Genomic DNA, 59993 nt, shown 5'->3' with positions numbered 1-59993 from the left:
TATCCTCCTACCACTAACAATCTATTAGCTACAAGGGAATACTCATATTTATGTCTGACATGCTGTACCCTGGCTGACGACAATAGGGATAACAGCAATACATCCAAGGTGACACTCTCTTAATGTCTCCTAAAAGACCTTCTCCAAAATGATACCCTTTTATCAACAAGCTGACAGGGCCCTAGAAATAATATAACCACCGTGGTTTTAAACTCATCTTAAAAAGCATGAAAATGTTTCACTGGTGGGACTGCTTCCCATAACATATTTGGAAAACATGTCAGGAGGATTCAAGATTGCTGCTAATGGTAAGAATAGCCCCTTAAGTTGAATAATTCATGAGGAGTAAGGAAACGCCAGCCAGTTGAAGAACAAAAACAGCACACAATGCAACATAATGATGAAGTGGCAGCAACACAGATGGAGCTTTCAAATACACTGATTATGATGACATCATACACCAGCCATAATGCCAGATGAATACACACAGAGAGAGACACACGTCTGTTTTCATCTATAATAACAGTGTTTTGTCCTTCAGATGAAATCTTAAATCCACTCGCAGCCCTTAATTACACTCAGTCACACCATGAAATAGCCAACCCACACCTGATTTTAAAACATAATTTAAAAGTTTTCCCCACATTTAGAAGTCTCTCCTTTATAGTGACTTCTGCAACTAGTATAACGTGAACACCAACCACACTGGCACAAGAACATAAATGTCTAAGTATCAAATAACTGCCCCTTGGTGGTGAAGTGAACACTAACCCAGAATACCTATTTTGCCTAAATCATCATGCACTATAATAACCTTTTTTCTCCTTTATAGATGAATGAGGAGTAATTTGGTTTAGCATCCATTGTTATAAACAGAAAATAATAGAAGTTCTATGTATCGTGGCGATGCTGAATTGATTGGGGTCAAAATAGAAAATGAAAGACAGCTTTGAATGCAGCTTCACCAAGCATCAGACAACAAGAATTAACAAAAAGCAATAGTGCCTACTATCAAAAGAAAAAAGATTGTCTCAGTTAGTAAAGATACCTTTGAATTATACCCTTTCCCTTAAGAAGTTCCTTCAAACAAACTAACAAACCCAAGAGGTTCTTAAGTGCAATTACACAGCTGGAAACAGGAAGAAAGCAGAATATTCTGGGCAGAAATAAAGGTAGATTAACATCTGCCAATATATTAGGTAAGGCAAAAGCAGCATTCTCCTTTTAATGGCAATCTAAGACAGAATGAGATCCCATTGTACTTTAAAAGCTACTTCTTTCAACAAACACCTCAGATCCCCTTGCATTATAAAGGGAGAAAAATAGATTTTGAAAATACTTTGCTGTCACATTCTCTTCAAAACTGCCAAGGTGATCAAGAATTATAAGCAGAACTCAATCAATTTTGCTGCTAAATTACCATCTCTGCATTAAAACTAGGGTGAAATAAGGGCAAAAGAGCATGCATTAAGGATCAGGGGGAGATCATGCTTATGAACACTATATGGGCAACCTCTCTGTTGGGAAATCATACTAAAAGAGAAAGGAAGGAAATCAGAATTGTCCTGGGTAGTTAAGAAAACAACAGATCTTATTAACTTTAGCTTTGACCTAAATCCAATAGGCTGGATATAATGGCAAATCTGATTGGCGATCATTAAGCAACTAGGCCTGGAAAGAACAGTAAAATAGACTAAGAGAGGGAAAATTATACTTCCCTGCACCATTTCTCCTATATTTCCAAGTGTGTCCACTTCTATTCCACCATATCTTCTATGTCAGGGGTCCCCAATCTGTGGGCTGCGGCCCACTACCAGGCTGCAGCCGCTTGGCCACCGGGCTGCGTGAAGGGATGGCCAGTGCACAGGCACACGGGTGTGCACTCACCCCCCCACACACGCACTAGCGCTGCCCCGAGCATCCTGCCACCGCTAGCACCGCCCTGCCCTGATCATCCCACCGGCGCTAGCACTGCCCCGGGCGTCCTACCGGTCCTAGCACCACCCCGAGCATCCTGCTGGCATGAGCACTAGCACTACTCCACACCTGAGTGTCCCATCCCGCAGGCGCTAGTGCCGCCCCACCCCAAGTGTCCCACAAGCACTAGTGCTGCCCCGAGCATCCCACCAGCGATAGTGCCATCCTGAGCATCCCACCAGTACTAGCACCGCCCCATTTGCAGCAATCACCCCTGCGCAGCCCCGCTTGCATGTGCGCATGTGTTCACATGCAACTGTTTGCGTGTGTGCATGCGCTCACACAGCCATTTGCATGCACGCATGTACTCAGGCATGACCCATTTGTGCACGTGGCAACTGCCTCCCTTTCTGGGCTGCCAAATCAAAAAGGTTGGAGACCTCTGTTCTAGGTAATCCACTGTAGTGGATAACACTATCTACAACAATAAATGTCAGCTAAGTAAACCCACCCTTGAATAGGCCACATCCATCTCCTATAAATCTACAATATTGCCCTTCCTTCTCTCCTGCCCAAATAAAACACAAGCAAGCAACTTAAATGTACAACCTGATAAAATTAACAACAAAAAAATCCCCTAAGGAAATCTTAGGTGGGACACATAAAAACACAGATAAAATGCTAAAATACTTGTGTTAATGGATTTGATAATGGCATTGATTGCCTCTCATTTAAAAGGAAATTGCATTCTTAATGAATCCTGCAAATGTCTCTTGTTATTTATTCTGCAATCAGGAGATTAGGTGCTAAGGGTATTTAGGTAAAAGAAAAACAGTAGTAAAGAACCAATGCACATCAATGTTCAGTCTCTTAAATTTGTTTGAAACAGAAGAAATCTTTAAACATACCCAATTTAATTTTTTGTATTAATTCTACTATAATACATGAGAAATAAAATATGTCTGCCATCTCTGTTAATTCCATCAACTTTTATAGCCATTTATCCATTGTAGGAATCCAAATGTTCTTCCATTTTTGTGCATAAAGTATTCTTGCTGTCGTCAACATTTATAATATCAAAGTTCCAATTTTTTTTTACAAGATTGATCCACTAATCAATCTGCAAATATATAAATTTATTTTTGTAGCATTAAGAAATGCTTGGTTGAAATGAATGCAGTGTCACCTTTCTTTATAGTGAACTGTTACCTTCCTTGATAAATTATGTAGTATCTACCAGCTATTCAAGCACTACAACTAGTTGTATTATGGTTAAGTTGAAGGGCCTATGCATTAAGTACAGACGAAACAAAGACAATTAGAAGTAATAGCCCTGGCTTTGGCATATCCAATGGCTATATAAATGCCAATCTAGTAATACCGTATTTTCTGGCGTATTAGACGACTCGGCGTAGAAGACGATCCCCGACTTCGGAGCCGATTTGCATGCTTAGAAAGTCGTCTTATACACCGGAAAATACGGTATATTTTCTAAATTGAAATATATATATACTGCAACTTTATACAGGCAAATATTTCCCATCTGCATGCTTTCAGAAGGAGAATGTTTGTAGCTGAGGGTTGAAATGAGGGGTCTGTGGTGCTCTCTGAACTTGCTTGTTTTCTTGCAGACGTTTCATTACCCAAACTAGATAACATCTTCAGTGTGGATGTTACAACCAAACTCAAAGAGCACCAAGCACCCTTATTTCAACCCTGATCTGCAAATATTCTCCTTTATTGGAAGCTTATACAGATGTGCCCACAGCCCATGTTAGAATGGAGAATAAAAGAAAGCGATCCTCAATACTAGTTTGATGTTTAAGAGTGACAGGGGAGAAGAAGATTCAGATTCGATTCTGAACCTTTTAACAGACTGAGGAGGTTTTCCATTGCTATTGCAATTGATACGGTAGCTAAGGAAAGAGAAACAAGTAATTTCTACCGACATCAACTTCCCCTCTGCTCTAAGAAGAGAATTTTTTTACTTGTGAAAAGGAAAACCCTTAGCAATTTGGAATGTTTCTAATGGGGTCCAGTCAGAGCACTAGGCTGAATTTGGCCACGGATGTCCCATAAGAACAGAAAGAAGGCATTTTCAGCAGCTTTGATGAAATGTCAGCTTTAAATTTTCATGCTAAAGAAGGCAGGGTGATAAATAATTTGGTTCAAATGATATTATCACAGCTTTAAATATTGGATTATTACAAAATGCTTCCATGTAGCAAATTTGTGCGCTCATAAAAAGACGAATATTTGGAAAATGCATCAAAGGAGCATGGAAATGCTGAAGTTACTTGAACTATAGATCTGTCAAGGTTGTGAATCAATAGTGCTAGCTAAATGTTTTTCCAAGCATATTAGTGGATCAAGAGACAAGTCCCAGATGTTTGCTCTCAGAAAGCATCATTCAATAGCAAGGGAGGAAAGTAACAATGGTCCTAATGCTGTAGCGAACATAGGATTGGCTGGTTAAATGCACAGATTATTCAGTAAATGGTTGACAAAATAGAGCAGGATATGCATGCTTTTTACTTACTTGGCTGCATTTGGCTAGGACTGGAATACAAGCTTCAGAGCTATGCAGATCTTTTAGCTGAGCAATACAAAATGAAAATCTTTTCTATCCAAAACATTTAATAACTCCCTTGGTGTCACTTGTATTAGCACATTAGTTTCATCCTCTACCTTTCCAGCTAATGATTATAGGCAGCAGACTAAGAGGTTTTTTTTTTTTTCTATTTCTCTCCCCATCCACGATAAGACTGCATGCAGAGGCTTTTTGTTTTTGGATTATATGGAAGTTGCTTTGGATGGATTTTTTACCAGGATACAAACCACTGTTTGCAAGGCACAATTTAGAAGGAGTCTTGAGCTACACTAGTTAGAATCAAATTATTGCAGATAATGTGGCTTTGGAGATGTAGAAAACAAAAGGAGATACAGTTAAGAGTTTTTGCAAACAATTAAGCCACTTAAGGGGAATCTAGGACTCTCCAGATGATTGTCTGTCTGTCTGCCTGCCTGCCTGCCTGTTTGCCGTCTGCCTGCCTGCCTGCCCGCCTACCTACCTACAGCTGCCCTGACACACTGGATGGCATGTAATTAAAAACCAACGTAGAACCTTAAAAAGCAGAAAGCTGATAAATTGACCAAAAAAAATCTCACCTAACAGGAGAAAACACACATCACTGCCAAAACAAACATATGGGCACACACCTCACATTTCTTTTTTCCATATTGTGATGCATAGAAGAGATTTTTCTACTCTTCAGCTAGAAAAAAATTGAAATAACTGTAAAGGAGGTCTGAAGTCAAATGATTTGTTCATCTAAATGCTGTGGATTGATGGGAAACTGTATTATAGGAATATTTTTGTACTTTTATGCTGTTAATCTCTAATTGAGCAACTAATACTGACCCCATTATCTGTGTGTTTGTTGATAGAGAGAGGAAGAGACAGAATGAAGAGGATTTTTTAAAAATAAAAATAGTGCATTTATTCCTGGGTACTATTCCAAAGGTTACACCAGTCCCCCCCACCCCAATGGGATTAATTCTTAAGTTCATTCATTCCCTTTTCTACTAGTGCTTTAAAAATGAGTAAACTTCCAAATATCTTATTTTTTCATGATCTGCATATTTATTTTTCCATCCAATTCCCTTTTTTTTTTGCTCTTCAGTCATTTTTAACTATCATTTTTGTTTTATCCCTATTTATTTTCAGGCCTGCTACTTCCCCGTAGTTCTCCAGCACTTCCATCAGCCTGAGACCAGATTGTACAGGCTCTTCAATAATAAGTACAAGGTCGTCCGCAAATGCCTGTACCTTACAACTTTCTTTTCTTACTTTTAAACCTTTGATTTGTTTGTCTTCTCAAATTATTCTAATTAAAGCCTCTAATGATAAAATAAAGAGCAGTGGAGATAACGGTCAGCCTTGCCTTGTGCCTTTCTGGATTAAAAAGTTCTTTGTTGTTTCCCCATTTATCACTACTCTAGCCTCTTGTCTAGAGTAGATTGTTTGGAACATCTTTATAAATTTCCCCCCAAAATCCATCTATTTTAATTGTTCTGGTATGAAATCCCATTTGACGTTGTCAAATGCTTTTTGCGCATCAATGAATATCAACGCCATCTATTTCTCATTGTGGACTTCATAATATTCTATCGTATCCAAAATAATCCTAATGTTATTCCTTATATGCCGTCCGGGAAGAAAACCATTTTGATCAGTATGAATAAAATTTTCTAGAATTTTCTTTAATCTATCTGCCATAATTGTCATAAAGATTTTATAATCCAAGTTTAGTAGGGATATCGACCTGTAATTGACAGCGAGATGCATCACACTTAAAGAAGACAATTATGATAAATTAATGGTGCAGATCAGGTCTGATTTGGAAAAATGGGGTTATCTTTAATGGGTAGGATAGCCACTATTAAAATGAATGTTCTTCCGAAAATGTTGTTTCTATTTCAATGTATACCAATTTGGCTCAAAAAGAATTTTTTTACAAATTTGGACAGACTTATTTCAAAATTCATATGGCAAGGGAAACAACCGAGAATTAGATTAAAACTATTATAAGACGCTAGAGAAAGAGGAGGATTTGACCTACCAGACTGGACAAAATACTATCAAGCAGCGGCGTTGGTTTGGCTAAGTGAGTGGATGCATCTCAAAAATACAAGATTACTGGCACTAGAGGGTCATGATTTACAGACAGGGTGGCACGCTATTTTATGAGAAGAAAGACATTTAGCCCAGCAGTACTTCCGGAAGCATTATATTAGGAGAGCATTATTGGATATTTGGAAAAAAATAAAAAGTAATAATTATATGAAAATTCCCAGTTGGGTGTCTACATTAGAAATGTTCATACATCCAAATTTGATGAAACGAGGGGTGCTGCCACCTATAAAGACATTTTGAATGAGAAAGGAGAATTAAAAACGAGAAATACTTTAAAGTATTTAAAGGTGGCGAGGTGGTGCAGCAGTTAGAGTGCAGTACTGCAGCCCACTTTAGCTGACTGTGTTTAGCAGGTCAGCGGTTCAAATCTCACCGGCTCAAGGTTGACTCAGCCTTCCATTATTTCGGGGTAGGTAAAATGAGGACCCAGATTGTTGGGGGCAATGTAAATATATATATACATTGCTTACTGGTGTACACCGCTTAGAGAGTGCTTGCACTTAAAGCGGTATATAAGTCTCATAAATAAATAAATAAATAAATAAATAAATGAAGAAGGAATCGAACTGGAATGGTGAGTGTATCTTCAAATTCAATCCAAATTTAATAAAGACAAAAGGGAACAGGGCATAAAGCAAGAATCTTGAGAATTAGATAAAATTTTATTTAGTAGGGAAGGCAAGACCATAAGTAAATTATATCGATATCTATTACAACAAGATATGATTGAGGAACAGGTGAAAGAAATGATAATTTGGAGTAAATATTTTGGGCACAATATTGATTTGGATAACTGGCAAAGTCTATGGAAAAAAACCTACTTTGGCAACCTCCTATAAGGAAAACCTATATAAGATGTTTTATAGGTGGCACCTCCCTCCCATAAGATTAGCATGAATGAATAAGGGGAAATCCCAATATGTTGGAAGTGTGGAGAGACCATTGGGAATTACTACCATATGTGGTGGAAATGCATGCAGGCACAAAAATTTTGGAATTTATTAAAGAAATGGCTGTAAGAAATCCTGCTAATAGATATAGAGGCCAAACCAGAATTTTTCCTACTGGGAATTATAGAAAGAAAATACAAGAAAGATACAAGTTATTTATTACTGCATATAGTAATGGTGGCACGAATAGCCTTCGCTCAAAAATGGAAAGAGAAAGATATTCCAACCGAAGAGGAAATATTATTGAAAATCCTCAATAGCACAGAAATGGATAGACTCACATTGGAACTCAAGGATAAAAGTGAAACTGAGTACTATTAAATCTGGGAACAATTTTATGATTGGATAGATAATAAGAGGGCAGCCAAGACAAATGTATAGTGTTAGAATAAAATATAGATTATAGACAAATGTATATTTAAAAGAAGAACTATATGTCTATATGAGTACTAATGTTACTGTAAAGTGACGGAAGATGTGTGGAACCAGTGATGTCATATCTATGTCCAATGTGTTTTTAATTTTGTATTATTAATAAAACTTCAATAAAAAATGAGTAAACTTCATAATTAAATTTCATAATGATAAATTCTAATTGTACCAACCTTTGAGCATATATTAATTTAAGTATGATTGCCTCTTCTGTTTCTTACACCAAAAGGAATGTATTACATCTAATGGTTGTTCCTGATTTACCTGTCTTCCAGAATCTCAGGGAATGATCTCCAGGAAGTAAAAACCGGTGTAGCTTCTATTTTCACTTTTCTAGGTTTCACTGGATCATACCAGTAGTGTTATAACTCCAGCGTAACTTATGGCTCAAACATGTAATCTCAGCGTTAAATGCAGTATGGCATCTACAAGAGGAAAAAAAATTTCCAAAGATACAACCATAATTAATTAGCCCAGGGGTGGAATGGAGCAACCCAGTCTTATCTCAAAGACTCCCCCCCATTAACTGTATGACAAATGTTTTGTGGGATTTTGCTTATAATTTATTGACTAAACCTTTTCTTTAACACCCACCCCACCCTGAATTGCAAATGGTAAGGCATCTTCCCCAAAGAAGCATATCCTCTTCTCTCATAATTCAGAGAATTCACATAAAATGACACATAAAGATTGTATGTACTATGTACACAATGCTAATATGCAGTAGTATGTGATTGTTCCAATATTTTTATGAAGGTTGCATTGCCCACAAACCTTTATTTGTTCATCTTCTCAACAGGCATTATTAGACAAAAAAAAACCTGTACTAGGATGAATTAAGAGTTTTTCTTAAACTAGGCAGTGTCTTGAAAATAGTTTGCACTTTTTCTCTTCTTTAAATAGAATGAAGTTTGTCACCATTTTATATGATATTAAGGGAACCAATATTCTTACTAGCATAAACTGTCAGACAAAAAAATGTGAGCTATTTCTTTCTTAATCTGGTTATACACAAATTCTTACAAGCTTTTGTTTTTCAAAGAATAAACTATTGCTGATTGAACTGGATTTAAATTAGGGAATTAAATGGTTTCTGTATTCTTATGAGCACCCTCTGGTGGTGGTTGTTAATTTATTAAGACAGATTCAAAAAGATCTATCCCCCCCATCATACAATTTGACTTGGTGCTGCCTGAAAAGCATGAACAGTATAAAGAGATGGGCCAAGCTCAAGAAGAGGGGAACTACAAATGTCTCCGTCATATTACTTGAAAAGTATTGTTTGCATGTGTATTTGTGAAAGCTGGCATGTTTTCCTTTGCTTAAGCTGTTTAAAGTAGCTGAAAGCATTGCCGTTCAAGAAAACCGGGAACAAAAAGCAACACATTAAAATGTGGGAGGATGGCAGTGCAAGCAGAAGTATCCAGTGTTTCTGTCTGGAAGTCAGAAAATGAGTGTAATGGTATGTGGGTTTGTCCTTGGGAGACAGGGCAAAGACACACAGCCGAGAGAACGGTCAGATAAACAGGAACTGAACACCCAGCAGGAATGTGGGTGAGGCAAGAGGCTCAGAAGAGATTCTCCCTAGTTTCCTGAGCTGTAAAAAAAGGACATTGAAGGAGAGATGTTCTTTCAGACTTAATGTTAATGTAATATTACAATCAAGTAGAAATAGCTCATTTAGTGGTGTCTCCTGTCTGGTTTACTTCATAAGGCTGACATCCAATTTTGCATGTCTCATGCTCTCTTCCAGTGAGAGGAATTTTAGGAATGCCTCCGATCCTCATGGGATTATGCTATCCACTGAGCATTTAGTAGCAAAGTTATTGCAACACCAGCAGCAGGTAGACATAGGGCCAGCCAGCTTGCGGAATGCCATGATAAATTCAGCTGGGACAGAATTTGCTTTAAGTTGCAGCTGCTCAACAACCTGCAAGCTCAGCTGCCTTTTATCTGACTGTATTTTCTTTTCAACCACAGCATTTTTACTCAGAATCCTTACATGTCCACAAGACCAAAGAGAAATATGGTGACTTTTAAGATGGTCATTTGCAATGCCAGTCACATATTTGTACAGTCATTGGTCCTGATTATGCTGCGAGAATGAGAGGGCCTGCTTCTTAATTCTCTACTTGGCTAAGTAACTAGACAGTAGTGATTTATTTTACATACAGCTACTTCAGTTGAACTTGGCTGATTCCATTTCCTTTGATGTGGCAAATGTTTGTTTTATTTTGTAAAATCCAAAATGACTTGGTTGCCTCAATGATGTAGTTAAAATTTTATGATTTTTTAAAAAGATATTTGAATACAAACTGTTTAATTGTTCTATTACCTGGTAAAATTCTGATTAGTGACTATAATAAAGTTTACAGTGAAATAAAATTCTGATTAGTGACTATAATAATAAAATTTTCAGAAGTTACCTATGTTGACAGAAATCAGAATGACGTAAGCGTTATCTTGTCCAAATCTTGTCCAGATTTAGGTTTGTATTTTGTAGCATTATAAACAGAAATGATTGGTTTATTCTTATAACAGCACGTTTTTCAATGTTTCTAAAGAACACTTAGTAAAGAAATGAAAATATCATAGTGCAATTAATGTTTAACCATTTTTATTCAAGTAAGTATGCTCTAATGTTGAGACAAGGCCTAGAATAGCATTACACTGTAATACAATGGTAGTCTTAGCCATTGAACCAAGCCTGCTTGGCATCCTTGGTTTACCTTTCCCCCCTAATACATTCAGGGGAAAAAAGAGAAAAGGAAATCAGCTTATTCAATTTACATTTTGTTCGCTGGCATAAAATAAATTAAAACACAATAAAGATATATACATAATACATTGACAAAACCCAAAATACAATAAATTACACAAATGTAACTTGTTGATTTATCCACAATAGTAAAACAAACCAGTCACTGCTGTCAATATTTTTAAACTCCAAAGGTGACGGGCTGTAACATTTTTTAAAAAATAAAATTACTCACCAACTCTTTTCCTAACTTGTTGCTTGAGTACAAACAAAAAGGCAAACTTCCACATCACTTAACCACTATCACAAAATGAAGAACACAGAGTGTTTAGCATACCAAAACTTGTAACATGAACTTGGGACAAAAACAGACCTTCCTGTACTACTGCCTTTATAGCAAGATTTTAACAAACATCATATTGGGACAGAAACCCCAATGGATTTTATCATGCCAGACTGAATGAGAAGAAACCAAGAATCCAACCTCCTCTATACATTGCCACGCAAAATACTTGATATGTGTACCTAAACTAACATCAACCTAAAATGGCAGCATTCCAAACCAGGGCATGCAAGACCACAGGACCTAACCTGTGAAATACATCACGCGTGTACAATTATTCCACATGAGCAATCTTTCAATAAGACCTAATCACATCCAATCAATTAAGAGAGAAAAAAAGATTCATAGAAGGCCAATAATGACTACAGCAGGTAGATTTTGGCCCATCTACACTTCTAAATTTCAGCAGATACAGATTGAAAGGAGTCAATTTGATAAGCATCCTTGTTCCCCCCCATACACACATTACATATAATTAGATGTGGCAAGATATAAAAGAAGAAACAGATCACTTATTTATAATTATTCTTGAAGGTATCAAATCACAATCAATATATAGAGTCTGCAACTGTGCACAACAATCTTCAAAACTTTGCCTACCAAATTTGTGCATGTGGGCATGTGTGCGTGCGCGTGTTGACGGCACCAATAAACAATCAAAGTATATCCATTAAAGACATTTAATCTCAGATTTGGAGAGCATACAAACATTTAAATAATGCTTATACTTACGTTACAGTGTGCTAAATTTCTGCTCTTTTATAAGATGACCACGCTCTATCCTCACAGAAAAAAAAAATAGTTTGCTCATAGATACGGAATAATATGAAAGATTCTTTTGGAAAACATGGATAGCTTATGTGCCCAATCATGATGCAAAATACCAGCTTTAAGATATTGTGACAAGCCAGAGTTTCGTTAGCTTACGATGCCACAAATTCCAGGTTTTGTAAAGAAGGATGTATATGTGAAAAGTTCTCTCTAGCCAACATACAGCATTTTCCTCAGAGAGCTTGATAACAAGTCCATTTTTTTCCTGACATGAAAAAATAGGCATTAATAATTTGCATATTCACAAACAGAAGCTACACAAATAATTTTGGAATTTTCCCCTAGCAAAGTGCAATACATAGTGGAGTTGGGGATATGCATTATATATAGATGTGTGTATGTATGTCTATGTCTATGTATGTATTTGTGTGTGTGTGTGTGTTAATATTGTGTTGAAGTGCTGAAAAGCTTATGGTACAGGATTTCCTGTGAGATATCGGTTGGAGATAAGTATGGGAATTAGAAATAAGGTTTTAAAAAGTACTTCACCTTTAACAATGCAATCTCCTTATAGATAGGTTGCCTGTCAGGTTACATTGAAATCCAGTGGTTTTATATATACTGTAGGTAAGGATAAAGCATATGAGAAACTGACTTCTTCTTTCCTAGAATCTTTCTCTGCTCATTAATATTTTGATAATAATAAAGTTGGAAAGGACCTTGGAAGTCATTTAATCCAACCCCCTGCTCAGGCAGGAAACCTCATGGCATAGTATTTGAAAGATGAACTTGAACTGGGGTTACCCAAATTTTAAATCTAATTTAGATATATTAATCTCACTGAGAGATCTTTAATAAATCACATTATTGCAAAGATATGGGAGATGGAATGGGAGAGGACAACGTACATTGCCCTGAGGTTTTTGGGGGAAAAGTGAAATTCAAATAAATCAGTACATAAAATAACAAACATAAAATTTGGAAATAACTACTATTTGGTAAGTCTGCTGTTCCTAGAGACAATTTTTGCAATGTGCATTATAATGTTAATCATGCAGTTAGAGTTTGGAGATTCTAAGGGTTTATTAACTATTCGGTTTGCTTCAGGAACAGGCCCTCATGCATGTTCAGATAACTGAGGGAGTTTTTCAAAATGGCTGCACTGAGACTTCAACAAGTTGCAACACCTACCTAGACATTTTGAATAGTGAATCTGGAGGGTGCTTCAGTCACTTCATGAAATGTCCCACAAAATGATTTTTCACAGTCCTGATTACCCAAAGTTCCAATTGTTCCATTGCACCTTCTTCATTAAAGCCATACCAAATGACTTCCATTTGTTTAAAAAATGGAATTGTGATAAGACCAAACATGATTACGATGAGAGCAAAGTTCAAACCACCATTAGCAGCTTAGGAATTGTCTATCCTTGGCTGGCCAATGCTTATAACTGTAACAATATAGAGATGAAATGTTAAGCATACAAAACAGTAACATTTGACCCCAGAAAGATACAAGCCATTGCACCAGACTACATCAGTGTGCAAGTGTTTCTCCATGCTGATTGTTAAGATTGTATTCTCTAGGCCCAGCTAGATGAATAACTGATATGGAACTAGTTCAAGATTTACCTAGCCTATACTTTATAACAAAGAGAGATTTTTTCATCATATGTAACTTTTCTTAACATAAATTGTCTACTATCAAGGGCATAAGTTCCCACTTGCACAGTAAGTCTACACTTCTGTTGCATGAGGTAGCTATTAGTACAGATGGAGAAACTGAGGCACATATGGCAAAATGATTTGCCCAATGTCATACAAGAAGCTGGTAACACAAGCAAAGTTAAGCCTGAATTGTCAGAATTCATGTTTAGTTTTTAGGCAACAATGGTGCCAAAAATTTGTATAACATTCTTCACAAGTGGCCAGCTTAGGGTTCAAAGTAAGGAACTGTAGCCGCTCATTGTCAAAAAAAAAACAAAACAAAAAAAAAAAAAACCAAAATAGTTACAATAGGGAGAAAACATCCCACAAGCTGAAGTTAAATATATAGCCTAGGCCTGGGGTAGGCAACCTTGGCTCTTTTATGACTCGTGCACTTCAACTCCCAGAATTCCTGGCTCAGAAATTCTGGGAGTTGAAATCCACGAATCATAAAAGAGCCAAAGTTGCCTACCCCAGCCCTAGGGGTATAGGATAAGTTACAGTTTTTTCAGATCTTTTTAAAAACCAAATACCACAGCAGCTGAAATAAAAGAAAGTGAGAAATAGTCCCAATCATAGAACAATATGGGAATAAGAGATCGATGCATGTTGCTTACCTTACATCGCTAACCAATTTGTATCAAAACTTTAGACTCCTAATCAGAAGATTAGGTTAAAAAAGGATGTGCAGTTAACAACCTTTTTCATGCAAAATATTGCCATATTCTCTGCAGAGAATGCATAATTCTATGTCTGCTTTTTTTTCATTGAATTATACCACTTTCTAATTGCAACCCCAACCTTCTGTAATTTTGAAGATGTGTTTTTCCATGATTGGGTTAGATCAAAGTATCACAGTGCCCCAATTCTTCCACTATCAGAGCCTCCCCACTACCGTACACCCCACTGGTGAATCTGCCCTGATATAACCCTGCATTCATTTACCCATCCAAAATAGCTGACTTCTGTAAAATAGCTGTAAAATAGGCAACTTTGAAACTCAAGGCTCTTTATATCTCAACAGAAATCATAGTAGAATGCATGCTTTATAGGACATTGGCAAGTTCATTATTTGTGAGGAATCAATCACCCAGAGTGAAGGGGGGAGTCGAGGGGGCAAATGATAAAAGGTGTAGTACAACTTTGCCCCTTTTATATATGAGCTGTACTACAAATACAGTGGGACAAAAATGTATTTAGTCAGCCACCAATTGTGCAAGTTCTCCCACTTAAAAAGATGAGAGAGGCCTGTAATTGTCATCCTAGGTCAGTGGTTCTCAACCTTTTTAATGCCGCGACCCCCAACCGGTCGTAAGTCGAGGACTACTCAACCGGTCGTAAGTCGAGGACTACTCAACTGGTGCAGCACCATTTGCAGAATGGGACTTTTGGCGGGCTCAACAGGGCAGAGACAGCCTGGACAATTCCTATTGGCTTTTGAAAGCCAATAGAATTAGACTCTATTCAAGAGAGTCTATTCTATTGGCTTTCAAAAGCCAATAGAATAAAAGGGAGTAGCACAGCTAAAGAGGAAAAAAATGGTGGACTGCGTTGTTTGGCAACCCCCGTGAAATGGTCGTTCGACCCCAAATGGGGTCCTGACCCACAAGTTGAGAACCACTGTCCTAGGTATACCTCAACTATGAGAGACAAAATGAGAAAACAAATCCAGACAATCACATTGTCTGATTTGGAAAGAATTTATTTGCAAATTATGGTGGAAAATTAGTATTTGGTCAATATCAAAAGTTCATTTCAATATTTTGTTATATATCCTTTGTTGGCAATGACAGAGGTCAAACGTTTTCTGTAAGTCTTCACAAGCTTGGCACACACTGTTGCTGGTATGTTGGCCCATTCCTCCATGCAGATCTCCTCTAGAGCAGTGATGTTTTGGGGCTGTCACTGGGCAACACGGACTTTCAACTCCCCCCAAAGGTTTTCTATGGGGTTGAGATCTGGAGATTGGCTAGGCCACTCCAGGACCTTGAAATGCTTCTTACGAAGCCACTCTTTCGTTGCCCGGGCAGTGTGTTTGGGATCATTGTCATGCTGAAAGACCCAGCCACGTTTCATCTTCAATGCCCTTGCTGATGGAAGGTGGTTTGCACTCAAAATCTCACGATACATGGCCCCATTCATTCTTTCCTGTACACGGATCAGTCGTCCTGGTCCCTTTGCAGAGAAACAGCCCCAAAGCATGATGTTGCCACCCCCATGCTTCACAGTAGGTATGGTATTCTTTGGATGCAACTCAGCATTCTCTCTCCTCCAAACACGACGAGTTGTGTTTCTACCAAACAGTTCTACTTTGGTTTCATCTGACCATAGGGCATTCTCCCAATCCTCTTCTGGATTATCCAAATGCTCTCTAGCAAACTTCAGACGGGCCCGGACATGTACTGGCTTAAGCAGGGGGACACGTCTGGCACTACAGGATCTGAGTCCCTGGCGGCGAAGTGTGTTACTGGTGGTTGCCTTTGTTACGTTGGTCCCAGCTCTCTGCAGGTCATTCACTAGGTCCCCCTGTGTGGTTCTGGGATTTTTGCTCACCATCCTTATGATCATGTTGACCCCACGGGGTGAGATCTTGTGTGGAGCCCCAGATCGAGGGAGATTATCAGTGGTCTTGTAGGTCTTCCATTTTCTAATTATTGCTCCCACAGTTGATTTCTTCACACCAAGCTGCTTGCCTGTTGCAGATTCAATCTTCCCAGCCTGGTGCAGGTCTACAATTTTGTTTCTGGTGTCCTTCGACAGCTTTTTGGTCTTCACCATAGTGGAGTTTGGAGTGTGACTGTTTGAGGTTGTGGACAGGTATTTTTTATACTGATAACAAGTTCAAACAGGTGCCATTAATACAGGTAATGAGTGGAGGACAGAGAAGCCTCTTAAAGAAGAAGTTACAGATCTGTGAGAGCCAGAAATCTTGCTTGTTTGTAGGTGACCAAATACTTATTTTCCACCATAATTTGCAAATAAATTCTTTCCAAATCAGACAATGTGATTGTCTGGATTTGTTTTCTCATTTTGTCTCTCATAATTGAGGTCTACCTAAGATGACAATTACAGGCCTCTCTCATCTTTTTAAGTGGGAGAACTTGCACAATTGGTGGCTGACTAAATACTTTTTTGCCCCACTGTAGGTAAGGGGCAGAGCTTGCATTATGAGGTCAAAACCCACAATATTGTCAACTTTTAAAAAATGAAGGCTTCCTGCAGATAGCCTAGAATCCCCCATGCCTACAATATTCAGACTCAAAAGAAGTTTCATATGCATACAGAAAAGGAGGAGGAAAAAAAGGGGAACAGGAGAAGGAGGATAAGGGGGAGAAGAAGAAAGAAGAAAGAGGACGAGGAGGAGGAGGAGGAGGAGGGAAAGGAGAAGGAGGAGGAGGAAGAGAAGGAGAAGAAGGAAGTTCAGCACAGGAATGTCCAACTGTGGCAACTTTAAGACTTGTGGCTTCAACTGCCAGAATTCAAACTGGAGAATTCTGAGTGTTGAAGTTCACAAGTCTTAAAGTGGCCAAGGTTGGACACCCCTGGTTTAGAGCACTGAGAGAAAAAAACAATATATAGTGTGGCAAGAGTGCTAGTGCAGGATCATTTTTACATAATTTCCTGCTCTGTAACAGTGTATAAACACTGATGTCTACTTTTGCAAATTATCATAGTATTCTTGAAAATCAAGAACAGAGGCTTAGATGTATCGCATTGCTTGTTGCAGTTTGACAAGGACTACAAGAAACCCCAGAAAAAGAGTCAGCAACTCTGTGTAGCTCAGCCACATGCAGCTATAAAAAAGGGGCCTCCCCAATACCAGTTCTGTAGTGGGCCAAGAAATGTGATATGGCCTCAGCACCAACTTCCTACTTTACCTGTCTTGAAAGTGCATTCTTAGTGCAAGAAGTAGAACTGAAGCAAAAAGGAGCTTACCAGCCCCTTGTGGATTTCATGCTAGGACCAAAATTCTTGCTTGAGTTCATATGCTGTAGATTTATGTGTTCTGAGTTCTGTTCTGCAAAGCGGCACTGTGCTGTCCTGATTCTGACCTTCAACATCCATGTCCAGCAGTGTCCGTTCCTCTTCAGGCAGTCTTACATGAAAAGAAAGCAGCGCGGACTGCTCTTCAACTGTGCTGCTACTGCTGGCAAAGCAGGAGTCCATGTTACTAGGAGTTTCAGTACTGGAGCTATTAGCAGAGGATTCACCCCTAACCTTACTTGGGGATGCAAACCACCAGGGATCAACTCGCTGCCTGTTAGCTGAAGGGCGTGGCCTAGGTAGGAATTCCAAGGTCTTGGGTCTCTCCAACAAGGAATCCTGTTGAGCACTATAACGCCTGGGGGTTGGAGGGAAGATGAGGTTGGGATCTGGAAGTCGAGGGACTTCATTTGGACCCTGACTTGGACTGGGTGCTTTTATTATACCTATTCTCTCACCAGGAAAAAAAAATCACAAACAGAAGAAAGGAAGGGGGAGAGAGAAGAAAGAGAAACCAAACAGTTAGACAGCACTGATGAAATGAGGCATTGGGATCATTTAGTATTTAAATGCTGTATTAGACAGAGGAAGGATTCAGTTCACATAGGAGCTACGGTGACTGTTATGCTGATCCCAGCAAATCTGTATGGCAAATGCAAGTACAACAATAGATGACCAGTTATACAGTCACCATATATCCAACATGCAGCTTTATGTCTCTTTTGCTGGAATTATCTTTCCAATATGGACAACTTCGCATTAAACTCTAAAACCAAATTTTATAGGTAGTAAAGACAGAGAACAGCACATCTATACTGAAAAAGAAAGATTTCCATTACTGTTTTAAATAGAATGGAAGACTACTTTTATCCTTCCTTGCTTTAGAACTGCTGGGAACATTAGCCACTGCGTTAATAAAAGCAACCTAAAACAAAAAAACAATAATATAGTAACATTTTCTCATTAATTCTTATTGTGTCTAGATACTGCATCTAGATTTCAGGGTAGCACAGAGGTTTTTTTTTTATTATTAGAAGGTGGAACCTTTGCTCAAAAGCTCATTTTTTACCAGTAATTTCACAGTTCAAATGGGGCTTCCTTCCAAACAAAGATGCAGTGTCTATCTGTAATTAGCCTATGAGTCTCTTGAAGTTTAAATTGTTCTTTAACTGTATTTGAAAACTAACACAGCTTTTTAAGAGTATGCATTGATTATCCTTGTTATTAACATTTATTTGCATACTATATACATCAAAATTCAACAGGATACAAGCTATGTAAATAATAGTGTTTCTATCATGCATTATTAAGAATCCTGAACAGGTGCACAAAAGGACTGTGAAAACTCAAAAAGGAAAAAAAATGCTTTGGAAAGGCTCTCACTTTGTACCAAGTGGCAATATCTTAAATCAGGTACGTCTTTTCCCAGGACTGCTTTGCAGCTGCAGAGAACAGGTCCTGGGAAACGGCATTATTAGTTTGAGACACAGCCAGCAGGTGCCACATGAGTGCCCCATTCTGCTGAAACACCTTCTTCTCTTGGAAACCAAAATACTACACAGCATAGTGTATGTATGTAGTATGTAGTATATTGATGTAGTTTTAACTGACTTAAACCTCTTAAAAAAGACAACAAAGAAATGGAAGAGATTTATTTTGAGTCTCTTTCAGTTATAGATACAGAATTTTTTTTCTCTAAATTGATTATATCCAGACCATTTATAAAAAAAAATTTGTGAACTCTTTAAAGAAAAAGCTATTTCTTTTCAACTGCAACTGTAATTAATTTAAAAATTATATATTTAAAATAGTATTAACAGTGAAGTCTATACCATTTTTATTTTTCCTTTAAATACAGAAATTAGAGAACTTTTTCCTACCTTACTAATATACCCAAAATAACTTCAGAATAACCAGGTTATGGTATCAGTTTTATGCAATAAAATGACAAACTTATAGCTATATATTTCAAATGGAAAAAGTAATATTTTGTGAGAACATAAAAATTTCATTTTATCGTAACCCTTATGTTTTATTGTAATATGCATTTTAATATATTTTAAGAAAATGGACAAAACTAGGGTGACATGGTATTATTTGCAAGGGCATGGTTAGAAACCTTTAAATATCTAAGTATCTATATCTGCAGCCTTAAAAACTGTAAATTAAAATACTGTCATTTTCAGTACTGGGACAGAATTATTTATTATTATTAAGGTTGGGTGCACAATCTGCCAGATGTTTAGAGTCGATTTGGCATTTTTATCCATCTATAAGTTCTTCCCAAGACCTGAGATAGGTAGTTGTTTTTAGATGGTGTTAAAGGTATTCTCATAATATGAAAGCTGTTTAAACTAAAGCTGTTTTTTGGAGTTGACTGGTGTGATTTTGCCAATATCATTGGCATTCAAGTGATGCTCCAGATGCTTTGGGATTGTACCCAAGACACCCTTTGCTTTTGTTAACAATATGGTATACTAGTTTCAGTACATCTTTTTCACTGTTCTTCAGATACTCTTCCAATGCTTTTTTTCCTTCTTCAACTATTAGGTGTATTTGTGAGAGTCCATGCCCACCTATTTTCCTTGGTAAATAAGAGTCTGTCAACATTGCTGTGTGAATGAAGGGCATGAGTCATTGTCATTATTTTTCTGATCTTCCTATCCAGGGCTTATATCTAATGACTGGAACTTTCCAGGTGTTAATTGACTTGATGACATTTCCTCCACTAAGTTTGGACTTTAAGATCTTCTCCACTCTCATGATGTATTCACTTCTAACCTTCTTCTTGAGTTCAATTGGCTTGATGTTCTCAGCTTGAAAGATGTCTAGGTATTTGTAGTGATCTTCTTCATTCAGATGCCTGAAATTATTTCCATGAGGCATCTTGACTCCTTCAGTTTTCACTATTTCCCCGTTTGATGGTAAGGGTAGTACATTTATCCAGGCAATGGCAATACCTTGGCTATATATACTGACAATGTTTAGCAGCAATTCTATTTCAGATGGTATTTTTCCATATAGCTTCAGATCGTCCATGTAGAAGAGGTGGGATAGCTTGGCAGATGCTTTTGATGTCTGATAGCCATAGGCAGACTTGTTTAGCATTGTTTACAGAGGAATCAATGAAGTGACAAACAGTAGTTGTGAGAGTGATTTTTTTGAAGATTTCTCTGTTAATATTTACCTCTCCTAGTCTATAACTCCTGCCAAGGAATTGTGTCTTCCATGATGATATTGATCTTAGCACAACGTTTCTGATATTTCTATTGACTCCTGTCAATAGAATAGGCACTTATCTAATCATGTGGCAGGGAGTCAAATGCTTTCTTATGATCAGTCCATGCTACATTCAGGTTGGACTTCCTTCTCTTGCAGTTTTCCAAAAATTGCAGACTTTCCTTCTCTTGCAATTTTCTAAAAACCACCTTGTCAATTAGGAGTTGATCTTTTGTTCCTTTTGTTTGTGATAGTTTACATTCTACTCAGATAGAAACGGTTTGTTTTCAAATAGATGCTGTTGGATTGCATCAGCTACCAAACCAGTTAGCAATTTCAAAGTTGTTGGCAGGCAGGTAATAGGCCTGTAGTTGCTTGGTGGTGTCCCTTTTGCTGAATCTTTCATTATCAGGTAGGTTTTGCTGAATTGTAACTAATCTTCAATTTCACCTCCTGGCAGTATGTTATTAAACTGCTTGGCAATGTGATGGTTCAGACCAGTCAGCTATTTCAACCAAAACCCATGCAGTTCACCTTTACCTGGTGCTCACCAATTCTTGGTCTTCCTTGCCCTTTTCTGTATCATTTCTGCTCTTATTACAAGTTATTTCATTTCAGCTTTTTTTCTTTCCACCATCTTTACCCAAACTGCATTCTTGTTATTTCTTTAGGGTGTCCTATAGCTGCACCCAGAATTGTAATGTTTCTTTTTCATCAGGTGTTGACTGGTTCACTGCAGTCTCTCCATTGATGGATTGGTAGAAACCTTTATTATTTGACTATAGTGTGCAATTTAATTATTTATTTATATCCCACCTTCATCAATTTTATAACGAACTTAAAGCTGCAAACACGAGCCTCCTATCTGCTGATCTTCTTGGCTATGGTTATTATTAGCTGCTTTTATTATTTTCAGTGACTTCTTGGTTTTCCTTATTTCTAGGTGATATATCTTGATTAGGCATTCTTTGGCTTTCTCATTCTTAAGCTTCTTTTCTTTCACCTGTTCTAGCTTGCTTGCATCTGATCTTAGCACGCTGACCTTGTTTTCTAATCTGATCTTCCATTTTACTGGGTTTTTTAATAGCTTTTTTCTTGTTGATTTTGCATTTAAGGTATTCAGTTAAAACTACAGCTGTGTTGTACATAAGTTGGTTTGTTTCTTGCAGTGAACTGGTGCTTATATTTAATATACAGTATTGGCATCCAAGGCGCCTGAAGGCAGGACGAGAAGCAACGGATGGAAACTGATCAAGGAGAGAAGCAACTTAGAACTAAGGAGAAACTTCCTGACAGTTAGAACAATTAACCAATGGAACAACCTGCCTCCAGAAGTGGTGAATGCTCCAACACTGGAAGTTTTTAAGAAGCGACTGGGCAGCCATTTGTTTGAAATGGTGTAGGGTTCCTGCCTTAGCAGGGGGTTGGACTCGATGACCTCCAAGATCCCTTCTTCTTCTTCTTCTTCTTCTTCTTCTTCTTCTTCTTCTTCTTCTTCTTCTTCTTCTTCTTCTTCTTCTTCTTCTTCTTCTTCTTCTTCTTCTTCTTCTTCTTCTTCTTCTTCTTCTTCTTCTTCTTCTTCTTCTTATTATTATTATTATTATTATTATTATTATTATTATTATTATTATTATTAAATACTTGTGGTAGCTGCTTCTTGGAACAAGCTTTAATGTGACCAACTTTGTTGTTTTTGTGCTGCCCAACTACTTAGTTACTCTTTATTTCAGTTCCTCTTGTTTTATTTTTAGTTAGAGGGCTTTGTTATTATTATTATATGGAGAGAACAAATCTTTGTTAAACCCATCAACCCTAATATATCCCAAGAAATCAAACAGTTTTGGGATTTTTATAATGTAGTTGTGCCAAAGAATGAAATAGCTTCCTTGAGATTTAATGAAATTGTCGGTCTAATATTTGTTATTTGCTTTTAAGATAATGTGTTGTCTTAATTAAGAAGCAGGGAACATCTTTCTGCTGCTATAAAATATATGCACATTCATTCATTCATCTGAATAATTTGTGCCACTCGTTAGTCATATTAGCTCAGTTTGGTTAATTCACAAGAGAATTTTATCTTTTGGTAGGATGTAGAATTCAGCAAAATAAAGAAGCAATCTTGAGTAGAAGAAAACGTTGGGAACACTAAAAAAAAGATGAAGTAATAGAACAGTAGTTGTAGGGTTTCTTTCTAAAGCATAGAAAAATGTGTGCAAGAAGTAAAATCATGCTAAAAGGAAGCTAAATAGGAAGGGAAGTTAGAACCAGAAGCTACAAGAAAAAGGTAAACCTGCTAGTATGAGGAAAGATGAAAAGAAGTTGGATAAAGGTTTCCTTCTTTCCTTCAGTACCTATGAAAGTCTTCTCTACTGATCAAATTGTCTGTACAAAAATAGCTTATTTTTGTCCTTCAATCTTATTTCAGAATCAACAGCTATTGCAGAAATGCAGTGGCAAGGACATTTATGTTCTCACTTTGTATGGAATATAAAAATGAAGAAGGAAAACCTACCTGTTCCCAGCACTCCCGATGGAGAATTACTGGAAGAATCTCCATTAGGAACGAGATCAGCCAGTTTTATGGCACCATCAGAGGGAGTGCGCCTATGCTTCTGCTGCTGAGCTTCAGAGGAAAGAGTCACATGTGTGGGTGTCAAAGACTGGTTGGGATTCCGTTTGAATCTCTCAACTTGGATATTAACTAGTGGGTTACTAACTACTGGCAAGGGAGCCTTCACTGTCACAGGACTAACAGGCATCTCATATACCACAATTTCATCACTGTCTGAATGAAGTAAAGAACGGGTGGAGTTACATTCAGAAATTGAAGACAAAGAGAGTAGAGTCAGAGAACTGGATGGTTCGCCTAACAAGAATGTGGGTTCCTCTTTCCTGAAGATCTTCCTTGAAGGTGGGCTTGTACTCCTCCGAGACAGACCAGCCCGTTGGAAGATATTTTCACGTTTCTTTTTTTCTTCCTTGGACATATCCTGATCTTCCTGGGTTAGCAGCTGGCACTTGCCAGCTTCCAAAAGATCAAAACCAAGGCCAGCAGCAGCCAACACAGCCCCACAGCCTAGAAAGGCCAATTGACATTGTTTATACTGGGAGCCCCCACGTTTGAGACTGTTGGTGGGAGTGACCTGAGGAGTGCTTGTGGAAGAGTTCACTGGAGTAGTCTCTTCATTAGGATCACTAGACTGGTTATCCCAGTCATCATTCTTCTGAAATGGGATGCAGAGGTATGATTGGTTAAATCCAGGGGATTGCTGCATCTTGCTCCCTGTATCATTCAAAGAATCATTGTCTTCATTGTCTGAAATACAGATGCATAACCACAAAACCTTTTTAACCTCTATATAATAAATACATATTGGTTAACTTTGCCACGTGTGTATCTTGAAAGATGGTAAAACAATAGAAATCTGAATTTTGAATAGAGTGCAAAATATCGGAACTCTGTTCATTCAAGGAAGTACTTCAAAAGGCTACTTTTGATTTGACAAATCCTCTATTCTTTCTTATGCAACTATATTGACTCACTTATCTTTTAACAGACAACAGTTCTAAGAAAGCTGTATTTTGTAGGTGATTATCTAGGACAGAGGTGCTATTCAACTGTTATAGATAAGGCTGAATTCCCTGCAATGATCAATTACGTTAATTGATCCAGTTTGCTGAGAGGGCCTAGGAACACACTCAACCGGTTGTTTTCACTATATTTCCTGGAAAGAAACAATAATAATGAGCTGTATGTTTGTAAACTCCAGACTTGATTTAAAATTATATGTATAGGATTGTTACTAAAATACAGACTTTAAGCTGCAAAAGGGAATTAACTTCTGAAATCACACGCTCTTAAAAAGTTTCATTGGCTATTAGTTTAATTTATGTGCACAAATCAAAGATTTTTCTTAAAAGCCAATAAGATGTTTTGAATCATTTGTTCTATATTAAGAGCTTTGCTCAATTTTTTTCCCAAGGACCCCAAATTTCTAATAAGCATGACAGTTCTGGGGGAATGGGGAAGCTAAATATGTCCCAGCTTGGCCAATGAAGTAAATAGACTGCTAAGTGGAGTCCTTAAAAAAAAAGTCATTAGAAAGAGATATTTGAGAGGGTTTTGATTCTTTATCACAAATGGTGAAATAAAGCAAAATAAATAAAAATAAAAAATAAAATAAAAATAAAGCTATATATTTAATTTAATGTATACTTTACCCATCTCTATTAGACTTGCAAATCCGGGAAAAGGGACTATTGTTCGCTGGAATTTTCCAAGGTTTGGAGCACTAGATGACCACTGTCTAGCGCCATCTGCCAGGGACTTTAGGCTAAAATATAGAAAGAAAAACTAAATAAATGCAGCAGCTTCCTTGCTTGCTTTTGTCCATTTTGACACTCTATACATTAAACATTAAAATTATTTGACACTCTATAGATTATACATTAAAAATGAAATTCACTCCAGTTATCTATTTAAACATATGAGTTTTTCCTTAGCATAAGCCCTGACATAATACAATACAGTACAGTACAGTACAATACAATACATAGATACAACCTCAACATAATTAATTTGTTAATAAAATCCAATCTGATTTTTATTTCAGTCAACCATCAATGATTATGATAATGGTACTGATAACAATATTGGTTATTCAGGATTTTGGAATGCCTAAACAAATTAAAAAGTCAAATCTGCCTGAGGAGAAAAAAAGAATGGCACTAAGTTAAAAGTGAGAAAGAAATATTGCTATGTGTTTGCATGCATAGGGAAAGAATATGATAAAGTGAAGAAGCTTAAATTCTGGGGGGGAAATTGTGAATGTGACGTTTAAGGTCCATACCTAGATAAGCAGGGATTAACACCAGATAAGCAATCAAGCAAAAAGCAATACTCTAATCAAGGAACTACCAAGGAGAAAACCTCACCCACTCCCAGCTTTGGAAGGAGAAGCTAAAGGACAAAATTGGTAGGAGTCAAGAAAGGTCCAACTTAAACAAAATAAAATAAATAATTTGCACACATATATAAAAGGAGTAGAGCCTGAATCATGACTATTTTCACCATTTTTATCGAAGTATCTGATCTTGGCTCCTCCACTGATATAATGCAGATAATTTGCTTGGAATGTATGTATGTATATATGTATGTATGTATGTATGTATTATAGAGATATGGTCATGTGTTACTACCGCTCATCGTTTAATGAGCAGAAAGACATCTCTTTTTTTTCCACTGTCTATTCATCACATTTCTGTATGCTTCAGCCTCACTTGAGCACTAGTCAGTTTCTTCTTGAGTAAAAAAGTATAGGGCAGATTTACTTTTACAGGCAATCTCAACTTATTTCCATTTTTTAATGACCATTGAAATTACAATAGCCTCAGAAAGCATGACTTATATTTATGATTTGTACCTGTACTTACATCATTGCACCACCCCTTCAATCATGTTGATCACACTTTGTGAACTTTTTGTGCTGACTGTCAGCAAAAAAAATGCACTTTTGTTTAATGACTGTGTGATTTGCTTAACAATCACAGTAAAAAATATTGTAAATTCAGGCCTGACTCGATTTAAGACCACCACCATTTACAATGAAAATGCAGGTCCCAGTGTGGCCGTAAATTGAAGACTACCACTCATGAAAATGATAGATAGGATTATTCTAACACTTTCCCAAAGCTTAAAAAAAATTAGGAAAAGAAACAATGATTGCCTAGCAATCATTTCCACGAAATTGGAGATACCAAGAAAAGGTCATGAAACATGTCTTCTTCACTTTATGTTTTTTTCAGAACAGTGTTGCATTTTCTAAGTTGCTCCTGCCTTCCGCCTATTAAAATCATCCAAGGATATTGTATTCAAACTTTGTTTGTGGAAGAGTTCATGTGGTTGCATGAAAAAATACTTGATGAAAATTTAAACCATACATTTCCGGGCGTACTTTTTACAGCTACTCGTTAAAAAGATATTGAACTGCCTTTCCAATTCTTTGGAGGTTTTTCTTGGTTACATTTTCAGAAATGGTTTGCCACTGACTTCTTCCTAGGGCTCAGAGTCAAGGTCCCTCAGCTGGCTTTAGGCCAAGGGCAGGACTAGAACTGACAATGCCGTGATTTCCAGACTGATACCTTTAACTACTACATCAAACCAACTCTCTCTATACATATATTATACCCAGCCAGATATACATTGAAAACTCATGATACAGTAGCAGATGTGTTTCTTACCCATCCTCACTTGATGTTAGCTCCTTACTGCAAAAAGTACCTGGCCCCCATGTCCGACCCTTTTTCTTTTGGCTTCTTTTTTCTTCTTCTCCTCCTTCCTCATCCTTCTGGAACACAGAGCTGCGTCCCCAGGTTTTGCTGCTTTCACCAGGGGTTACTAAAGTTGCAACGCAAGATTAGAGGAAGAAAAAAAGTAAGCATTATACAACAACATTGTAATAAGTGACATTTTGTACATTATAAACTACGGAGGACTTATTTTTGAAAATTTACAAATCATAATTTCAATTGTTCATAGACATTCTCACCCAGCTTAGCCAGGGAAAAGACTTTTCATAGAGAAGGCAGCCATTCTCTCTCTCTCTCTCTCTCTCTCTCTCTCTCTCTCTCTCTTTTTTTTTTTTTTTTTTTTTTTAAAGATGCATATTTAAGGAGAGAACATTTCTCAGGCAAGTAAAACTCAATCTCAAATAATACAATGGAATAGCAAAAGATTGCTGCAAGAAGTTGAGAGAAAAAAAAAAAGGATAAATGTCCAAACATACTTATTATGCTCTGCAAATGGAATAGAGGTGAACATATTCTTGCTGCCGAAAGCCATGGTCTTCTCTCTTTTTTTTTTTTTTTATAAAAAATGCTGCAAATAGGGCCAATTACAGCCAAGGATAGTAAATATGCTTTATTTCTTCAAGAGAAATGATCTCTATACTTGATTAAAGGTCAGACCACTTTACATACATCCATTCCAGCTTTTTTTTTTAAAAGCTAAATAAGACATCCTATTCACCTCTGATAGATCACACCAAGCTTGCGACAATCAGTTCGAAAGTGATGCACTGGGCTGGGGGGAAAACTTCTTTAAAAAAATAAAGCAAAACACATTTATGTTCCATCTGCATTAAGAGAAGTTGTGAAAATAATAAATCAATGTTGCACCATGTAGTGACAGACAGAATAAGAAGCAGAGGCTGTATGTTAGTTAAGATGTAAGTTTTATAGATATGTTCTTCATGGCTTTGAGAAATAGATAGCCTTCTTGTTTTGATGGGATACACAGTCCAGAATGCTTGCAGAATTAGTATTGTTACTAGAAGTTAGGAAGCTGGTATCAGAGAACAGGTTTAACCCCTTCGACAGACTACTTGTGGCTGTTCTTATATAGGGATAAGTTAGTATCAGGGATCCTCACACTGGCAAATTCATATTTCATTAGTGTAATGTCATATTGCTACAAATAATAACAACCACAATTTACATTTTTGACTCCGTGACTTTTGGTGGTCTTTTCAGTCTGAAAATAAAAGCCAGTGCAAAATGCAATAGCAAAATTACTGCATGCTGTGTTTAGTCATTGCTGAATCATACTGCTGTTAAAAGAATTACATAATTGTCAATTTGCTTTTGGCCAGCAAACCCATAAAGCTTTGTACAACATAGGAGCAAAACACAAAATAGAATGACTGGCTTGGCCACCATAATGATTGCCCTAGGCACTCCTGATTATGGTACACTCGTTGAATATTCATTTGACATCAGTCAGAAAGAACTCTGGAATGTTCTCATTCTGTAAAATAAAATGCTCAAGCTCCAACTCATATTAATAAATGTTGTATTTGCCTTAGTGTTTAGAGAATGATAATGAAAATTCTCATTTTTACTATTTACATGTTTTACTTTACCATGTATATATTTATTGTATTCCATCTATATTGATTATACACGATAGTGTGTATGTGCGTGTATGTATATGTATATACCCCCCCAAAAATTTAGATATCTCTACACCACTTTTATAGATTCTACACCAGCTCTACGCCAGCTCTTATAGATATTGTGCCTTGCAATGCACATGTGACAGCTTTGCACATCTATTTAAACCCATAATGTTAAGGATAAAATGGCAGAAAGATAGAAGCAAGCAATGAGCTGTTAAAAATGAATTATAATGAGACACAACAGCGCCATCAGGATTAGCTATAAATAAAACTCCCCAATATAGAAAACAACATGGTGTCTTTATTTAAAACAGAAATTCACAGTTTCATTTTGGCACTGGATATTTTTTATAAATTGCAACTAAAATTTCTTACACTGGATGGCCCTGAGCCTAGGAATGATAGTAGGGCTGGCAGGAGGACTGGCACAGTTGTTGATCAAGTTTTTTCTTTTATCCATGGTTGGAGATGCCTGCACAGTGAATTTGTGCTGGAAATCTGTTATGGAAGGAAATGTATTAAATATAATCATTAGTGACGTAATGCTTACACTGAAAAGATATACAGTGCGGTACTGTATCATTCACATATATACTTCAGTCTGCTAATTTCAGTTGAGAATTTAGTGTTAATCCTGCAACATTGCCAATAGAAAAATTATCTGTTTTCCAATTATTAAAACATATTAGAGCCATGTCTTCTTCTATATCATGGGTATCAAATTCGCCACATCACATGACGTGTCACGATGTATTGTGACTTTTTTCGCATTGCTGGAGCTGGGGTAGGTGCGGCTTCTGCATGATGCAACCGGCCCATGGGCCAGCAATTTAACACTCCTGTTCTATATCAAACTTATTATGCAACATGTTACACCGATGAGTTAGTTAATGAAACAGTAAAGTACTTTTTCTAGAAAATACTAGGGATCTACGGTGTATTAAAATTCATCTCATGCTGTAGCTTCAATAAGCTAATTCAGAAGAGAGGAAGGAGAAGCATTGCTTTGATGGGAAAATGCTGCTAATTTTGCACAAGTTCCATATCATAAATGCTTATTTGGGATGTTCAAAATTAAAGATTTTGTTCCAGCAAAATTCAGCACTATTTTGAAAATATTTCCATTAGACCTGGACCAAATCAGAGACAGTCTACTTTAATTTTGGCTAAGGAAACAGTTTTTTTCTGTGTCTGACTTGTTAACATTGCAAAGCCACAAAGATCAATAACATATTTAATTTTTATAGAATGGTATTTTATTTTGGGGTAAATTTTTGGAAGTGAAGGTCAACTAATAGGAACTTTTCAATACTTTTTTTTTAAACTATACATTCTATAACATTTTTGGTTGAAGCATTTGAAGACCCAGTTTATCTTATATGCGGATCAAAACAATTCCAATTTCAGATTGATATTTTGTATAAATTTGAAAGAAGGTCTTTCAATCTTACTTGTTGCCTGGTAATCAAGATCTATCCCTTAATTAGAAATCTGCCAAATTACAGGAGATTTCTTTACAATCTGATTTTTGTTTTAAAAAGTAACATAGTTGGTAGTACCTAGCTGCTTTGGGCTGACTCCTAAAACTAAATAGAATTGAATCTTATTAATACTTTGATGGGAGACTACCAAAGTATATTAGAATTATAGGGTTGACCAAGATGTCTCAAAAAGGTTTGTAACTTTCACACTGTTGCCAAGGGAACAATTTAGGCCTACAAGGTCACCAGAAGTCTAGCTTGAATTAAAGAATGTTTTAATTGCAATCAGATAATTATTCACACGTTGTATATTTTCATAATAAATCTGGAAGGAAGCAATCATTACTTTATTTTGTTTTTTCTAAACGCACCAGAGGGAAGACTGATGTGATTGCCATCTTTCAACTTGAGCCGATTTTTCCTGAATTTGCCCATGCGTTTTCTTACACGGGGCTTTTCCTGGCACAGCTGGTGGATGATTATATTGAGCTCTCTTTCCAAAATACCAATTTCTCGCTCTGCCAACTCCTGCTCGCGTTGCCGTAGTAGTTCTTCGTAGTTTTTCTGTTGAACTGCTGCTTGTTTTAACTCTTCTTCCCATGTCCGCAGCTCCTACAAGAAAACAAGTTCCAAACCAATCTAAAAACTGAGGTAGCAAAATTAGGCCTTCTATAAACTGAAAGGCTCAGAAAACAAAACAAAACATTTTGAATGTGCATGTGGTAGTTAACAGATTTTCAATACCTATAATTTGAATGATTAAAGATCAGTCATATGAATGAATTGTTTAATTTTTTTAATCAGAATTGTGTTAGCTTTATCTCTAAAATCAGCCAGGAATCAAATTTCAAAGCAACGACAGGTAAACTTCTCTTACCATCCACAACTGTGCCTGGAATTATTGCAGTCATTTTGCAGGTCACCCATGACCTGACTTGATTTTTCAAATATTTTTGTGATAGTTGTAAAGTGACTCAGCAAATACGTGGCTATTAAGCAAATCATGTGCCTGTTAAGCAAGTCACATGATTGTTAAGTGATTCTGACATATCCAATTGCTTATTAATGCAAGCCAGTTGCCAAGCACCCAGAATGTGATTGCATGACACTGTGTGTGTGTGTGTGTGTGTGTGTGTGTGCGCGCATTCATGCAGCAATCATAAAGTTGGGGATGGATTGTAATTTTTTTTCAGTTTGTTGTAACTTTGAACAGTTGTTAAGTGAGAACTACCTGTACAGTGAAAAATAAAAAAAAAAACTAAAAGAAATGTTCATACATTGAATGGGAATCAGATTATCTAGCTAATTATAAAATAATTAGAGTAGAAAAATAACAAGCAGCGGAATTATTACTTTTCATCAAGTCTGTATTCACTGGACCATTTGTCTGAGCTGCCAAAATCCAAACCACAGAAGTTCTCTGTATTTCTTTGGCTGCCAGCTAATGGCGATTCAGACTCTGCAGTTCACTTAAGTAGCACTTCATTAAATAGCTCCAGAGATTAATTAGCAGATATGAAAAAGGTCTTGTACTTTAAATATTTAGCTATACTCAGTACCGCCTTTCAAATTTGATACTAAGCCCTTTTTAAACTTCTCTCATGTTATAGATCTTGATAATTTTATTGTCATGAGCTTTTATTTTATTTTTTTAATTTTAACCTGTTAAAATAGGAAGACAAACTTTCTAATAGAATCATAGCAGAAATGGTTATCTATGCCATTTAGCCCAACCATGAACTTCTTTCACTGGGTTATCTACATATACAAAAAAAAAAAAAAAAGAACTTGAATGTATGTGTAAATAAATAATAATTAAGACAACTGTTTATGTTGATTTTTTAAAATTATGTGCCATCAAGTTGTTTTCAACTCTTAGTGTTATGTCCCGAGCCTTTGCAAACGGCTCGGGCGTTTGCAGACAGTCCCGGGCAGGTGCAAAGCTGCCCGGGACCAGACAGGCTGTCGCCAGCGCCGTGCGCATGCGCGGGTGCTGGCGCGGGAAAAGTAACCCATTTACCCGGGAGTTGCCTATATAAGAGGCTGCGAGGCGTTTGGGCGAGGCTGAAGCCATCTTCCTGTAAGCTGAACGCTGAATAAAAGAAACTGAGAACTCCAGCTGCTTCTCGTGTCTGTTTTCCCGCCAAGGACGCAACACTGGCGACGAAGGTGGGATGCCTTGCACTACCTGGAAAGGAAAAGTGTAAGCTTACCCAAGGAGTCCTGAGCGGCGGAAGAGGAACGGCGTCGACTCGGCAGCTGCCCGCCAATCCGGTGCGCATTCGGGGGTAGGCTGGCTGATAGACCCGTCTCCTGAAGATCCGAAGATGGCGAAAATCGGAAGGCTTTCGGAATTCGACGTCTCACATCCAGAGCGGTGGGAGTCCTACGTATCCAGAATGGAGAACTACTTCAAGGCAAACCAAGTGAGGGAAGATAGCTTGAAGGCCGCCACCCTGCTTTGCGTTTGCGGCCAAGACGCCTTCGAAATCGCAGAAAATCTTGTAGCACCTGTTCCAGTAGAGTCTGTAAGCTACGCAGACCTGAAGAAGCTGCTGAAAGAGCACTTCCACCCCAAGGTGTCCGTTATCTCATGGCGCCACACCTTCGAGCAGAGGGATCAACGGTCCGGTGAAACAGCCAAGGAATACATCGCCGCGCTACGGAAGGCCGCCAAGCCCTGCGAGTTCAAGGACCTCGAGGAACGACTGAGGGACCGATTCGTGTGCGGGCTAAGGCATCGAGAGCTACAACAGAGACTTTTTGCCAAGGAAGAATTATCCTTCCAAGACGCCTTAAGGGAAGTCACCGCAGAAGAAGCAGCAGGCGGCGCCATCAAAAACATGCGGCCGATCAGAAACAGTGCAGAGGGTGCGTCCGTGCACCAGGAAGACGTCCGACGAAACTCCGAGGAGGATCCGGACGAGGAAGTCGACCGTCTACACCCCGCGAAGGAAGAGAACCAGAAGGGAAGCTCTTCGGCTCTGCTCAAGTGCATCGGCTGTGGAGGTCGCCACAGGAGAACCGACTGCAAGTTCCGCTCCGCTACCTGCCGGGCATGCGGCAAACAAGGGCATATTGCAGCTGTGTGTCTGAGCCGACGAAAGGCACAACCCCAAGAAGAACGCCTGAAAGGTACCAGATTCCCCAGCCAGAATAGGGTAGGGTTTTGCGCTTCGCGAAGAAGCATCTGTAGAACAGGCACACACAAGCCCATGAAGAAAAAGCTGTCACTCAACGTGAAGCTACAAGGGGTTCCATTATCTATGGAACTAGACACAGGGTCTGCCCTGTCCATCATTTCATTGCATACATTTAGGAAGATTTGTTCCAGTAGTGGGTCTAAGGCCAAGTTAAGGCCTTCTGATATTGTATTAACAGATTTTCAGAACTCAAGAGTGTGTGTTAAGGGGGAGGCCACCCTTAACGTGCAATACAAGAGCTTTGAAGGTCCACTAGACTTATTAGTAGTAGGGGGTGAACGAACGAGTCTCATAGGACTCGATTGGTTTGAGGCCCTGGGGATACACGTCACAGGACTCAACAGCTTACAAACACTCGACCTACAGGAAGTCTGCAAAGAATTTGCAGATGTTTTCAGCCCCCAGCTGGGCACATTCAAAGGACCACCTGTGTCCTTAAAGCTAGACCCCACTGTCACTCCCATTAGGATTAAAGCAAGAAGGGTCCCTTTTGCTTTAAAAAGTAAGATTGACACTGAACTAGACAAACTAATCCAACAGGGAATCCTAGAACCTGTTGATTCCAGCCCGTGGGAGACCCCCATTGTCACGCCTCTAAAGGCAAATGGGGACATTCGCATTGTGCTGATTACAAATGCACACTCAATAAGGCATTGCAGCAACATGCCTATCCTGTTCCTGTGGTCAGTCACATCCTGGCCTCTCTCAAGGGGGGGCGTGTTTTTGCAAAGCTTGACCTAGCTCAAGCATATCAACAGCTGCCTGTTGATGATGATGCTGCCATAGCTCAGACCATTGTGACCCACAGGGGAGCCTTTAAAGTAAAAAGGCTACAGTTTGGAGTAAATGTCGCTCCTGGGATTTTCCAAAGCGTAATGGAAAACACACTACGAGGTATACCAGGGGTCTGCCCCTACTTTGACGATGTCTTGATTGCAGGAGACTCCACACACATTCTAGCTGAAAGACTTAGGGCTGTCCTGTTAAGATTCAGGGAATCAGGCCTCAAGCTCAGAAAAGACAAATGCAAGATCGGGGTGCCTTCTACTGAATTTCTGGGATTCAAAATTGATGCTGCTGGGATTCATCCTGCTGAATCCAAACTAACTGCTATTTTACAAGCACCCAGGCCAAAGTCTAAGGCCGAACTTCAGGCCTTCCTAGGCCTCCTGAATTTCTACAATTCTTTTCTTCCACATAAAGCTAGTGTAGCTGAGCCTCTTCACAGGCTACTAGACAAACAAGCTGTGTGGCTGTGGTCACAAGCACATGAGGCTTGCTTTAAAGAAGTCAAGGCCTTGCTCACTTCTAACAGTGTTCTTGCACATTTCAACGAGTCTCTTCCTGTGTGCATCGCTTGTGATGCATCCCCCTACGGGGTTGGAGCTGTCCTGAGTCACCTCAGGTCTGATGGAACTCAGGTTCCTATTGCATACTACTCCAGAACACTGTCTTCTGCCGAGCGCAACTACGCTCAGATAGACAGGGAGGCTCTGGCTGTTGTTGCTGGAATTAAAAAATTCCACGATTTTCTATATGGCAGGCATTTCACGGTCTTCACTGACCATAAGCCTCTGCTGGGACTGTTTACCACACGTAAGCAGACTCCCCACATCATTTCCCCTAGAATGCTTAGGTGGTCTATTTTTTTGTCTGCATATGATTTTTCATTACTCCACAAGCCTGGGAAAGAAATGGGCCATGCTGATGGCCTCAGTAGGTTGCCTCTGCCAGTAGTAGAAGCTGACCCCGCGCCAGCTGTCAACATTCTATCAATCCAAGCCTTGCCCGAGCTCCCTCTTAGTGCCAGGGATGTTACCGCTGAAACAGGTACAGATCACACACTTTCACGTGTCCGCTCCTGGGTCCTGTCCGGGTGGCCTGAGCACTGCCCTAGTCCTGAGTTTCAGAGTTTCTGGTCCAAAAGAAACGAACTGTCCCTTTCTCAGGGTTGTCTGCTTTGGGGAAACAGAGTTGTCATTCCCACCTCAATGAGGACTAGGGTCTTAGAATCCCTCCACGAGGGTCATCCTGGCATTGTTCGTATGAAGGCTCTTGCACGAAGCCACTTGTGGTGGCCTGGTTTAGATAAAGATATTGAGGCTAAGGTGCACGCATGCCACCTGTGCCAACGATCTCGCCCAGAGATGCCCCAAGCTCCTGTGCATAGATGGGAGGAAACACAGTCCCCATGGTCTAGGGTGCACATTGACTACGCTGGGCCCTTTCAGGGCCAGTTCTTCTTGGTCCTTGTTGACAGCCATTCAAAATGGCTTGAGGTTGTGCCTGTCTCATCCACCACCACTGCAAAGACTATTCAGGTACTGAGGGGGATTTTTGCTGCACACGGGCTGCCAGATGTCATTGTGTCCGACAACGGCCCTCAATTCACCTCCTCCGAATTCCAAGCTTTCTTACAGGCAAACCTGATTCGTCATGCCACGTCTGCGCCTTTTCACCCGTCCACCAACGGTATGGCTGAACGCATGGTGCGCATCGCAAAGGACGCCTTGAAGAGACTCACCTACGGGGACTGGCATCACAGGTTGGCTGACTTTCTCCTTTCTTATCGCACCACACCGTCCACTTCTACAGGGAGAAGTCCAGCTGAACTTCGTTGGGGGCGCCAACTTACTACTAGACTTGACCGGTTGCATCCGGACAGACTGCCTTCATCTACCTCACATCCTAGGGCACCTAGACAACTACTTGTGGGTGCCCCGGTTTGGGCTCGCAATTACGGGCCTGGTCATACATGGGTCCCCGCTTCTGTGTCCAGGATCACAGGTCCTCTCTCCTACGAGGTTGCCCTGGACAACGGTCGTGTCCTGCGTCGGCACATCGACCAACTTCGCTCTAGGCGAGACTTTTCTGCTGAGACTCCTGGGTCTTTTCCAGGGGGGGAGGGGGACCCTTTGGAGCAAAGGGAAGGGCACGAGCTGCTGCCCATCTCCACTGAGGGAGCCACAAACGGCCCATCCCAGGGTTCCGCGAGAGCTCCGAACAGGAATTCCATGAGCTTACCTAACTACCAGGCATCCACGCCTACTCCAGCCAGGGAGTCACCCCGGGGGCATACTCACTTTCCACACACATCACACAGCACTCCAGCAACGGAGGATACCCGGGGGCATCCCAACAAATCATTCCCCGCAAGAGAACTGGCACACAATTCCCAAGGTTGGCCTGACCTTACCCCAAATCCTACAGGGGGTCAAACATACACAGAGTTAGTCGAGGAACCAAGTCCCGACTACAACAACCCTAGCACAAATCAGGGAACACCTGAGTTTTGGGAAAGTACAGAAACCCACACGAGCCCGAACACAGAATGGGGTTCAGGGAATGGACAGCCTCCTGACAGGTCTTGGACTGACCTAGGAGGTTCTACAGAGACGCCCAGCAGCGGCTATCACTTCAAGGGGCCTGAGGGTCTACAGCTAGGTAGGTCAACCAGGTCACAAAGTAACAGAAGCCCTGGCCTGACGAGCCCGGTGGGCAAGCAAGCAGGCCAGGCATCGGGGCACAGTCCTTGGAAGACACCAGGACACAATAGAGAGAACAGGCTCACGCCTCCCTCCAGTCAGGGGACTTATGCCAGTAATCCACAGCTAAGAAGGTCACAGAGAGCAAAGAAATCTCCCAAGTACCTAGAAGACTACATAACATTGCTGGCAAGGCAAAGGCCAGTAAACAGTGGGAGCACTGGGGAGCAAAATGTCATATAAAATAAATGTTGTATGTTGGTAGTAGTTTTAGCCCGGGGGAAAGGGGTGTTATGTCCCGAGCCTTTGCAAACGGCTCGGGCGTTTGCAGGCAGTCCCGGGCAGGTGCAAAGCTGCCCGGGACCAGACAGGCTGTCGCCAGCGCCGTGCGCATGCGCGGGTGCTGGCGCGGGAAAAGTAACCCATTTACCCGGGAGTTGCCTATATCAGAGGCTGCGAGGCGTTGGGCGAGGCTGAAGCCATCTTCCTGTAAGCTGAACGCTGAATAAAAGAAACTGAGAACTCCAGCTGCTTCTCGTGTCTGTTTTCCCGCCAAGGACGCAACACTTAGCAACTATAGATTTTCTCCATGACAATCTTGTCCCTAACCAGGTCTTTCATCACACACTCACCATTACTGTAACTGAGTCCATTCGTCTTGCTTCTGGTTGTCTTCCTCTTTTCTTCTACCTTTCACATAAGGGCTTCTCCAGAGCACATAAGGGCTTCTCCAGATAACTAGGCCCTCAAATATTGTATAGGGTAATTTGTGCCTGGTTATTTGTGCCTTGAATGAGAACTCTGGGTTGATTTGTTTGATGAGTCATCAATTTGTTTTCTTGACTGTCCACGTATTCTCAGGAGTCTTTTCTAATACCAAAGTTCAAAGCGATCAATACTTTTTCTATTTTTCTTCTTCAAAGTTCAACTTTCACTTCTATAGCTTGTCACAGAAAATGCCATGGCTTGCATTGTTCTGATCTTTGTAGAGATAGACACATCGTAGTATTTGAAGATTTTTTCCAAGGCCTTTATGCCTGCTTTACCAAATGCTAGTCTGTGACATATTTCTTGACTACTTGTTCTTTTATACTGTTGATAGTTGATCCTAAATTGGCAATATCTTCATTGCCAGTTCTAAGACTGATTGTTCTACCTGTTGTCATTAGTTTGGACTTCTTTATATTTAAAGAAAACCCTCTTTTTTCACTGTGCTCCTTGATTTTTATTATTTGATCTTGCTGATCTTTTGCTTTTCTGGCTATAGGTAAAAGAACCATTTGCTTTTTCTTTCTCTAGTTTTAAAACCATAATCATCTTCTAATTGAGCTTCCTTGCATATATATTCAGCAGGTGAGCTAAATAAATAAGAAGAGAGTATACACCCTTGTCACACTCCTTTTCTAACCCGGAGGCAGTCTGTTTTGCTATATTCTGTCTGTTTTTCATGAGGACAATGAGATATTCTGGGAATCCTATTTTTCTGAGCACATTCCATAACTTGACATGATTGACACAATCAAAAATTGTTCTATAATGAATGAAGCACATTGTGACTTCTTTTTGTTGTTTTTTGGTCTTCTCGGTTACCCATGTACATCAGCAATAATGTCTCATGTTCTGTGGTCTTTTTTAAATTCAGTTTGATCACCTTTCTCTTTCTTCATATAGGGCTCTAATCTGCATATACGTGTGTGTGCATGTAAGCCAGTTTCACTTAATAACCATGTTACTAACTTAACTGCAGTAATTCACTTAACAACTGTGGCAAGAAAAGGATGTAAAATGGGGCAAAACTCACTTAACAACAGTCTTCCTTAGCTACAGAAAGTTTGGACTCAATTATGGTCATAAATCGAGAACTTCCTGTATACAGAACCAGTCTTTTCACATAACTTATATAGTTTGGGCTATGTGTTCTATTATGTCTCACAATGACCTTATCCAGAATTGTCTTTCATAATTGAATATATTCCAGTTTCAGTTAGACCATATTTATCTAAAATAATTTTATTTAGAAACAAGTATGCATTTTATTTTCTTAATTATTCAATGTTAATGTTTCTTCTCATGGGAAGTAAAAAAGAATTCAGATTTAATAAGTATAGTTCTGTCTGTGTTATAGAGAAAACTACTTTACTTGCAATGGATACTGAGACAGAAGTGGTTAATTGCTTATCAAAGTAACAGTTCACACCTAATTACCTTTTCCTTGGCTCTGAGTTGGTCAAACATTTCCTGGATCTCAATTTTCCAATCTTCTTGCAGGGAATGAAATGATTCTTTTGGCATTTCAAAGAAACCAGACTCTTCTATATTAGTTAGTTTATTCAAAATATTTGCAAAAGATGGTCTTGAATGAAGATCGGTATTCCAACAATCTAAACAGGACAAAACCAACAATCACTCTAATTCAGAAGTTACAATAGTATAGTATTTGTCAGGCTTTGCTAATAAACTAGGCACTTAATTACTAACATTCCACTTAATCATCTCAGTTCCCATTTCATACTCAAATGTCCTCTTTTGTTGGAATATGTGTATAATGGCATGTGAGATGACCTTGGGAGAAGGGGAAGAGGTGATGCCTAAGGAATGAGCAGATAAGAGAGGACATAGCCTGTAGCTACATAACAGGCAAAGAAACTCCCTGACTTCTCAGGCTGTAAAAAAGAAGGCAGGAGGCTTGTATTATCAGACTTGAAAGATTCTGTTACTATAGTCTTATTAAGTTATCTGGTTGTATTTTCTGTCTGATCTACCTGGGAAGGCTGACATCAATTTTGCAAGGGAGGTTCCTTCCTGAGTTTCTTTCTGTGCCCATTACGTAGCTGTAGGTTATATTCCATCTTATGTAATGGAATGTATGTGTGGGAGACCTTGGGGAATGAGAGGAGGAGATGCTGCTGTCTTGGAAACAAGCAGGCAAGAGAGGCAGCAGCCCCCAGTGGCTTAATGTTCAGAGAAAGAAATTTAGGAAGGACCCACCCTAATGCATCAAGCAATTAAAAGTGATGGAAGGAAATTGCACCTTCAGACTTGCGAGATTGATGTCAGCCCTCCCAGATAATCCAGACAGGAAATAGGACTAGATGAACTAATTCTACTTTTTTTTTAATAAATATTTTATTAGATTTTATATAGGTAAGGAAAGGGTAGGATCAATACAGGTATACGGGGAATGGGAAAAGGAATTTGGGGTAGGATGAGGGTAGGTACAATAATGGGGTAATCCCCCATAATAATCCCAAGATTTAACAAACAAGCTACCGTCCAGATCTAAATATTGAATAAACATAATTTATATAATACTAAACAGTTGTAAAGATAAAATTAACTATAATCACGTAACTAAAATTTGATGAATAAGTAAAATTCCTCTAAATAGATATTCATACTTAATAACTTATCAATTAATTCTAATCATCACCATTAATATTTAAAGTCACTAGTAATAAAGATGTTATTAATCTAACAAAATAGAACTTAATTAAAAGTCTATCATTTATTCTATTCAATTTTAAAATTCAATTCAGTTTTAAGCTCGGTTCATGTTCTAACGTGTTTCTAACTATCGATAAATTTTTTCCCAAGTTTTAAAATAAACTGATTCTTCTTTCTCCTTCATCTCCAAAGTTAATCTGTCCATTTCTGCACAGTCTAAGATTTTTGAAATTATAGCCTGGTCAGGTGGTAGATTTTCATTTTTCCAAAATTGGGCAAATACCATTCTTGCAGCTGTTAATACATGTAATATTAAATAGTCTGAGTACAGTACTGCAGGCCACTTTAGCTGACTGTGTTCAGCAGGTCAGCGGTTCAAATCTCACCGGCTCAAGGTTGACTCAGCCTTCCATCCTTCCGGGGTAGGTAAAATGAGGACCCAGATTGTTGGGGGCAATGTAAATATATATATACATTGCTTACTGGTGTATACCGCTTAGAGAGTGCTTGCACTTAAATTGGTATATAAGTCTCATAAATAAATAAATAAAAATAAATAGCTAGATCTTACTATTCCTAGCAAAAACAATTCCGGTTTAATTTCTATCTGTACTTTCGTCATCTTTTCCAGCCATCTATGAATCTTAAGCCAATATTTCTTTGCATTAGGGCATATCTACCAGGCATGGTAATAAGTGCCTAAGTTTTGTTTACATTTCCAGCAAGTATTTGATACATTTTTAAACATTTTCGCTAATCGAGCTGGTATCATATGCCATCTATAAAACATCTTATATAAATTTTCTTTATATGTTGCTGCTTTAGTAAGTTTAATATTTTTATCCCAAAGTTTTTGCCAATCTTCTAAGTCTATAGAGTATCCAAAATTCTTTGCTCATGTTATCATTATTTCTTTTACTTGTTCTTCTTCCATTTTCCATCTTAGCAGACATTTATAAAGTTTCTTAATCAAGTTCTCATCTGTTTTCAAGAGTATTTTATCAAGTGGAGTCTGCTCTTTGTAAAATCCCATTGATTTTATATCTTTTTCATATCTTATTTGAATTTGCAAATAGGACCACCATGTTAACTCAATACCTTGTTGTTGAAGAGTTGGCCTGTCTTTAAGTTTTCCATCTTTATCCAAGATATCTTTATAGCTAACAAGTTTATCATAGTTAATCAAGTTCGGATAAGCAAATGCTTCCATTGTTGAGAGCCACTCATGTATTTTCATGTACATTTTGTGTCTAATTCTCTCCCATTCTGAAAGCAATATGTTTCTTATGGCATGATTTTGAAAATATTTATGTGCTTTAGTTTTCTCATACCATTAAAAAGCATGCCAACCTAATTAGAGGTCATGTCCCTCTAAGTAAAGAAGTCATTTATTTCTCAGTGTAATCCATTCTTTAAGCCAAAGCAAAATAGCTGCTTGATAATAAAGTCTCCAATCCGGAAGTCCAAAGCCCCCTCTGTCTTTGGATTCTTGTAAAAATTTACATTTAATTCTTGCTTTCTTTCTTTGCCATATAAATCTTAGTATTATTGCATTTAAATCATCAAAAAAATTCTTGCTCAATTTAACAGGGATTGTTTGAAAGAGAAAAATTAACTTTGGTAAAATGTTCATCTTAACCGTCGCTATTCTTCCTAGCAGTGATAATTGAAGATTTTCCCACTTTTCCAAATCTACTTTTATTTGTTTTATTAATCTCTCATAGTTGACCTCTTTTAGTGTTGTATATTTTGCAGTTAGGTAAATACCTAGGTATTTGACTTTTTTAGCTATTTGAAGATTTGTCTTTTTGGCAAGTTGAGTTTTCTGTTTATCAGTTAAGTTTTTTGTTAAAACTTTAGTCTTTTCCCTATTTATTTTCAGTCCAACCACTTCCCCAAATTCCTCAATTTTCTGCAAACGTTTAGGAGCTGTTTCCAGTGGCTCCTCTAAAATAAAGACCAAATCATCCGCAAAAGCCTGTAATTTATATTTCTGGTCTTTAATCTCTAAACCTTTAATTTCCTTGTCTTGTCTAATATTTCTAGCCAATACCTCCAATGTAAGAATAAATTAAATAAATTATTGTAAAGCTTCATTAACAAACTCTTGCTAGTCTGCTCACTAGTATTTCAAAGAGGCCTAGTAAATCACAATTTTATTCAGCTATTAAATACTCACATTTTATCTGCTGTATTTTACATTTAATAAATGCTACTGTTTTCTGTTTAATTGTGATTTACCATTGTTTTATGTTGCTGGAAATCTTTTTGGATACTTTAAATCAGGAGTCGCCAACCTTTCTGGGTTGGCGGCCCAGTGGGAAAGGGAGGGGCAGGCACCTTTATGCGCACATGAGCACACACATGAGCAAACGTGGCTGCATGCATGTGTGCATGAATGGGGCCATGAGCATGCGCCCTCCACAAATAGGGTTGCAACGCGGGTGCGCAGCATGCAGCTCAGCTGACGCCGCTAAGAGGCTCACAGCTCACCTAGTGCCAGTGACAGGCTCATGGCTCAGCTAGCGCTAGTGAGAGGCTCACAGCTCATAGCTCGACTAGCGCCAGTGAGAGACTCGCAGCTCAGCTAGTGCCAGCCAGAGATTCGCAGCTCGGCTGGCACCGGTTTAAAATACTGGGACCCAATTTGGTATCAAGGTACAAATATACAAACCATTTTAACAAAAAAATGGTTTAATTTGGTTCAGGATGAAAATATTTCTTTTGCTTTTATTATATAGGCTAAAATATGAGATAATGGAAAAAGGTCACGCTTAACAGCTGAGTGCATCTGAGTAGGTAAGGAACACAATTAAAATGAAAGCTTTTTTAAATAAGATAATTAGTTTCATCTTTACCGAGATGCATTAGAAGAAAAATGTCTAAAATGCTACTATACAGTTCTTCATTTATTAAAAAAAAGTTAAATAGACTATTTGAATTTTTAAAAAAATCAGGCTACCTCTAATCTCAAACCATAGGGTTTCAGCAACTAAAAATGGATATTACTAAGACATCAGTGTCAAGTGATCAATATTTCACTATTTCCCCAAGGTTTCTAAAATAGAACAAGATGTGCTTTATGCTTTATGAAACCTGCAATAGAATAAACCATGAATTATTTCTATCCTATCATTGCACATCAGCATTGATGTTTTAGTAATATATATATAAACAGCAAAGTCAATGGGGGGAAGGGAGCCAGATTCGCTTAATGACTGCATGCTTCACTTAACAATTGTGGCAAAAAAGGTCATAAAATGGGGCAAAACTCACAACAACTTTCTTGCTTAGCCTCAGAAATTTTGGGCTCAACTGTAAGTCAAGGACTCCCATATGATATACAATTGCCATATAATTCTAGTTTATATGTTCATAGATATAAGCAGAAGTATGACTCTTCTAAAAAGAGGAAAAGCAACTGACATACTGCCTACTCCCTATTTCTCAAGTACCTGCACAAGCGGTTTATGGTCTTGGTTATTAAAATCAGCAGATATTCAGAGTTATCTTTGTGTAAAAAAGCATTCTGACAGATCCAGTTTGTTCAACACATTCTTACCTTCCATCAGTCTGGCAAAAGGTTCTGGGCATGTTGAAGGAATAGGAAGGGAAAGTTTATTCATAGCAACACCGTATGCTACTGCTAGGCCATCAATTCCTCGAAATGGTACTTCCCCAGTTAATAGTTCCCAAAGCAATACCCCAAAACTATGAATACAAACAGAAGTTGAATAACTAATGTAGTATACGTTCTTTAGCACAATATTCTGGAATCATTGTTTTCTTATATATATATATATATATAAGAAAGATATATATATATATATATGTATAATGTTCCAATGCAATCAAGATAATGTACACATGAAAAAAACGTAAATGGGGATAAGTGAATGGGATTGCTTTCAGTTAGCTCTATTATGAATGTAACATTTAAAAATATGTTTATCTGGAAGAATTTTTAGACGATTTTATGTCATTTAAGACAGATAGTGATATGACTACTCTAAAGAAGATGTTTTCATTGTCTGAAGAATTCTGTGAATATAGTTTTTTTTCAGTTGCATTACAATTTTAGCTCAATCTAAGACCCCTGTTGCCCACTTATTTCAATGGAGCACCACTTATGGAAACCACAAGTCTCACAAGTGATCTAAGCCACTCCTTCACCCCTATCTTGGGATTATAGTTAACATCATACCTGAAACCTGGCTCAGGACTTTCCAAAGAAAAGCATTCCCCTTAGTATCCAGCCTGGTTTCAGTAATGTGTACCAGGTCAGATTTCTCATGAACAGGTTTTAATTAAAGACAGATATGGCAGAGCCCCGTTAAAAACAGATCTGTGAATACAGCATGTTCTTGGATACATGCTGGATGGATCAAGCAGTTAAAAGTAGTAAGGAAAACTTTTTTTCATGCAGCAATCCACTTTACAACATAAACCAAGCAAAATTTAGAAAATTGGAAATGTCACGTTTATTACAATATTTTGATTGCAAGCTTTAATACATTTAAAACAGAACAATCAGTTATTGATGGTTTGTCTACAATTCATGTTCAACAGGAAGTAGAGGCTGAAAAATTTCAGCTATGCTGAAATGTATGTATGCAAATTTAGAATAAAGTCTGCAAAATGAATATGTGAATTTCATAACCCAGACCAGATATACATACCATTAACCTAAGGTTTGGAAAATCAACAATTGAGTGTTCAATGCAGCAAGAATATAATATTACAGATGGTGATCACTTATAAAAATGTTTTAGTGTTAATAAACATACCTCCACACATCACTGCCTTTAGAGAACATAGAGGAACGGATAACTTCAGGAGCCATCCAAGCATATGTTCCAGCTGCACTCATTTTAGTAGTCTTATGCCATTCTCTGGCCAAGCCAAAATCAGTGATCTTCAAATTTTTGTTGCTCAGGTCTCCATGTTCTACTTTTTCAAGGATCAATACTAGAACATAATGGGGGGAGGGGAGAAAAAAGAGTTAATATATAGTCAGTGAAGATACATATGTACTTGATTCTCCCATTAGAAAGTCACCATTACAAATGTCTAAAGATTCACTGAGACTAACCTATATTGATCCTGATAAGCAAATAGATTACTCAAAACTAAGTGTCAAGTATCAGAATAACACCTATCTATGTTTAAACCAGTGGTTCTCAACCTTTTTAATGCTGCGACCCCCAACTGGTCGTAAGTCGAGGACTACTCAACTGGTCGTAAGTCGAGGACTACTCAACTGGTGCAGCACCGTTTGCAGAATGGGACTTTTGGCGGGCTCAGCAGGGCAGAGACAGCCTGGACAATTCCTATTGGCTTTTGAAAGCCAATAGAATTAGACTCTATTCAAGAGAGTCTCTTGGCTTTCAAAAGCCAATAGAATAAAAGGGAGCAGCACAGCTAAGGAAAAGGGGAAAAAAATGGCGGACTGCGTTGTTTGGTGACCCCCGTGAAATGGTCATTCGACCCCAAATGGGGTCCCGACCCACAGATTGAGAACCACTGGTTTAAACTAAAAAAGTTAATGCAGAGATGAAAGCATACTGTAGAATGTATACTAAAGCAATTGAACATTGCAGACTTTTGCCAACCTTATGTGTTAAATGTAGTTATCAAAGTTAATTTTAAAGACACGTAATTTTGAAAGATCATTAAGAAAAGACATTGTACTTTGTTTTCAAAGAGCTACAGAGCCAAACTCTCCTACCTAAATCTATTGACTTTCCATACAAAGTCACATTCACCTTAGGTCAGTCTTGATCAATCATTTTTTATGAGATAAATGCTGACATGTAAAACATTTCACTTAGTGGTTAAATCGGCAAACAGTGTTATAAAAAAGGAGCACTTCATAAATTTCATTTATTCCAAATTTCCTTCTGTAACTTTCTGTACCCAAATTATATAAAATGTAAAATATTCGTAAAATGTTTAGAGTCTCTTGATAAGCAAGAATTAGCTAAGTGAAATTGTTTTACCAGAGACATATTTCATTTTAAGAACAGTTCTAATGGTAAGTGTAGTGGAGAAGGTTTATGTTGAAGAATCAAGTGAAGGTGGTGCTTTTAACTGGCATTCCTAAATACATGTATGCATGTATGCATGTGTGTATTTATGTAAGTATGAATGTATGCATTTCATAATACAGACATAATACATAATACATTTCATAATACAGACATAATACATAATTGCTTAATTATGGTATTGTGATCATAAAGCACAATGTAACATGATTGTATTGCTTAGTGTCAACAAACCTGGCACTCCCAGTACCCACTGTTAAATGAGGATTGCAAATTATTAAGTGAGTCCTGGTGGCTTGCAAGCAGGCCAGGAGGCAGGTAAGGCCTGGGACGAGGGGCGGCATAAGCATGGTAGGCCTGGGGGTGGCTACTGCCAGATGGCAGACGGTGGAAGTTACTGATCAGAATGACTTGTGACCGGGGTAATCGTGTAACTATGGGATGCAAATGGCAATCATGTAATTATGGGATGCTGTAACCCAGATGGTAAACATGTGACCACTGCAATACCAGAATGGCTGGAATTCTGAGGACCAGTCATAAGTATTACTTGTTCAGCAGTCATAACTTTGAATGGTTGCTAAACAAATGGGCACTAAAGGAGGATTACCTATATTTATCATCTGCCCTAATCACAAAGAACCCTGGCTAGCACACAAGTTTATAAACAAACAAAAAGAAAGTAATAACACAACAGCAACATCTGTGATAGTTTTTTATGATTTTCCAGACAAAAGCATGTTAGTACAATTTTCCTCTTAACTGTTTTTAAAAGATCAGTAATATCACAGCTATCTAAATGTCTGGGGTAAAGATGTTCCACTAGTGGATGCTACAATTGGTACCCTCTTTCGCGTTAAGAATGCAGAATAACAGAGTTGGAAGGGACCTTAGAGGTCTTCTAGTCCAACCCCCTGCTCACGCAGGAAACCCTATACCATTTCAGACAAATGGTTGTTCAAACTCTTCTTAAAAACTTCCAGCATGGGAGCATTCACAACTTCTGGAGGCAAGTTGTTCCACTGGTTAATCGTTCTAATTGTCAGGAAATTTCTCTTTAGTTCTAGGTTGCTTCTCTCCTTGATTAGTTTCCATCCACTGCTTCTTTTTCGACCTCCAGATGTTTTGGAAAATAGGTTGACCCCCTCTTCTTTATGGTAGCCCTTCAAATATTGAAACACTGCTATCATGTCATCTCTAGTCCTTGACTAGACATAGCCAATTCCTGCAACTAAATCTATTTCTGGCTCTGATGGTGTCCATTCAATTCATATAAAACGGATGCATAGGTATATCTTCAAAACTTTTTAGATGTACCCCTGCCTCTGTGTTTTAATCAGACAAATATCACAGTTATTCCTAAATCAAGCAGGGACTACTGTATGTTCTAATTATACAACTATTTCCTGGATTACAGATTACAGAGCATTGTTTCTACAGAACTATTACGTTTCAGACAGAAAGGATCAGATCCTTAAATGATGTTTTTGCTTTAATTCAATATACATAAGACACATCAGTTAAAATTTCTTTGGAAACTGAAAAAGCCTTTGATATAATTTAAATGTTTTGAATCAATATGATCCATACATAAATCTTGAGTAATTATTAACACTGTAATTTCACTTTAAATTTATGTTGAAGTATGAATGAAATGTGACCTTTTTCTCTTTATTTTGGTTTTATAACTCCTGGCTTTTAATTAGAAATAGTGCACAAGATGTTATCATGTGCTGATATTTTATGTTTGATAGATAGACCAAAATGTTTTATTTTTAGCTTTACGTCATGAATTCCTAAGTGTGAAATCCAGATTGGTTACTTTGTTAATTGGATTAATTCAAACATGCTGCACATGTATATTTTTTTAAAAAAAATAAGAATAAAAGTGACTTTTTTTCTCCTTGATATCAGATTTTCCAAGAGTCATTTCAATAGGTAAAACTGAACTATCCTTATTCTGATGTAAATGAAAGAAGTTTTAAAGATCTAGAATTCCTTTGAGTATTTTGTAAACTAAAATATGTTTAAGATGAATTTATTTTCAAGATTTATTTCTATTTTTAGATTCCTGTCCACATTTAACCCATCACATTACTTTTATCTACATAATTTATCTACATATATTACAATTATCTCATGAGAGCAAAGGATTTATCTTCCTATGTTTTCAGATTCAACATTAGCTTAGCCTCAATTACTGAAGGAATTTTCTGATAACACCAGAAAAGGAAGGTATACAATAATAATTCATTAATTTGTATGCCATCCAAGTGTCCAACTCTCAATGATTCTGAATGACTCACAATGATCAAGCAAAGAACTGCAATAAAATAAAATATAAAAAAATAAAAATAAAATATGGCATGCATGATGAAGCAAGGAATCTTACTCTTCATGCCTCTTCTAAACCACACTGAGGGGGAACCAACCAAATTATTCCTGAGAAAAGGTGCTGCTACAGAGAAAGTGCACTTTCAGGATCCTGATAGGTGACATTTTAAAATCAAAACAACCAACTCTGTGGGATGAAACTGTCTGGAACAATGCTATTGGATACAGATGGTCCTGCAAGTTATCAGGCCCTATGTCTTGTAGAGCTTTATAGGAAACAACCAGCATGTTGAATTGCACTTGGAAATAAACTGGCAACCATACTTGTGAAGCACAGGTGGTACATGGGCATACTGAGGGGTGCTCGTTACTGCTCATGATGCCACACTCTGAGCAGTTTAATGCTTCCAGGTGGTCTTCAAGGGCAGCCGATCTTGAGCGCACTGCAGTAGCTGAGCTAAAAGGTAACTAGGGTATGAGTGATTATCTGAAAGCCCCCCCCCCCGCCAATCTAGCAAAGGGTGTATTTGATGTACCTAACTGAGGTATGCAAAGGCCTTCCTGGCCACTGTTGACAGTTGCTCTTTGCGCAAGAGCTGTAAATCCAGGAAGATACTCAAAGAGCACAGCAATCTTGAAGGGGAAAGTACTTTCCCATCTAAGGTCAACCTCCAGATCTGGGTGCCCAAACACTCACAGCCATTCAGTCTTGTTAGGATAGAAATCAGAGGCAGTTTCCCCTGCATCATCCAAATCTGGTCAGCCTCCGAGCACTGGGATGGCATCTTGACAGCCTCATTTATATTGCCGGTTTAAGATATAATTGGGTATCATCAGCATACCATAATTGTATTGAATTTCAATTCAATAAGATCACAAGTCTACAGAAATAATTTAATTGAAAAGTTAAAAGTATAATTACAAAAATTAAAAATAAATCTAACTAATATGGAAAAAATATGTGACACTGAAAAAAATTGTATCACTCTTGCAGGATCCAATCTGGGTCTGTCACTGGGTCATTCACATTCCGTTAGAGAGAAGTTCCCTGAGGATGGGCTCCAGCATGGATCTGAAAGCTAAACTTCTGGTCTTGGTGATCGACCCAGATTGGATCCTGCAACAAATATCTTAGGACACGTATATTTGCCTTCATTCGTGTATCACTCTTGTCATTGCCAATAACATCCAAGTAAGGAAGAACAATTCATTTCCCTCTAGTCTGTCGTAAGCACTAAAGCAGTGGTTCTCAACCTTTTTAATGCCACGACCCCCAACCGGTCGTAAGTCGAGGACTACTCAACTGGTGCAGCACCATTTGCAGAATGGGACTTTTGGCAGGCTCAGCAGGGCAGAGACAGCCTGGACAATTCCTATTGGCTTTTGAAAGCCAATAGAATTAGACTCTGTTCAAGAGAGTCTATTTTATTGGCTTTCAAAAGCCAATAGAATAAAAGGGAGTAGCACAGCTAAGGAAAAGGGGGAAAAAATGGCGGACTGCGTTGTTTGGCGACCCCCGTGAAATGGTCGTTCCATCCCAAATGGGGTCCCGACCCACAGGTTGAGAACCACTGCACTAAAGGTTTCCCTTTGTGTTACAGTACAAACAACTTGGTAAATGTGGTAAACAAAAGTGACAGAAAATAGTTCAGTCAGCAAAATTTCAAGACAGAGGAGGAATTGTTAGCAGAAGTGTTAAATTGAAAAAAAGAGGGGGGTTCTGGTTTTATTTCTATTTTTGTTTAATCATTTTCTTAGAGAGAGTGAAATTTCTCTATTCATCATTTCTACATACAAGTTTATAGACTTGGAAATTTGTTTTCTAACATTTCTTTGGTGCTATCCATCTGGTGATGACATAGGTCAGAGCTTTTCAACCAGTGGTATGGGTACCATCTGTGGTACATTGGCACCTGGCAGGTAGTATGCGACCATCCTAGAAAAGTGGTAGTGGGGGAGGGGAATGAGCTGAACCAGCGCAGCACCGCACAAGCCTGAGCGAGAGATGGCTGGAGCTGCAGGCTGTCAGGGCACAGCGGAAGCGCCAGGATCAGTGCCGCTTTCCAGCTGATCGGCGCTTCTTTGGGGCTGTGAGGGCTCAGTGGAAGTGCCAGGATCAGCACCAGGCTCCAGCTGGAGCTCGGCACTGATCCTGGTGCTTCTGCTGAGCCCTGAAGAAGCACCAATCAGCTGGAAAGTAGCACTGATCCTAGCACTTCTGCTTCTGCTGAGCCCAAAAGAAGCGCCGATCAGCTGAAATGTTGCAGCATCTCCAGGGTCTTGTGATTTACATACAGATACTTGGCAACTGATTCATATTTATGATGGTCACAGTGTCCCAGGGTCATGTGAAGTGACCAAAACCTGCTGCAACCACCCAGCAGACGGGGGGAATAAAAAACAAACACCCCCACTCCACCCCCGCTGCAATCCTCAACAGAAATGTTCACAACAATGAACACCTTGGACAGGAGGAAGAGCGCCACCGGGGGGCAGGCAGGTGTCTTGCTCGGCTATGGCTTGGGGGTCACTTTTTCAGTGCCATTGTAACTTCGAACGGTCACTAAGCAAACTGTTGTAAGTCGAGGACTACCTGTACTTTATCACTTTTTTCCTTTTGGGGGGGGGTCATCAAGTTTTTGGCACCTTGCTAGGCGACTGGTGATACTAGGATATTGCCATATCTTAAAAGTGGCACAATGGGTGAAAAAGTTGAAAAACCCTGACATAGGTGATCTCACAACTTTTAAATACTATTTTATGCCCAATATTCCTGAAAGTTACTGGCATTTCATTCCAAATTTCCACTTACTATTGCTGGACTTCAGATCCCGGTGGATAATAGGAACAATTGCTTCCTCATGGAGATAGTTCATTCCTTCAGCAATCTGGACAGCCCAGTTCACCAGAATGTCTGGTGGAATCCTTTTACCAGAAAGCACTCTATTTAATGAGCCTCCACGGGCAAACTCCATTATCAGGCAAAGGTTTGGTTCCTTTAAACATACACCTTTAAGGGCAATTATGTTGGGATGTTTTAGCATAGCAAAGAGCTTGGCTTCTTGATGGACATTCTCAATGGCTTCACTGATGTCTTCATCTGGATCATAGCGAGCTGCCTTGACAGCAACTTCCTTTCCAAACCAAATTGCACGGTAAACTTTCCCAAAACCTCCTATGCCAATAATTTCCTCCAGAATAAGCTCTGAGAAGTCAATCTCCAGCACTAGGATACAAAATGAAAATATCTAAGTTCCACAAAGATGATTTAAGACAGTAATTACTATCAGCACCATTCATTTACTGATACGATTTAACCTTGACTTTTTTTAGATAAGGGACTGCTGAAATACTTACCTAGTGGAAATATGAGTCAGCTCATTTTGCACCCTTACCACTGCTAGAAATACTCAGAAAAAAATATATTAAATCAATATTGTGAATGTGACTGAAAAAGGCAGATTTAATTTAAATCAAATATAACTGAATCATTGCTCAGAAAAACATATTTTAATCATTAAAATCACAATTTAAATTACTTCCCAGGAAGATGTTTTATATCATCATGTTCTAATAAGACTGCAATATTGTATCTGAAGAATGAAGATTTTATTATGGGTAAACATTTCATTTTAAAAGGTAGATGCATTTCTTGCCAATCTTCCTGATCTTTAGTTAGTGCCTTAAGATCTATGGCTTTAATCTCAGAGTTTTCAGTAATGACAATGCAGGTTGTGGATTCTGGACACTGAAATCCACCCAACTGAGGGAAGACAAGTTAGGGAAAAGTGGACTATGCATTAAGAAACAATTGCTTATACTGTTTTTTTCTGACTAATTTTAATTAGTTGCCCTGCTTCTGAAGGACGAATGCAGTAACAAAACAGTAAGACAAAGGCCATTCTTTTGAAAACAGCAAATTCCACATTTTGGCAGAGAGGACCGCTGGTTTGAAAGAGGGGTCAAAGAGACCATCTACATTAAGATTGAACAACTTTCTCTCAACAGAGGGGGAGGAGTACGACACTACCTATCTCCTGTTTACAACACAGTCCTTTCAGCAGTTCCAAGAAGGTTCTATAGCCATTTGCACTATTCAGGTGACCCCCGAGGGCACAGATTAACTCCAAGTGGCCTCAACGACTCTCACAAACAACGCTAGCAACCAGATGATTGTAAGGAATATAAATCCTTCCATTCTCCACCATTCATTCAGAAATCTACCTTCTAAAACATGTTTTTTGTTATAAGCTATCCTTCATAAAAGTATTCAGATCAATTTTCAGGAAAGAACAGAGCCCAGAACAAGGGCTTTTCCTTTGCTATTGATCATATATTCCAACTCTGCACTGAAAACTTTCTGCAATAATACTGATGTGAACTTATTTCACACTCATTCTTTATGTGTATTGCATTCATCCTAAAGAATTATGCTAACACAACAATATACTGTATGCCACTGTTAAGTATCAGCTTAATAGTGTCATATAGTATATTCTTGTGTTAAAAGAGATTATCAAGGTTCCCTATTACCCTTTCAATATAAGAAGCATATTGAAATATGAAACACTTTTTAAAAGCTTTAAGATAGGCCAGCCATTCTCTCTTATCTCAACTTACCTCACAAGAGTGCTTTGTGGAGAAATTAGGAAGAGGAAGGAGTATTAGGTGAAGGCAATAGTATTAAGAACAGTCTATTTATATTTTACTTTTCCCTATTACAAAGGCTCAAGGCAGCTTATATTTTAAAGCCACAGTTGCATGTCTGGGTTATACAACTGTATTGTACTCCTCATGGACAAACCTCTGCAAACCTATAAACAGGAGCCCAGTCATAACACAACAGAGTCATATCAGCTGCATTGGTTTTCAGTGTGTTTCCAATCTAAATTTTAAGGGCCACTTCTTACCTTCAAAATCTAAATACTTTAGCTGATGCTCAGATACCTGAATTATTTTTCTCTGCACAAATTTACTCATATGCTAATGTCACCAGGAGAGGCTATGCCATGTAAGATGGGACACATGATTGGATACTGATGACAATAAAGTTGTATGAAGAAGCTTGCTAACTGAGAGCTCAGTTTTCCATGTAATACATGTGTGAGCATCAGGAAGGGGAAGTTCATCATACTGGTGATAAGGAAGATATCTTATGGCAGTGGTGGCAAACCTATGGCATGGGTGCCAGAGGCGGCACTCAGAGCCCTCTCTGTGGGCACGCGCACCGTCAACCCAGTCCTAGGCCTTCAGCTGGGTTTTATAAAATCTTTTTGCTTTAGGCCGTGTGCAAAAAAAAAAAAAAAAAAAGGTTCAATCAGTCAATTTCAACTTCTTGCAGGAAAAAAAAGATCTTGCAAAGTTGGAATTGATTGATTGAACTTTTTAGTCCTACCCAGTCTGCCGTTACCACCGCAGCCATGCCCACCAATTGGCCACACCCACCCAATTGGCCACACCCACCCAGCACTCAACGATGCATAAGTGGGTTTTGGGTTGCAGTTTGGGCACCCAGTCTCTAAAAGGTTCGCCATCACTGTCTTATGGCATCATTTGCTTTGAGATATAGCATTATAATATTTGTACGTTGTTCTACTTTTCTGGCTGATAGCCTTCAATTAATACTGTAATTCCACCACAAAAAGAATATATTCTTGATTTTTCATAGGAATTTTATAAACATACAAATAATAAAGACTACAGGCTGCTGTTCAAATTATGCTCCAAATAATTCCAAGGAAGTCTAAAAGCATGTACTATTATTTATTCAATTCGATTTATATAGTTCCATCTTACATACAGGACTTTGGGGCACCAACTATTAAAATAGGATAAAAACAGAATAAAAATACTGCCATGAAATATAAACATAAATAACATAAAAATAGCCACTGAGAAACTCATAGCAAATTTCCTTTTGTATTCACTTGCTGGAATTGAAAAATACCAATTTTAAGCATAAGATCAATTTTGAAAAGTAAAAATAAAAAATACAATTTAAGATGATTAATGTACAAGGCCTATATTATATCGTTGACACTGAAGTATTGAAAGATTGGCCAATAATTTTCCTAATAACTTTTACTGAAATGTTGTTACAATGACAAGAAGTAAACACTGCTTTTGAAAGCCAATACCAGTCATCTTGTTCACCTCAATTTGGATTCTTGGACAAGCAGTGTGATGACCAATTTGCTGAGGACAAATGATTTAAAGAATGATTTAGCCAAATTTATAAGAGAAGTAGACAAATTCACTTACAACTGACAATGAAAATATAAAAGTGAAAGGTAGCTTCTGTATTTAGAATCATCTATTTATAGTAAAGGAACCAGCAATCAAGAAATATGCTAGTTGTATTAATATTAACTCCCAAAATTCAAGTAGTTATTAAAGAAGGGCAGCATATTAGTTACTACAATTCATGCAGTCCATCTAATGAAGCTCTATCTATCACTATTGAAATATCAATGAATAAAAGCAAAAAATAGCATTCTGAAAAACTTTAGAAGTCCAAATAGTCATATGAATTTAATGTTAAAAGACATTGAACTAGGAAACGTCTTTAGCAACTGAAATAATAAGTTAGGATCTTTAAGTTTAACTTCAGTAGAAAAAAGAAACAGCTGAAACTATAGTTCTGAATTCTCTATTTAAACAGCTTAAACATGCTCAAACTTCCTGCATATTTTTACTAATTAATGAAATTTTTCATTTCATTTAAAATTATTGTTGTTTTCAGTAATGTATCATAGGACATAAGGATACTTTAATTTTATGAACAGAAAGTTGAGGTTCTGAATTAATGGTGCTGAATGGACAGCTCCTTTGGTGATAACATAAAACATTTGCTAAACTTCTCAACAGCAACCTGAAGCATACGTTTTTTGTAGACTAAAAAACTTTTAATGATTACCATAATTTATAAATGATACAGGATTTTTTAAAAGGTTAAGAGAAGAGCTATGTATATATTGTATATACACACAGAGAGATGTACATTTGGCTTTATGCCAAATAATCTCTGTATGGTTAAACTAAATTCTCCAGCTTTGATTATTTAACTGTGTTTTCTGTTGATTATATTACTAGGTTACAGATCTAAACTTTTGTGTAGTCAAAAAGAATTGGTAACCAAATACATATTTCTGAGTAGACGTTTGACTGTATTTCTGTGTATGAAAAGAACAGCACGATTATACTGCATCAGTCAGTGTAGAAATATTGTTTAAACATAAAAAGGGGCTTACGGGTCATTATTTATGAAACTTAGCTTCTATTTTTTATTTCATATTATGCATTTTTATTGTTTTTAATCTATTTGCTTGTAAGCCATCCAAAGTTGTCTATGTGAGGTGGATGCTATATAAATAAAAATCTTGTAACTTAACTTTTGTCAGTTGCAATCAGATCAATTTTACATATGTAAGAACTGAATAGCTACAATTGAAAATAGATGGTTTTGTATCATTGGAAAGTGCCGCATATAAGATTCTATTTTTCCCTAACACATTACCAAATATAATACTACTACTAAATGGTCTCAAAGCAACACTGTGCATATTCTTTCCCACAGAAAAATAAAGGGACAAAGAAGAAGAACTAAGTTCGTTTATTGCTGCTTTCTTTAAGACAAGATGGATCTCAAAACCAAAATGAGGCAGCAGTGTCAAAATTACTGTAGTTTCCTTTTTTCAGATTATTTACTATTCCCTTTTGAGGTGGATATAAGTTTCCCAAATATTGTATTTTTAATCTCTACTCTCTCTTGAAAATGTTTAAGCTGTAAGAATGAAATAATTTGCAAAATTAGAATTTCAAAAGGACAGAAAAATGCCAGGTCTAACATTCTTTTTCAAACATCTTGATTTTGGCAATAAAGTATAACAGTAATCCAAAAATATTGACTATTCCACACAAGACAAGCTAACAGTTTGTACTGAATTTTGCACGGTTAACACATTTCAGTTGTGGCCACTTGTTTACAAGGAAATACTACAAAAGTAGTCTGATAGAAAACATCTTGGAACAAAAATCTAGATGAAAAACCTAAATGCCCTCTGCTGAAGTTTTTAAGCAGAGAAAAGCAAAAAACTGAACAGTTCATGTGTTGAGGCAGTAAGATCAGAGGAAAAAGAAGGGAAAACTACAGAAGCTTTGGCAGTTGGGACAAACCACTCAAACACAAGAAGCTTTATATCTTTTTAGCAAGAACTACTGAAATATCCTCATCATGTATCAAATTAATGAGCACAGGAAAATCATCTTGCTAATTTGTAGTAAAATTTAATTACATCTTTTATAATGACTTCAGCATAAATTATCTTTATTAAATAACTATTAAAATAGCTACAAAAAAGCATGTGGAACTGAACTAGGTTATTATTAAGATTTAAACAAATTGGGCATAAAGAGTATGGAAGGTATAGAGGAAGAAAAAAATGACCCATAAGAGCACCGATGATGTTACCTAGTTTGGGTAATGAAACGTCTGCAAGATAACAACCAAGCTTAGAGACTACCAAGTTTCCTTCAAAAAAAAATGACCCATTTAACAATGAAAAATGTTTCTCTCCTGACACAATTACACTCGTACAGTTATTATTCTTTATTAAACTAGTATACCATCTGACACTGCAACGCTGGTTGTTATTCTTGAGTGCAGAGTTTTCAGAGATGCAAGTTATACAGTAAAATGTAATTAGGTTGAATTATATGACTTAGATTAAAGCAGTGGGGCATTGGATTATTTTACCTAGAATACATAACAAGAGGATGGGGAAGAATGCACAATTCTCCGAGTTTACTGGTGTTCGGATCAAGAAAGAGGATAAAGGGGTGGGGGGAGTGGTAAACATCAATGGAATAAAATATAGCCACACCCCTTCCTCCTCCGGAAGTGTCTGATTGTCTTCTGCAAAACGTAAGCAAAATCACGTCTTTGCAGTCTCATTAAGATGGGAGAAATGCCATCCCTGGATGAAGTTTCCAGACACGAGTCAAGTGGGTCACATTCCTACCGAACTGACAAAGCATGCAGCCTACACGCACGACCAGTCTACCCTCGGCAAACTTCTTCAGCACAAGACAAACCCTTCCCGTGTCATAGCGCTGACCGGCAAAACGGGCTTCCCAGTGGTCGTCTGTATAGGCTTATGCACTGAAAAAGTAGGGGGGGGTTCAGCCTCTCCCCAGGAGCCCCAACATTCATAGGCATTAAACCCGGCGTTTAGCAGCGGAGGCATCTTCCTGAACCGCCCCCCCCCCTTCCCGGGCCCGCGCCTTCCCTTCTTACACTGGATGGCCGGACTAGCAGGGTACGAGGCCTGGAGATCCGATCTCCTCCCTTCCTGGAGGCAGAGGCGGCGGCCGCTGCTGCTGCCCGCGCTGCTGGTCACATAGTTGCTGGGGAAGATGCCGACGCGCTGGTCAATCTGGCCCGTCCACCAGCCTTCGTCGCCAGAGACCTGCGAGTCCCTCGAGAGCACCTGTACTACGTCGCCGGGACGCAGGCTCAGCTCGTCCTCGCCGCACGCCTCGTACTCGAAGACCGCCGTCCAGAGGCCGGCCCCGTCAGCGCTGTCGCCCGAGGCTGCTGCTTCCGCCTTCCCCCAAGCGGGGCTGGCCGCCGCCGCCGCCGCCTCCCCTTCAGCCTCCCCCGGCAGCGGGGGCTGAAGGGGGCTGCGCGGGAGGAGAGGAGGAAGACGGAACGGCTCCTCCATTAGGGGGCAGGGCTGCCCGCGGGGAAAGCTGCCTATTGCTCATGCGGCTGCCGGCTCCCGATCAACCCTTGAGGGAACGCCGAGGCCGGAGCCGCGCCACAGCCCTCCGTGGAGAAGAGACGCCGCCCAGCAGCCCCTCCACAGCCACATCGCGCTCAGCCAGGGCCGCCGACCGCACATCCTAAGCCACCTGATTGACCCGCAAGCTTGGAAAAGGAGAGGGAGGAGCGTCCAGAAAACTCCGCCTCCCCGACCGGTCATCCCTGGGCTCCCATTCGCTGTTACAACAGTCCTTCAAACTTCTCCCTTACCTGATTGAAGATCGGCGGCGCTTTAACGGCATCCTACTTCCCCGTACCTCTCCGCCTCCCCCCCCTTTTTTTTTTCTCAGCTGTCTCGCACGCGCTTTAAGTCGTCCTTCCTATTGGGCGGCTCCGCAACGTTCCCTTGGATCGGACTGAGCGGGAGCTCAAGTCCTGCCGTTGCTAGGTGAGAAGACTGCCTTTTGCCTTCAGCGCGAGTTCATTGCTTGCGAATGAATAGGCGTGGATCAAGGGAGGGAAACGGGTCTCCTTATCCTGATTAATTACGGGGTTCTCCAGTTCTACTGTGTAGGATTCGGAAGTGCCAGTTGTGCCTGCTAGACATGCAGAATGGCCTTATGTTGGGCATCTTTTTTTTCCTTCAAAGCAGCCTTTTAGCTCTGTCCCTTCCCCGTTTCTGGCAACTAGGTGGGATTACCCTGCTTTTAAAGAAACTAGTTACAAAATTGAGCTAACTAATTTTTGAGCTAATTGCACCTGTCAGTGTATTTCCAAGGCCACTTTATAGTGCTATAATTTAAAAGCAAAGTCTCGTCATTAGTATTCTCTGGATGCAATTCAGTTGTATTACCATCACTAGAAAAAACATATAAGCTTTGTAGCAAATGTAAATAGAGAAATGGATCCTAATAAAAATGTGGTTTTTGGTTTATTCAAATCAGTTTTCTGAGTTCTGCTATTTACCTTTCCTAGCAAGCTACTTCAATAATCTTAAATACAAGCAAGATTGCTGCCTTGCTAATACTAGCATGGCATTTCAAGCCAAGGTAGCAATTTGTTTCCTGAAGTAGGAAAATAATGATTGTTCAAGTTTAGATCATTTCAGTGGAACATTTTTCTATGTTGCTAACTGTGCCTTGTTAGCTTGTGAGTAAATTATGGCATATCTTTCATGTTGAACAAATCAACCAAGTATATGTTGATCAGTAAATCATGATTAAGGTACCATGGCTTAGTATCACAAATAACTTTAAATTCCTGTTAGATGAGTCACATGGTAGAGAAATGGGACTGAAAAACACAGAGAAAAACAGTGAGTGATTCTGTTTGCATAGCACTAAATGACAATTCAGGCACATATTAGCTTTTTATTTCAATCCTACTGATCTTCATGATTAATTGTATTATATTAATCTGGAAGAATCAATAAACAGCGGATGAATGTAACAGTGGGTGACAAAACCAGAGAAAAAATATGGTACTGAAAACCCATGACCCATTCA

At 38.6% G+C, this 59993-nt stretch overlaps 1 protein-coding gene across 5 annotated transcripts; it reads right to left on the bottom strand.

Moving 5' to 3' along the window:
• Nucleotides 1-10595: 10595 nt before the first annotated feature.
• Nucleotides 10596-59448, bottom strand: MAP3K9 (mitogen-activated protein kinase kinase kinase 9). Of its 5 annotated transcripts, XR_005555615.1 has the most exons (13): nucleotides 58021-59448; nucleotides 51538-51951; nucleotides 45132-45312; nucleotides 43907-44055; nucleotides 39106-39281; nucleotides 30584-30824; nucleotides 29107-29229; nucleotides 27017-27173; nucleotides 24998-25110; nucleotides 23289-24092; nucleotides 17510-18003; nucleotides 13059-13317; nucleotides 10596-12132 (listed from the first exon to the last, which is right to left on the bottom strand). XR_005555615.1 is itself a non-coding variant. In XM_039334232.1 (12 exons), the coding sequence occupies exons 1-11, from the start codon at nucleotides 58445-58447 to the stop codon at nucleotides 17531-17533; spliced, it is 3258 nt and encodes a 1085-aa protein (XP_039190166.1). In that variant the 5' UTR covers nucleotides 58448-59448; the 3' UTR covers nucleotides 10596-13317; nucleotides 17510-17530. The 5 variants fall into 5 exon arrangements, 4 of the variants coding, with proteins under 4 accessions (XP_039190166.1, XP_039190195.1, XP_039190176.1 ...); XM_039334232.1 differs by having other exon boundaries at nucleotides 10596-13317; XM_039334261.1 differs by having other exon boundaries at nucleotides 10596-13317; nucleotides 23289-23399.
• Between the last annotated feature and the right edge of the window lie 545 nt (nucleotides 59449-59993).

The sequence above is a fragment of the Crotalus tigris genome, unplaced genomic scaffold, assembly GCF_016545835.1.
Source record: "Crotalus tigris isolate CLP2741 ecotype Arizona unplaced genomic scaffold, ASM1654583v1 scf7180000017545.3456711, whole genome shotgun sequence".
NCBI classification, from domain to species: domain Eukaryota; kingdom Metazoa; phylum Chordata; class Lepidosauria; order Squamata; family Viperidae; genus Crotalus; species Crotalus tigris.
Note: the sequence above shows the minus strand (reverse complement) of the source record. Positions and strands in the feature narration are given on the sequence as shown.

Excerpts from the sequence above, each read along its gene's own strand:
- MAP3K9 (XM_039334232.1), bottom strand. The coding sequence starts at position 58,447 with ATGGAGGAGCCGTTCCGTCTTCCTCCTCTCCTCCCGCGCAGCCCCCTT. Across the intron at positions 27,174-29,106 it reads TAGGCTCAGGGCCATCCAGT|TAACCCCTGGTGAAAGCAGC; the intron begins GTAAGAAATTTT and ends TTGCAACTTTAG. Across the intron at positions 25,111-27,016 it reads CTAACATCAAGTGAGGATGG|CCTAAAGTCCCTGGCAGATG; the intron begins GTAAGAAACACA and ends TCTATATTTTAG.